Source organism: Pelodiscus sinensis, chromosome 1 (genome assembly GCF_052426305.1).
Source record: "Pelodiscus sinensis isolate ZL-2025 chromosome 1, ASM5242630v1, whole genome shotgun sequence".
NCBI lineage: Eukaryota > Metazoa > Chordata > Testudines > Trionychidae > Pelodiscus > Pelodiscus sinensis.
The window spans coordinates 349,782,360-349,843,951 of record NC_143052.1 but is presented as its reverse complement, the minus strand read 5'-3'; the positions used below and the strand labels follow the sequence as shown (position 1 = coordinate 349,843,951).

At 43.5% G+C, this 61,592-nt stretch overlaps 2 protein-coding genes across 2 annotated transcripts; both read left to right on the top strand.

The window, feature by feature from the left end:
- Nucleotides 1-5,103: 5,103 nt before the first annotated feature.
- LOC142826580 (maestro heat-like repeat-containing protein family member 2B) lies at nucleotides 5,104-54,709 on the top strand. Its single transcript, XM_089779372.1, has 25 exons — nucleotides 5,104-5,227; nucleotides 8,146-8,288; nucleotides 11,599-11,721; nucleotides 12,551-12,713; nucleotides 14,816-14,967; nucleotides 15,764-15,907; nucleotides 21,275-21,367; nucleotides 22,059-22,128; nucleotides 22,243-22,356; nucleotides 27,572-27,612; nucleotides 27,937-28,078; nucleotides 31,222-31,274; nucleotides 39,737-39,856; nucleotides 40,101-40,223; nucleotides 41,379-41,531; nucleotides 42,864-42,890; nucleotides 43,197-43,319; nucleotides 43,734-43,813; nucleotides 44,273-44,408; nucleotides 44,578-44,673; nucleotides 45,542-45,646; nucleotides 48,093-48,216; nucleotides 49,662-49,771; nucleotides 51,870-52,022; nucleotides 53,294-54,709. Exons 1-25 carry the CDS (start codon nucleotides 5,188-5,190, stop codon nucleotides 53,561-53,563), a joined length of 2,898 nt encoding a protein of 965 aa, XP_089635498.1. The 5' UTR covers nucleotides 5,104-5,187; the 3' UTR covers nucleotides 53,564-54,709.
- A 177-nt stretch (nucleotides 54,710-54,886) lies between these two features.
- Nucleotides 54,887-57,525, top strand: LOC149526014 (maestro heat-like repeat-containing protein family member 2B). The gene is made up of 4 exons (XM_089779356.1): nucleotides 54,887-55,129; nucleotides 55,573-55,769; nucleotides 57,062-57,199; nucleotides 57,408-57,525. The coding sequence occupies exons 1-4, from the start codon at nucleotides 54,953-54,955 to the stop codon at nucleotides 57,523-57,525; spliced, it is 630 nt and encodes a 209-aa protein (XP_089635482.1). The 5' UTR covers nucleotides 54,887-54,952.
- Nucleotides 57,526-61,592: the final 4,067 nt, after the last annotated feature.

Genomic DNA, 61,592 nt, shown 5'->3' with positions numbered 1-61,592 from the left:
TCTCTAGACCTTTAATCATTCTTGTTGCTCTTCTCTGGACCCTCTCCAGTTTCTCCACATCTTTCTTGAAATGTGGTGCCCAGAACTGGACACAATACTCCAACTGAGGCCTAGCCAGCGCAGAGTAGAGTGGAAGAATGACTTCTCATGTCTTGCTGACAACAAGCAGTATAAGAACCTCTATAGAGCAGTGAAGGAAAAAAGAGCCTCTTCCCAGGATTATCCCTGTCCCTGTCCCTGTCCCTACAGATAGAATCATAGAATCATGCGGAGTATAATTTGATGTATTTCTACAACAGGGAATATAAATAACAAACCCACACCACTAGGTGGAGGCAGATATTTTGAGGAGTTTGTGAGAAAACTTTCAAAAAAGAGAAGTAATATTGGAATTCTGCTTTAAGTCATTTGGCTCACATCTCAGCAGAGTGATCTGTACAATGCTGGATCTTTAATTTTTTTCCATGAAAGAACCTGGTTAAAATCTTTTAAATAAATCATGTTATTTCCACTCTCCTATTTGTCTGTGCTCTAATAGGGATAGAAAAAATATAATTATTGGCTAATAATGGCTTATATTTGAATCAGAGGGTTAGTAAAATTATTTAAAAAGGAAAATCTCTCTAGAAATGCATATTGTTGTTGCATCAAATTCTGCCGTCCTTGCTCAGATCCTCCCAGGTATTGAGATTCCTGGCTCCCATTGGTTTCAATGGAAATTAGTCTAAATACCTTTGAAGATCTGGGCCTCATACCCTACTCTGACAAAACTTAGGTTGAATTAGAGTCAGTCAAACACTGAGCGGGATTAAGGTGTGCATCTTACTGCACATTGTACAAAAGCTTCTTGCTATCAGTCTATTTTTTGCAGTACAGCTGCTCCCCGAGTTGCAAATGGTCGAGTTACGACCGTTCGCACTTACGACCAAAGCTCCCATGGAGCAGTCGTAAAGGCGGTCCCCGAGTTACGAACGTGACCCGCGCTTACAAACAGCGCGGTCACGTGTAACTCAATGGGGTCCAAGTTACGAACTGATCGAGTTACAGCCAAGTGTTTGGTCTGTAACTCGGAGAGAGGCTGTAATGTTTTTTCTGTATTCACCAGTTTTGTTTTCTTGCCTCCTTGGACATGTTGGACTTTGTACATAATGGTGAATAAATGGTATATTTATCATCCTCTCTGACTGTAATGTGTTTTGAGTGATGGCAAATTGTCAAGCCATATTCAGTACAGGCTGATCAAATGATACCTATTAGTGAGATAAGCATGTGAATTGTAAGCCCAGGACTTGCTAAGGGCAGGATCCCACTACTAATTGCTGCAGGACAGTGTGCGTTGTTGCAGAACTCTTAGTTGTGTATGTGCACATGACTTGTTTTTCTAAAAATCTGGCCCTGGGGCAAATAAACTAACATTCAACCAACGATTCAGCTTTTTATCTTGTAAAATACAACCAACTGATAAGTAAAATACAACCAATTAATAAGTAAAGTTTCCTTTTGAGGATATACTATTGCACCAAGATCTGAATTAAGGTTATATGCTAACTTATGAGTTCCCTGACGTCTGCACGGTGTTTGTGATGACTTTGCCACACACATTGGGTCCTTAATCTGTTCTGTGGTCCTGGGGTTATTTGTCACATGCACAAACATTATTCCTATTGCTGATCCACCCATAGTGGACTGATATTGGATGCCTTGCCCTCATGTGAACAGATACAACGAACAAGCATTGTTACAGTTACCTGTACATGATGCTGTGTTTTTGAAAGGCCTGAACTTATGGAGCAGGTGTAGACAGTGAGGGATGCGTAAAACTAGCAGAGACAGGAAGTCTCTCTGTGATGACCATGCCCTTAGCTTCTTGTGGAAGTGACCTCCTGTGCATGTATTAAATATGGAGTACTCTTGAACTGTACTGCTGTACACTTTCTATCTAGCGCAGTTGTATAAGACCCCAGTTTGCACAATGGTATGGAACTGAAGCTTAGCCACGACAGACCCTGAATCAGGGATAAAGTTTCCTAAATATGTAGTATTATTACACTAGTTTCATGTTGGTACCTGGTCAAAGTAGGCTTATCTTCTTGCTTAATTATCTTCTCTGTTGTGCTGTGAATAAATATTACTTAATGACAGTTAAGGACCATCTTATTCTGAGTTTGTACAGGTCGTAAGGCAATGAGATTCTGGCCTATGACTGGGACTATGAGGCAGTACCGCAATACAAATAATCACATGCTGATCTACAGAAATATTTTTCTGCCTTGGACATCCCCACTAGCTTGAGAGATCCAGATGTATCAGTTAGTGAAAATGGAAGCATGTGAACTTGACAGCTTCAGTTTCAGTCCCCTTGTTTCCTGCACTGAGTGTTTTTTCTGCTTTTTACACTAAATGGTAAGCATGTCCACATAATAGTGTGATGAAGATGGATGGATGGGAGGTTTTGACTTCCTTAGTCATGGCATACTGTTGCAGGAAGGTGGTTTGCTGGGAAGAGATGGGGTGGATCTGACCACAAAAGGGAAGGACATCTTAATGCAGTGACTCACCAATCTTATTAGAAGGGCTTTAAACTAAGTTGAGTAGGGGCAGGTGACAAAAGGCAACTAGGTTCAAAAGGTATCTTTAATAGAGGACTAGTTCTTTGGGGAGAATCAGATATGGAAAATTAGAGTAGAATTACAGGAGCAACAAGAGGGAAATCCCTGGGGGGAATTTGATCAATACCTTAGATCAGTGTTTCTCAAAGTGATCCGTGAAACCACTTTGAGAAAGTTGCTAACTGGCCGCGCCGGTGTGTTTATTTATGTTGGAAATAAGCCAGGACACTCTGGATGCAGGTGAAAACAAGCAGAGGATTTATTATACATCAGCTGATGGAGTGACACGCAGGGGTTACCCTGGTGAACACTGGTTAATTAACACAATACAATAGATTATATAGTCAGCAGGTGGACGGAGGAAAAATGATTTGATAGGTCTAGCAGCAAGACGAAATGAGCACATAAGCCAATAGAACTACTCAAGATTACATAATATCTCCGCCCATTGCAAAGTAACAGCTCGTTAATTAATATACAGGTGGTTATTGTTCAAATGCCAAAACATGTCAGCAAAACAGTAATAACATTTTAGTCTCCATAGATGATGATGTTGCTATAGGAGGCGGGTATGGCCTTGAGTTGGTGCAGCACTTGGTTCTCAGGCTTATTATCTAGGAGTGAAGCAAGACAGTTTAAGCAAATTTTATGAATGTTATCTCAAGCAAAATGTGTTACGTTACCAACTGAGACCCAGTTCGAGTGTTTTAGAACGTGGTTGCTATGGTGCCCAGGGTCTTTTACTGTCTGCAGTTCTTATCCTGACTGTGGTGTTCCCAGGCCTTAATCCTAGAATGGAGTTATGCTGTTTAGAGGCCTACTAGCACATTTAGGGCTGCCTCAGTTTACCCTACAATTTACCAGCACTGAGGCCACGGAGCCTTGCAGGTCCCTTTGGCTCTGGTTAGCCAGTCATAGCAAAAGGAGCTGTGGCTGCTGCTTCCCATGGCTCCCTTTGGCTGCAAACAGCAAATCGGATCCAATGGGAGCCACGAGGCTTTGTGGCTGCGGCACCAGTAAATAAACACACCAGTGTAGCCAGTTAGCAGTTTTCTCAAAGTGGTTTCATGGACCATTTTGAGTATCACTGCTTTAGACGTCTACTCACAAATTCAAGGAATAACAGGACTAAGCAGTCAGAATTGGGAGTACTAATAGACAAGTCATAACTGAGCTTAAGTGGCATCTCAGATACTTGATGGGATAAATCTCATAACTGCAGTATTGGCATAGAGGGGTACATCTTGTTCAGGAAGAGCATGTAGGAATAAAAGGGAGGTGGTGTTGTATTGTACACTTGTTCTGAGTTCCAGAAAGAGGCAAGAGGCAGACCAGCTGAAAGTCTCTGGGTAAAGACGAAGTGGGGAAAACACATCCAAACCAGGAGGAGGAGGGAGATGAGGCATTTCTAGAACAAATAAAACAAATATCCAGACCCTTATAGTAATGAGGGACTTTACCTACCTAGACATCAGTGGGAAAAGTAATATGATAAAACACAAAATATCCAATAAGTTCTTGGAATGTCATGGGGACAATGCTTTGTTTCAGAAACTGAAGGAAGTAACCCAGGGCATAGGCATTTAAGAATTGATTCTGACCAACAGGGAGGAGATGGTTGTGAACCTGTAGGTAGAGGACTATTTGGGAGAAAGTGATTATGAATAAGGCTGTGAATCATTCATGGAGGTCACAGAAATCATGAAACAAAAACCAGGACTATGTAGCACTTTAAAGACTAACAAGATGGTTTATTAGGTGATGAGCTTCCGTGGGCCAGACCCACCTCCTCAGATCAAATAGTGGAAGAAAATTGACACAACCATATATACCAAAGGATACAATCAAAAAAATGAACACATATGAAAAGGACAAATCAAATTTCATGTGTTCATTTTTTTTTATTGTATCCTTTGGTATATATGGTTGTGCCAATTTTCTTCCACTATTGGATCTGAGGAAGTGGGTCTGGCCCACGAAAGCTCATCACCTAATAAACCATCTTGTTAGTCTTTAAAGTTCTACATAGTCCTGTTTTTTGTTTCAGCTACACGAGACTAACACGGCTACATTTCTATCACAGAAATCATGGATTCTGTGACTTTCTGGGACCTTTGTGACTTCCACAGTAGTTGGCGTGGTACATCTCAGGGCATCCCTGGGGCCAGATGCTGTGCTGGAGCATTGGTTGGAGAGCAGTCAGGGTACCCTGGGCAGTTCACCCACCTGGAGTGGAAGTAGTAGTGGCACCCTAGCCTGCTCTCAGAGCAGTGGAGTCTGCTGGAGTGCTGCCTTTCCCCAGCACCTAAAATTTATTTAGGGCAATTTTTAGTAAAAGTCATAGACAGGTGACAGGTCATCTTAACCATAGTTCTCTCCAGCAAAGTGACAGAGTCCCTGTGTGCCTACCTGGTCATCAACAGTTTATGGAATTTGCTTTGGTCACAAGGATGTCACAATAGTGCTTGTGTAAGTTTAACTGGAAGTTCTGGTTGACAGACTGAGAGGCCATCTATCTCTCAGTACTGGAGCTAGTTGGAGAAAGGATTGAGAGAAGGTGTTGAGGAAAGACTAAACCATGAATACATTTGTGAGTGAACAGGAGGTAATTGATAGAGGTAAGGGTCACTATTGTATTTTTTATATCCAACCTGTATCCACACATACACATTCAAGAGCATGGGTGCATAGAAACGTGTAATATTCTCCATTTATATGACCAGATCATTAGCTGCTGTAAATCCAGTGAGCCTCTACTGACTTCCCTTTTAATTGACTTGAGTTGAAGGACTGGCCTACAGCCTCTGAACCTGGAAACTTTCCTGACAACCTGTGTCACTATTGGATGTGATGGGGAAGGTCTTCTTTCCTTTCTCCAGTTGTTTTATGTTTAATATGGGTCCTTATTTTATGACTTCTGCATCCTTGGAGCCAAAATCTAGTGGTGCAAAGCATCAGAGATGGGAGAAATTAGAAGAGAAAACACAGAAGGACTTCTCTTCTAGCTGACTGTGTCTAGACTACAAAGTTCTATCACTTTTCTTTTGAAAGAGGCTTTTCTGACAGTTGGCCCGTCTACACTGGGCCAAATGTCAGAAAAAAAGCCTCTTTCAGAACATCCCTTCTTCCTCGTAGAACGAGGTTTACTGAGATGCTGAAAAAACATGTCTGCTTTTCCAATATTTTTTTGGAAAAGCAGACGCATTCCTTGGACGTGGCAGAGCTTTTCTGGGATATCTCTGGTATCCTGGAAAAACTCTGCAGTCTAGATGTACCTGCTGTCTACTTAAGATATTAAGTGGATAGCTAGCATATTAAATGGAGGATAACAAAGCGTTTCTTAGCAACACTAGTGCTCTTAATCCTTCACCATTACTATTGCAACTGTATGGGCAATGTAAGTTACAGTTCTGATTCCATCTGCATCTGGGTGTTGGAATCGAAGGGTAAGGATGGGTAATCGCCTAATCTTGAGCAATCTTTCATGGGAAGGGTAAATTCTGATCAATTCCTCCTCCATGCCTTGGAATGCTGTTACAATGGAGACAGATAAATATGGCATTTCAGATTTCTTGTTAAATATTAAGTCTCCAGGAGGATTTCTGCTGAGAGACACATGGGAGATAAAATCCTGATTTTATTAATACATCAACTATTTCACAGTTTCATAGAGTTTAAGGCTGGTAGGTCATTAGATCATGTACTTTAATCTTCTGTATGTCACAAACCATTACGTTTCACCTAGCAACCCTATGCTGAAACCAAAACTTGTCTTGGACTAAAAATTGTCACTCTTGAAGGGTATGTCAACACAGCAGTGTTAATTTGGAATAACTGATGTTATTGCAAAATAACATAGTCCGCATCTACCCAGCAAGCCATTATTTCAACATAATGTCAAATAATGTCAAGCTGGAGGACTTCTTTCTCCGACTCCTATAACCCGCATTTTATGGGGAGTAAGGGAAGTAGGAGGAAGAGTGCTCTTTCCCCGACTTCCTGCTGTGTAGACAGCGCCAAAAGCCGAAATAAACTATTTCAACTTAAGCTGCACAATTGATAGCTCAAGTTGTGTAGCTTATTTCTGCTTTAGCCCTGCTGTGTAGATGTGCCCAAGGCCTAGGAGACTAAGATGCTGTGTGCTGCAGACAGAGGATAGGAGAAACTGAAATGCTACTAATGCCTGAGGCCTTTGCAATGGTAGAGAAATGATTAGGTCAGAAAAGCCCTGATGATCCTGGTGGTTGATCAGTGCCCCATACTCCCGAAGAAGACAAATTCCCAACCTCCCATACAATAATCCCTGCTAGTCTGACCCAGGGAAAATTCCTCCCCACCCTCAGATCTGGAGATCAATTGCATTCTGACCAATGTTCTCTCCAATTCTACGTGTAGAATACATTTTATGTGCATTGAGGCATGTACGGATGTGTACAACCATTAGAAACACATGTCTGCCACCCAAGTGCTCAGTTTACAGGTAACACTGATCCTGACTATGTGAGCAAGACTTACCAAGACTTAATCTCTGAGGCTTCACATAAAGGTATGGGGCAATCACCCTACCCATGGAAAACACCTAGCTAGATAATTTCATGGAGGTTAGGTCCATAAAAGGCTATTAGCCAGGGGATAAAATGGTGTCCTTGGCCTCTGTTTGTCAGAGGCTGGAGAGGGATGGCAGGAGATAAATCGCTTGATCATTGTCTTCGGTCCACCCTCTCTGGGGCACCTGGTGCTGGCCACTGTCGGCAGACAGGATACTGGGCTAGATGGATCTTTGGTCTGACCCAGTACGGCCGTTCTTATGTTCTTATGTTGTGCATTGGGGGAAAATCTTTTAGGGTCTCTAGAGGCAACTGGACAAATACCTATTCCATGTGTCTTCTCTGCAAGTATTTAAATTACCATAAAATAAAACTGAAGCCTTTTTTCAAAACAGAGTGCATAAAGTTTGACTTCTAAATTCATACAGTGGGGTCTTTAAAAAGTGGCTTGATTTTCAAGAGATACTGAACCCCTAGAAGTTCTTTGCACCATCCATAGGTAATTCTGGGTGCTCAGCACTTTTGGAAATGACACCCTGACTAAGCAAAACACTTCAGCATGTGTTTAACTTTAGATTTATTTGTTGGCATTGAGTTAGGCATGTGATTAATTTGTTGAATCAGGATGTAGGCGTGTTAATATGGATTTAGGAGTTTTAGTTTAGGCACCCAGTTTTAAAAATCTTGGCTATAAATTATTCTGTGTGCTATCAAAATGCCTAAATTAATAGTAAAGGTGGAAAAGATTATTTTATGTGGGGATCTTATTTAAAAGGAGCAGCTTTTCCTTATTATAATCCGTCCCCCCACAATAGGTCTGCAAACAGATATGGTCACCATGAGGGAAGAAAAGGATTTGCATGATTCCCAGGTCCACTTATCACCATGTCTGGTCTCCTACAGAGTCTTTACTAGATAGTGAATTAAAGACACAAGCACTGAATCCCAACATCAATGATAACCAGCAGAATCCTTTCCTTTAATTTCAGCTGTTTACAGCGAGGTTGTTTTCCTCCTGGACCATATGGACGATCAAGATAAGGCCTCTATTGCCCTTGAGATTGTCAAGATAGCTGAGACCAAACTGGCTGTCGTTGTGACTGTTCTGCTAGAAAAACTTCAGCAGGATGAGGTAGGGCAGTTTCATCAAATCACATCTGTTTTCCATGTTTCCACTCCAAATTCTGTTTGACTTCATGGAAGTAATTCAATACAGAACTTGGCTCAGCCCACCTTCAGTGTAATCAGTATTTACCCTTCTGTCTTCATGCAAAACTCATCATGCAAAATTCTGTTACAGATCAGGATGATATAATAAAGAGACACTCAGAGGAGCACTGTCCTTTTGTACACACTGGAGTACCTGGGCTGTATATTATAAAAGTGCACTGTAGGGGTATCTATAATCTCTTATAGCAGTATTTTGTCCTCCTTTAGCATCTTCATCCAAAAACCTCAAAGCACTTACCTACTTACTCATGAATTAGGTTTTACAGCACCTTTGGGAGAGTGATAAACATCCCCATTTACTGATGGGCTGTGTCATGGGGAATTAAATAACTTGCTCAACACCACATAGTGAGTTAGTAGAAGAATGGTGAATAAAACCCATGTGAACTGACTCTCTGCTCTAAACCCAAGACAACACTTCTTAATTATAATGACATATGATTGGGATATAGCTTTGAAGGGTTCTTAAATAATCCAAACCCCTTTTTCTTTTATTAATACTCGCATCCAGCAAAGTCCATTTCTCTATTAAGGGTCAACACAGAAGGCATTTTAGTTTCAAGTACCAGGAAGCCAAGACAAGCAGTTCATTTCTGGCTCGCTTGAATAGTGTGGGGCTCTTGTATTCATAAGTTATCAATTATGATTTTCAATTAAAAATCCTCCTTACATTTAAAAATGAATGGAAAGAGGCAGAGCCTCTCCCCACTAGAGCAGTAATAATAGCAGTTTGCAGCAGCATCCTTTAAAAGCACAACCACTGGAATGTGTAGCCAACCATTGGCTTTGAACATTCCAAAGTGCTTTATGACCTTAGCAGGCAGTTCACACCTTCAGCTGCCTGAATTCAGAGTTATAGACTCACAGGAGACAGATGTGAAAGGCTTGTTGGATCATCCAATTTCCCAGCAGTGCCTTTTTCATTTTTTTGGGCCAAACCAATTTTAAAAGCTCCTAGTGACTGGGTTTCCACCACTTTCCAATGAAGACTATGTAATAACCTGATAGATGTCTTATAGCTGGGGCATTTTTCCTGATGTTAAAGTCTAAATTTTATGTCTCTGATACTGCCCCCTGCTGTGCAATGTACGTGCTGCAGGGTAAGAAACACTGACTCCTAAGCATCCTCACTCCACAGTGCATGCTATGCAGCAAGGAGGTGGTGGCTGGCTGGAGTAGGCAGTCACGGTTGTGCTGACTCTGTGGAGGAGAGCTGATCTGATCTGAGCCCAGGGGAGTCCAGTTGTTTTCCCACTGTGATGTGATACGATTTATTTTAGATCCAAGAGAAACCAGGACACTCCAGGGATACTTAACCACTTTCTTATTTATTGCAAGCTTTAAGCAGTTATTACAGTTGTTTAAGTTTTACAAGCCTTAAAAACAATTACTACACAATTTAAACCTTAAATGCCATACATTCTAAAGCAATAATATAGTGCAAAGCAATGCAAAAGCAATTAATAAAAGAGCTACTATAATACAATAATAAAGACTAGTTCACTTACACTTCACCCGTATGCCACCTACAGTAGCAGGCAGGAGGTCATGGTTCCTTTTCTTCCCATGCATTGGAACACCATGCACTGGATCACCGGTGTGAAGGGCCTATTTACTTCTAGTTATATCGAGCAGTACCTGTGGGTAAATCCTGCTCATTCCCTCCCACTGATTGTTCTTACTAAGCCCATTTTATAGCAAAGCGAGACTTGGTTGTTCTAATAATATTTACCAATTGATTACGTATTGTGTAGGATATGTAACATGCCCAATACCCTATCTGGAGTACATCTTGTCACTCAGGATGTTGCTGCTATGTGCATAGTTGACAGTTGTATGGCTGCATCTGTAATTTGTGGTTATCAGAAACAGAAGTACCTGTACAAGATTGCTTGCCATGTGTTCTTGACATAGTCTCACGTACCATGCTTCATCTGCATTGTTATGCAAAACATTCCTTCCTCTCACAGCTTCTCCCATGACCTTGCCTGCATGCTTATGTGCACCAGACTTGAGACAGGCCTGGGTTTTGCTTGTTAGAGATCTGCATGTGTTAAAGGGAGACATGGCCATTTACTGTCAAGGCAGGCTCCCCTACACCCACCCAACCTCACCCTGACGCATGAGGTCAGATCCCATAGAGGTTGCAGGTCTCTATTTAAAAGTCAGTTCTGCTGGCCTCCCTGCACTTTTTAAAATTTTCTCCTGAATTACTTCCAAGCTGTTGATCTTTTCTGGGGAATGTGGTGCCAAAAAAGTGAAATAAGCCAGAAGCAGTCACACCTCAGATGAACAATGAGAAACTTCCTGCTTTATGACAAGATTCCTGTATGTAACAAACCCAACCCAGATGGCTGACTTTTTTTTTCACTGTCACTCCAGGTCACTTGTTGTTTCCCACTTTTCTCCCTCTCATTATGTCAGTTATATTGACCCCCTCTCTAGGTGCGCTAGTTTGCAGTTCTCTGAAATCAGTCTTGTTCTGCTCAGGTTTCTAATTTCTCTGTGCCCCTCTTTATTATTTCTCTGTCACAACTCATACCTACAACTCCTCCATATTTAGTATCATCTGTGAATTTCAACTTTGATGGACCCCATAAAAGAGACCTTCAAGTGTGCTACTGTCAATGTAGAGGTAACTCCTGAGCTAATTTTCCCTAAAAGCTGCAGAAGATTTACTGCAGGAGTTGGGTATTTTATAATTGTATTTACAAATTCTGTTTGGAGTGGATAAAAAAGGGCAAGATGCTAATAATAACAACAACAACAATAACAATAATAATAACAATAACAATAATAATAAACAAAATTAGATAAGGGGGCAGTGCAGGGCCCTTATTCTGATTAAAAAATTTGTAAATTGCTCAGCTTCTTCTGAAGTGCTGCTAGCTGGGGTGATTGTGGAGGGCATAGCAAGTTTTACACAAATGAAGACTAGGGGTTACTTGAGTGAGTATGCAGGCTGTGGAATCAGTGTGGTCTAGTGGAGAGGACTCCAGATAGTGAATCAGAAGACCTGAATTATTTTCCTGGCTATTGATCTGCTCTTTTAGCCTGGGCTAGTTGTTTCATGTTTAGATTGTAAACTCTTTTGGGCAGAAGCTTATTAGCGTAAGTGTTACTATATTGTGTTACTATATTAGCTTATAGCATTACTATATTGTCATCAAGGAAACATTTTCCCCAATTGTTCTTTTATGTTTTGTCCCCAGAAAAACAGAGTAGACATGTACTGTATCCTGGAGAAAGTATTTCAGCAGGATGCCCAGGTCCTAGAGAGAAGGCTACTGAGAAAAATAATAACACTTGCCTCAAACCACATGAGAGAGACTCAGGTAAGTTAGACTAACGGAAGTGTTGGAGCATAAGCTTTTGTGGTCAAAGACCCACTTCACTGCTTTTGCAGATTCAGACTAACACGGCTACCCCTCTGATACTCAGGTAAGTTAGTTTTCCCTATATGCTAATGACAGGAATGAAAGCTTAAACTAATTAAAACATTTTTTGTAAACTATATACTGAAACTCCAGGATTGATGACTGCTAGGGGCCCACAGATCCCCACACCGTCCTCCAGAAATCCCAGGTCCTAAGCAGCATGTGACTAGTTTCATCTTGTTCAAGTTACACATGTGCTTAAGTGCTTTGTAAGGTCAGGATATTGTGACATATATCAGATGCAGAGAGGCCTACCGTTTCTTAACAAGCAAGTTTTTTGTGAAGTCTACTAGGGATTTCATTATTGATACTGATTTTCTGTGGAAGGTGCTCTGATACTATGGTGTTAAGCAGCAGGATGAAACCTTAAAACAGAATCTGAGCTATTTCCAAAAGAAGCAGTATTTGGATTTAGGGTATAGTTTATTCAGGAAAATTCTCTGAATATCTTGAAGCTGCCCACCTCCTCTGAGGGAAAAATATCATGTCACTATGATAGCCAATCATCCACCACAAATAGCTAATAGCGAATAGTCTAAGCAGCTTGCAAACAACTGAAAGGCTGACAAGTGTTTAGCCAAACGATTCAATGATTATTTATGACTAATGATTCTGTTCACAGAAAGTTGGGTGGAAAACAGAAATAAAAACTTGATTCATTTGAGCAGCATTGGCTGGTGTAGTTGGCTTTAATCACTTCAGTCTCTCTCTTTTTGTATTTTTTAAGGAAGCAACAAATGAACTAAAAGTGGCAGCGAGCAACACATTAGTGGCTCTGGCACGCTGCTATTTCAATGAGGTGATGTATGAGCTTCAATGTCATCTGAAACCACTGGAGCTGTCTGACGAGTTCACTTTGATTACACTGGGCAACCTATCATCAGCCTATAGTATGTCAACTTCCATCTTTTGTTTCCAAGTTATTGTCTTCCATTTAAGGACAGAGGTTCACGCTCTGTACAGCTACACAAAGTGCTATTTGGGGGGGGCATGAGATGAACTGCTGTGGCTGGTTCTAGTTGCTAGACCATGAGCTATCCACACCAAGGTGCAAGCTCTTATGCCCCATTTGAAGTTCTTAAAGGACAAGATTGAGGAAAATCAGGTCTAGTGGAGCTCTTCTCCATTCCATTTCTCATCCCTCCCCAGTGCTCTCTCTCCTACTCTGGGAGAGGATTGGGCATCTGGCACAGCTGCACATTGGTGGAGAATGCTCCTCCTCAGGGTAAATCCCCCACTGATTTTTTACTGCTGCCTTATCATTTGTGTACGCAGCACAAAATGACCTAGGAGCCCATAGCATCCGACCCAGCGGTGTTTCTAAATGCGATAGTAAGAAGGCAGATAACAGTCAATTGTCTGTCTTCCTTTTCTTCTGGTCCTTCTTTTCAGCACTCAAGTGCATTCCTTTTGTGGGAATGACCCTGTACGGCATGAGCTCCATGCGGATGTTAGTCGACGAGAGCAGGCTGAGGCAAGCATTTTGTGGTGGTAAGTGCCAGCACTTATTGTAGATGTCCAAAATGGATATTTAGGGGCCTTGGTACAGAGTTAAGTGACTGATCGTTTACAAACAGGCTCTGAACTGGATTGTACCAGGGGCTGAGTCCTCATGCTCCTCTGGCACTCAGTGGAGTTGAGAGTGCTCCTTACTTTGCTGGAGGTGCTGAGCATTTGTAAGTTCAGGCCCTTTATGACTTGTGGATATTTTAAAAATAAACAAAAGCTGATGCTGCCCATGTGCCAGGAAACTCCTGGGGGAGAATGTGCAGGCAACAGACTGAATTACATTTAAAAATTTCCCGTTTTCCACCCCTCCACCCATTCCTCCTCTTTAGTTGCTTAATTATCATCTCCTTTCACCCTCTTTCTCTGTCCTCTGGCCTTCTCCACTTCTCTCTTCCTTTGCTTTTTAGTTGATGCTCAAGTAAGGCCACGTCTACACTATGCAGAAGATCAATGCTGCTGCAGTTGATCACCAGGGTCCAAATAAGCAGGTCTAGTGAAGACCCACTATTTCGAACTGAGTGGGTGCTCCCGTTGGCACCGGTAGTCCTGCTTCTCATGAGGAATAACACTCCTGTCAACCTTCCACTGTGTGGACAGTCTGAAAACCCTATTTAAGATACGTCAACTCCAGCTACATAATTAACATAGCTGGAGTTGCGTACCTTAAGTCAACTTTCCCCTTTAGTGTAGATCAGGCCTAAGGGACTAATCCTGCACCTTTGAGATAAATGGGAATTTTGCCATCAGCTTCATAGAACATAGGATTGAGCCTTAATTTTCCTTTCAAGGGCAGTGGGTGCATCTAATTTTAGGGCAAAATGCTGTCAAATCTCAGTATAGCTAATAGGAGTTAGGGGCACTGAACATCTTTCAGACAAACTGTAACCCAATAGGAAATCATACAGTTTTAGGGCTAAATAAGCAATAACTGTAGAGGACATGAATCATTCAGAAAACAGCTGGTCAAAATATTTTGGTTTTTTCATTATATGTTTCATATTTTTTTCCAATTTGATGGAATATTAAACTGAAAAATGTCAATGACAGTTTTAATCAGGATGTGTTCATTGTTTTTGTGCAGCTAAAAAGGTGGCTGAAATTTGTTGATTTTTGAAACATGTGAATGATCTTTGTAATTTGAAATTTTGAAAAAAACAAGAGTAAACACTTTTAATTTAATTTAAACTACCTTTTCAATCAGCTCTAATTAAGAGGTAACAAGGGAGAAAAAATATGTTTTCAAATTATGGGAATTAAAAAGAGATGGAGAGAGGCAAAAGAGAAGAAAGCCTTTTGAGAAACAAGAAACGGAAAGGAGGGAAGAGAAATAATTCAAAACTGTTATTGGATTTCATCAGCTGTTCCTGAATTGGGCATGGAATTGTAATAAACTACAAGCCTGGGTGTCTTCACTGATAAAGCAACGTATCCTTATTACTATTGCATCCTTTTCATATTGCCTGTCTTTTTTCCTTCCATGCAGTTCTGGAAAAATGGTCAAGGGCAGTAAATGTATATTTTAGTAACTGGGAAAAGTGCCCATTTCCCAGAATGGGTAAATCTCAATTCTGTGATGAAATTCTTCCCCTCTATCGTCATGTGACAAGCAAATGGACCACATGTGAAGATTTGGAGGTGAGAATTGTAGGTTTTCTAAACCTTTATGAGAAATTGTATCGTTAAATTCTCTGTGTATGGCACTCTTTGTGATGATGGAGTTCAATGGCAGGTTCTTTGGGATAGAACAGAGTATGATGAAAAACATTTAAAAAAGATTATAATGTCACAATCTCATGGAAATTCTGTCTGTACATAGTGTACATAGATTCCAGTTTTGTCACCTGACATGCAGACGAATATAGGAGAATGGGCTAAATTCATTCCTGGCAGATGTCTATTCAGTTCCAGTAGAGTTACAGCAGGAATGAGTTGGTTTAGTGTGCATACTAATCTGGGGAAATATCCCACTTGGGAAAGTTGTGAGGTGCAGTAGAATATAATTCTGAAACCAACACCATAGCTGTGTCTAGACTGGAAAAACTTGCCAGCTGTCTACACTGGCTGCTTGAATTTCCGGAAAAGCACTGACAATCTCATGTAAGATCGTCAGTGCTTTTCCGGAAATACTATGCTGCTCCCGTTCAGGCAAAAGTCCTTTTCCGAAAGACTTTTGCGGAAAAGCATCCTGCCAATCTAGACGTGCTTTTCCGAAAATGCTTTTAACGGAAAACTTTTCCGTTAAAAGCATTTTCGGAAAATCATGCCAGTGTAGACGTAGCCCATGAGTCTTAATTCTTTACCAGGAAATATTGAGATAGGGCTGTTTCAACAGTGGAAAAGGGAAATTGCACTCGTCAGAAGTAAAAAAGATGGGCCCATTGCATGATATTGAATGACTTTGTAGGAACATAAATTCTGTGTCTCTATGTAGCTCAAGCAGGCCATCATCTTAGCCCTTGGTCCCATGATGAGCCTCCTCCTGCATAAAGAAGAGTATCAAGATAAGGTGTTCGAACAGATCCCATGGCTCCTTGAGCAATATAAAGAGGACGTTAATGTTTTTCATGTCACCAAGGTGAGATACTTATTAAAATAACTATCAATGTGTGCGCATAGGTGAACTGCACTAGCTGCTACCAGTGGCGTTTCCTGGTCTACATAGTGACTTGTTAGATAATAGATAAACACACAAGTCTTGATTTTATAGACATGGTGACCCAGGTGACAAGTTTTGTAGGTAAAAGCCTCTCATGAAAAGTATCTTCTGTTTCCTGGAGATGCTAAGGAGGTAAGAAACAAAACACCTGCCCCTCCCCCCCATAAGATACTCCCTCCTTGTGATTTACTGGTACATCCTATCAACTCTGTGTCTCTCTTTTAGATTATAAATAAACTCCTCAGAGCAGGGGCTGCTGTGTGTTGTCTCTGGGCAGTATTAAGTAAACTGCCAGTAGCTGATAATTAATACTAAGAAGGCCTGAAGTGCATTGCTTTAGATTATATAACTAGATAGATATAAAATCACTGTCTATTTCATCTACCGTTGTGTACAGGGCTGTTGTAGCTGTGTTGGTTCAAGGATATTAGAGAGACAAGGTGGGTGAGATAATATAATTAAAGATATTATTTCACCCACCTTGTCTCTCTTATTTCATCTACCCTCAGTATCACATGACCAAGGTAACTCCTGCCTGCTGATAGTGAGAGGATGGAGTGAGGGCAGTTGGCTTCAGTAGTATGATTGAGCATGCTCAGTCTATGTGAGCTGGCTCAGTACAAGCCAAGCAGCAAATCCAGGGCCACAACCCTGCTGCCCTTCCCCCCTCCCCACTTCCCCCATGGTTTACTCCCAATCTATGTTGGCTTTCTGGTCCAGAATATGTGGTTGCTTTTGGGATTGGAATGCCCATGACTTTGAGGGAATCAATGCCTCATGGACTTGACTAAAAGTATCAGAGGACTACACAAGAGCCTAAATGTAGTAAAATATGTAGATTTCATCAGAGATATCCTGGAAGCTTCAAGCAGCAAAAAAGAAAAGTGTGTAGGTACAGGAAGGAGTTAGACTGTCATCTCATTATCAATAGCCTGGAAGAGAACATAAAATCATCATTGATAAAATTGGCAGATGAAATAAAAATTGGGGAGTGGTAAATAATGGAAAGGACAACTCACTGATTCAGAGTGATATAGATCATTTGGTAAACTGGGTGCTAACAATAAATGTGCATTTAAATATGGCTGAATGTAAATAGATGCATCTAGGAACAAAACAATGTAGGTGATACATACATGTTGAGGGATGCTTCCTGAGAATCAGTAACTCTGAAAAATATTTTGGGAAACTTGGTGAATACTCAGCTGAACATGACCTACAAATGCGATGCTGTGGCCAAAAAAGCTGAAGTGATACTGGGATGCATACATGGGGAAATCTCAAGGAGGAATACAGTGGGAAATGCAAAGTTCATTTCCACACTAGAACTGACCAACAGATATTGGTAGATACCCCTGATACCGGCTTCCTGTGAGAAGAGTGCCTTCCACACCCTGCTTGGCTTATAGCAATTCAGCATGATGCCATTTGGGCTGCACAGAGCCTCAGCCACTTTTCAGCAGCTCATGAACCAAATATTGCAAACATATATGCAATATACAGCTGTGTGCATTAAGAATATTGTCATCCACAGCACCAGCTGGGGGGAACACCTCTGACATCTTAGCAAGGTATTGTAAGCCCCAATAGATGCAGGACTCACTGTGAATCCAGCCAAGTGCCATCTTAGTGAACACAGTAGGAAGGGGAAAACTATAGCTCCTTGATAAATAAGGTCTAAGGCTTGTGTGACTGCCCCACCTCCATGACAAAGAAACAGGTGCCACAATACTTCAGACACAGTGGCTGCTTAGTACCCAACTTCATCACACTGGCCACCCTATTATTGGACCTGATGAAGAACACCCAATCACAGAAAGTCCAGTAATCAGAAGACAGTAAGGAAGCCTTCCAGGCCCTGTGAAAGCAGCTGAACCAAGAGCTGGTCCTATCCCATCCAACTTCACAAAGCCTTTTATCCTTCAAATGGAGGTCTCGGAGGTAGGACCAGGAGTGGTACTATCTCTAAAAGTAGGTGGGAAGGAGCACCAGATCCTTTATCTCAGCTGCAAGCTGTTCTCCTGAGAGACCTGCTGCCCTACGATAGCAAGGAACGCCCTGGCCATCACGTGGGTGATCTACACCCTGGGGGTATGTCTACACTACAAAGTTAATTCGAACTAACTGACGTTAGTTCGAATTAACTTTAATAGGCGCTACACTAGCACTCCGCTAGTTCGAACTTAACTCGAACTAGCGAAGCGCTTAGTTCGAACTAGGTAAACCTCATTGTACGAGGACTAAGCCTAGTTCGAACTTACTAGTTCAAATTAAGGGGTGTGTAGCCCCTTAATTCGAACTAGTGGGAGGCTAGCCCTCCCCAGCTTTCCCTAGTGGCCACTCTGGCCAACACCAGGGAAACTCTATTGCCCTCCTCCCGGCCCCGGAACCCTTAAAGGGGCACGGGCTGGCTACGGTGCCCGTGCCAGGTGCAAGCCTGCCAGCACCCAGCTAGCAGACCCTGCACCTGGCACGGCTCGAGCCAGCCACCCGCTGCCACCCAGCCCTCCCCCTCTTCCCGGGACCAGGCTGGCGGCTCTCGGGAGCCTGCCCAGGACCGCAAGAGGCGGGCACGAGCCTGGTCTAGTGCAGACATCGTGGACCTCGTCCACGACCTCCGCACTAGGCACAGGAAAGTGGCCGTCTAGGGCAGGAGAGCTGCCAGCCTGGCCACCCAGGAGCAGGTGTGCATGAAAATCAAGGGGGTCCACTGAGACCCCCGACCCTGAGCCCTGAGCTTACTGGGTCATACCAAAGGTCCATCTAGCCCAGTAGCCTGTCTGCCGACAGTGGCCAACCCCAGCTACCCCGGAGGGGATGGACCGAAGACAGTGACCAAGCCATTTGTCTCGTGCCATCCCTCTCCAGCCTTCCACAAACTTTGGACAGGGACACCACTCCTACCCCCTGGCTAATAGCACTCCATGGACCCAACCTCCATCACTTTATCTCACTTCTCTTTAAACTCTGTTCTAGTTCTAGCCTTCACAGCCTCCTGCAGCAAGGAGTTCCACAGGTTGACTCTTTGCTTTGTGAAGAGCAACTTTCTGTTACTAGTTTGAAGCCTGCTACCCATTCCTTTCCTTTGGTGTCCTCTAGTCCTTCTATTATGGGAACTAATGGAGAACTTTTCTTGATGCACCCTCTCCACCCCACTCATGCTTTTATGGACCTCTATCCTATCGCCCCTCAGTCTCCTCTTTTCTAAGCTGAGAAGTCCCAGTCTCTTTAGCCTCTCTTCATATGGGACCTGTTCCAAACATCTGATCATTGTAGTTGCCCTCCCCTCTCCCACCCTCTCTCTTCTCCTCTCCCACCTCCTTTTCCCAGGCTCCCCCAGTTTTGTTCAATAAAGAGAGATTCTATTTTTGACCACACGTTTTCTTTATTTTGTACATCAGGAAGGGGGGTTAGGGAAGGGAAAGCGGAAGGAGGTGAGGGAGGAATGGGGTACTAACCCCCGATGGGGAGGACTGGGCTGGCTCTGCGGGCTTCTGGGGGTGGGAGCTCTCCTGCAGCCCCCCAATTGCTCCCTCTCCCCAGATGGCAGCCTGCGGCAAGTGCAGCCGGTCTGATGGCCAAGTGCTGTGATGTGCCCAGTGTGGGCACTAAGGGCACTCCAAGCCAGGACTGCTTTGCAAGCGGGGCACCCCTGAGAACTGTCTGTCCGGGGTGGGGGTCGGGTCCCTTTAAGCACAGTCCTCGGCTAGCCTGAGGCAGCATCTCCACGCTCTAAGTCCTCATCTGATGCCCTGCCGGCACTGCTTCCGGCCATCCTTAACCCCAGTTCAGGGTCCCCTTAATGTGGACATGCTAGTTCGAATTAGCAAAACGCTAATTCGAACTAGTTTTTTAGTCTGGATGCGTTAGTTCGAATTAGTTTAGTTCGAATTAACTAAGTTAGTTCGAATTAGCGCTGTAGTGTAGACATACCCTGGGATATTCTGTACTGGGGAAACCCTTTCAACTGGTCACCAACCATGCACCCCTCAGATGGATTAATAACATGAAGGACACCAGTGCCTGAATCATGAGGTAGTACTTCCCGCTCCAACCCTATGACTTCTGTATGTTACACTGGGCCAGGGAAGGCTCATGCAAACACAGACTTCTCCCAAGTGGAAGGAGACGATGAAGAGGAAGGTCCACCAATGGACACCCTCTTAAGGGGGAGTGTTTGTGACAGAGGATACCCACCATGCATGGTTCAGCGGGGGCTAATCATGATCTGTGGGCTATGCCCCTTCATACTTGCTGGGAATGCTCCAACTGGAACCAGGATATAAAAGGGAGCAGCTCAGTTCTGTCTAGGCTGACAGCTGAAGGGAGCAGAGGTGCTTTGCAGGCTTTTGTGGAGGGACTGCCAGTGCCCTAGGATGCAGAAACCAGCCAGCCTGTGGTTCCAGTTGACCCCCCCACAACCATCCAATGCCACAGATGGAGGCGAGACCACGGAGTTACTGAGATGACCTGCTGCAGAAGAATGGTGGGAAGTAATCTATGTGAACTAAGCATTATTGAGTTGAGGTATTAGGCTTTGACTCTGCATGTTTTGGAAGAAACCCCATTGAGCTGCAAGACAAGGCCCTGGGCTGGGACCCTGTGGAGTAGGTAGAGCCTGGTGGAGAAGGGCTGGCCACTAGGCAACACTGGTTTGCCCCAAAGGGTGGTTGAGCACTAGGTTGCACGGTCGTACCTAGAAGGGCTTGGGTCATTGAGCTGAAGAGCCTCATTAAAGGGCTGCTGCACTGACCCTGACTATTAGGCAATGCTGCTCTAAGAACCAGGCCTGCTATGGTGGTTGGGGAGACTAGGCCACTTGGGCTGCCTTAGTTCTTTAACTCCTCCACAACCTGATACCATCCAAACAGGGTGGACCTACCCTGTGACAGGTGACTTACTTACAGTCTATAATATCTGCATGGGGAAATATATGTAATGACCTAGCAGAGAAAGGCATGACATGATCCAGTGGCTACAAACTGAAACAGGATACATTCAGATGGGAAATAAGGTCTACCTTTTCAGTGGTGGGATATTAGCCATTCAAACCATTTACCAAGAGTCAAGGGGATTATTTTAAAATCAAGATTGGATTTTTTTCTGAAAGTTCTGCTTTAGGAATTATTTTGGCAATTTCTAAGGCCTGTGTCATACAGAAGGCCTGACTAGTTGATGACAATCATCCCTTTTGGCCTTGGAATCTATGTATTCCATGAACCTGCTTCAGTCATTGCATATTGCTCCTTTGTATGCCCACCTTCTAACTTTCACCCTCTGTTGTAGAGTCTGAGGCAGCTCTTGGAAGTCTCCGGTGAATATAAGATCCTTCTACCTAAAGGGAAATTTCAAGCCATCTGCAGTGCTCTGCACGACCGGGTGAGGGGAACTTGTTCTTGTATCACTTGAGCTTAAGCTCAGCAGATCTGAAGCATATTAACAATAAACATCTTTTGAATGCTAGTGAAGAGCCCAGAGACCTTCTTATGCCTTATTAGTTTCTGCTGGCTTAAGAATAAGCAGATAGTGGTCTCATTTTATTAGCTAAAATCCAGCTCAGTTTGTAAAGCAATTTTAGCATAAGCCAGTTATTAGAGGGAGTTAGAGTTATATAGTAAAAACTGATCCCATCCAAATGGGGAGGACCTATCCTGTGACAGGGTGACTTAATTGCAGTCTATAATATCTATGTGGGGAAACATATGTAATAATCTAGCAGAGAAAGGCATAACGTGAGCCAATAACTAGAAAATGAAGCTGGACAAATTCAGACTGCAAATAAGGCCTACATTTTTATGGTGGAATAATTAACCATTTGAACCAGTTACCAAGGGTCAAGTCTTGATTCAATTAGCTCTGCTGCTAAAAACACTTTGAAAGCAGGAACTTCTGTTATCCAATGTATCGGTCATTGTTTCTGATTTTTGTTGTGCAGTCAGTACCATTTATTTTGGGTTCAGAGCTCTATTTGGAAAGGTAGGAAGTGAGTGCTTAGAAATTAATTGAGCATCTTCTTTTCAGTTGCTTGTTCTGATTAGTTTTCCTTTGATCACTTCTCTTCTTCCCACAGATCTGTTCTCCAACTCAGCAGCTCATCATGGAAAATCAAATGGAGCTGTGCTATTGTATCCTACTGCTAGGTAGGGGAAGAGACTCCAAATTACACAGTAGTTTCCTTGTAACTTCCTTCTTTTGTAGGTGTAGTAAGAATGAGCTTTCAGTTGTTAGTGAGGATGTGATTTCTTCCTTTGCAGCCCGTTCTTCTCCTGATGACCTCATAGCATTTCTGCACTCGCAGCTGAAGATTAAGAATGAGACTGTTCGTGTGGCATCCCTGAATCTGCTCACAGCTATTATTGGTGCTGACTGTAAGTAACACAGGAGTAACTGTGACTGCTGCGATCATCGCCATCGTGCTGGGGGTTGAGTTGGGGACATCCAGAGCTAAAAGCATGAGCTGCTATAGGTTGATCTAAAGAACCAAGGCTTTGCAGGCATGGTAGGGCTATAACATACTCATCATCTCTGCAAATGGGGCACAGAGGATCTGTAACACAGGGGCGGATATAGGGCAGGGCGAGCGGGGTGGCCGCCCCGGGTCCCGCGCTTCAAAAAGCCCCGCGCACGCGCCGTGGTGCCACCGCACATGCGCATGGCGTCACTGTGCATGCGCCGTGTCAAAGGGGGGGGGGGCGTGGAATTATGCTGCCCGGAGCCCCGCAAAACGGTCATCTGCTCCTGCTGTAACACATGGAGTCATATAGTCATAGATTATTAGAACTGGAAGGGACCTTGAGAGGTCATCAAGTCCAGTCCCCTGCCCTCATGGCAGGACCAAGCACTGTCTAGATCATCCCTGATAGGTGTCTATCCAATCTGCTCTTAAATATCTCCAGTGGTGGAGATTCCACAACTTCCCTGGGCAATTTTTCACAGTGTTTAACCAACCTAACAGTTGGGACGTTTTTCCTAATGTCCAACCTAAACCTCCCTTGCTGCAATTTAAGCCCATTGTTTCTTGTCCTATCATCAGAGGCCAAAGAGAACAATTTTTCTCCCTTCTCCTTGCGACACCCTTTTAGATGCATGCTCACCAGAGGGTTGGAAATTCACTAAAGGGACCCAGTGCTGCTCTAAGTTACTCCCATGTGGTCACACAGAAATCAACAGGGTTAATTAAGTGCTGAATGTAGCCTAAGATATTTTCAAGGTTCAAATACAAAGGTAATCTTGTGGCGGATGCATGTTAATAATAATGAGATAAAAACAAAATAGTACTCCTGACTGAATAAGTATTAGACACTCTAGAATAGATTCCAAATTCTGCTATACTGGTGGTAAACACAGACTAACTTCACTAACCTCCATTTGTCTAACTCTCTTACAATATTTCCATCAGGATAGTATGATGGTGCTATTTACAGAAGTGGAAATACTTCAGACTTAGACTGGTGTAACTGAGATCAGAGTCTGGTCCTATATTTTCCCCGCTGATTCTGTATATGAGTGAAGCTTGGTAGTACTCTTAAATAGTGCCCAGGACACATTCTAATGTGGAGCATGAGTGTTTGGAACAAAGATATACTATACTGCACACTTCTCCTTATCTTTCAGTGCCTGAGACAAGAGTTAGAAAGTTTCTGATTGTGAAGGCAGTGCAATCTGCTCTCAGTGATCAGAGTGCTAAGGTAAGATTGTGTGTGGAATAGTGGTATTGCTGTTAATATCTGGGAAGTATTTCACTCAGTGGAGAGTCTGGCAATGAGACACATTTTTAGGCTGAGATTATTAATAGGGTTTCAATTAATCACAGTTAACTAAAAATTAATGCGATTAAAAATGGAAATGTATTAAATATTTTTGTGGTTTTTTACATTTTCAAATATATTGATTTCAATTACAACACAATGACAAGTGTGTACTATGCACTTTATATTATTTTTATAACAAACATTTGCATTGTAAAAATGACAAAAGAAATAATATTTTTCAATTCATCTCATACAAGTGATGTAGAGCAATCTCTTTAGCGTGAAAATGCAACTTACAAATGTAGATATTTTTTGTTAACTGTAACGAAACAATGTAAAACTTTAGAGTCTACAAGTCCATTCAGACCTACTTCTTGTTCAGCCAGACACTAAGACAAACAAGTTTGTTTACATTTATAGGAGAAAATGCTGCCTTTTTCCTAATTACAGTGTCACCTGAAAGTGAAAACTGGCATTTGCATGGTACTTCTGTAGCCAGTGTTGCAAGGAATTTACATAACAGATGTGTTAATCATTTGTACTTCAGCCACCATTCCAAAGAGATAAAAACAAAAGCAAAAGGACTCTCATATCCTGTCTCATATTGCATGCAGAAGGGATAATAATAACTCGTGCATAATCTCTACCCTTGCAGGTGAGGATGGCAGCTCTCCATTTTGTCCTGAAGCTGCTCAGTTCAGGAAGTGTGGAGAATTGTGCAGCAGGGGATATGGTTGCATACGTTTTCAGAGAGTTTGATGTGTCCACCAGAAATCTGGTAAGGAGAGTTCTTAACACTTAGGACTCAGTTCTGCCATTCTGGCATGCTGATTGTTCCCCTTGACTTCAGTGGGAGCTTTGGATGCTCAAGGATGCAGCTGGACTGAAGGATTAGAGCTAGAATCTGATCAGTGATATTCGTGTAAAGCCAGGGTAATGCCCCTGACTTCAGTGGCATTATTTTGGATTTACACAAGTGTAACAGAGACCAGAATCTGATTCTGGATATTTACATCTGACAGTGCGACCTACATTCCTTAGACCTCGGGCAAGTCAGTGAAAATTCTGACAACACAATCTTTCAGTGAAATGCTCTTGTATAAGGAAGCACATCTTTTTTATAAATAGACTCTCCAAAGAACACAATGGTGCCCAATCCTGTGGCTGCTGAAGCATACATCAACTATTAGCAAAACACTGAAGTTATGCAGCCTACATCAAGATGTCTAGAACCTGGAAAAGTTTGCTGCACACTTCATACTCTGTTCTATGTGTACTAGTTCAAAATCTTTTCAATGGGTATTTCCAGCTATGGGCAGAGTCATGGACTCCAGACACAGAGTTCCATGATGGGATCCATGATATACATTAACTTTACAGTAAGTTGTTGAGGATCTTAGCTCTGCCTGGCCCTTTAGCTACGAAGTGGGAGCTTATGGCAGTACTCACCAACTGCCTCTTTTTCATCCTACCCATCTCAAAGAAAGTAGGAGGCAACTCTTTCTCATCAGGCCACATTTTCTCTTATTTAAACTGAAATCAGTAGAGCTGATCAATATTTAGTTTGGTGTAAGGAAGAACAGAATTTAGCCTATAGATAGACTCACATTCACTATGCACAGAATGATCAAGCTGCTTGGGGCATCAGAACAAACAGAATGGCTCCCTCTAGGTTCTGCATATTTATTTCCACTGGGCAGAGTCTGAGTGGCTCTCCTCAGAGATAAAAAGAAGAAATGTTCTTTTTTGAAAATTTTTCAAAAAATGAATACTGTTCAGGGAACTCTTTTATAGAATCATAGAACGATAGGGCTTGAAGAGAATTCAGGAAGTCATCGAGTCCAACCCCCTGCTAAAAGCAGAACCAATTCCAACTAAATCATCTCAGCCAGGGCTTTGTCAAGCTGGGACTGAAAAACCTCTAGGGATGGAGATCTCACCACCTCCCTCAGTAACCCATTCCAGTGCTTTACCACCCTCCTCGTGAAATCGTTTTTCCTAAGATCCACCCCCCCACACACACAACTTGAGACCATTGCTTCTTGTTCTGTCATCTGTCACTACTGAGAACAGCCTCTCTCCATCTTCTTTGTGTCCCCTTGTGCTGGGGTTTTCCTAAGCCTGGGTTCTGACCCACCAGTTAGGTGTTTCTGTTATTCTCTTCCCTTAAGAATCTCCATCATTCGAGGTTTTTAATGCCAGGCTTGGCAAAGCCATGGCTGGAATAATTTAGTTGGGGCTGGCCCTGCTTTGAGCAGGGGGTTGGACTATATGACCTCCTGAGGTCCCTTCCATCCTTAATCCATGATTTTATGATTTGTGCACTCCTAATGCAATGGAAAAGCTCTCATAGGTCAATATTCAGAAAGGCTTTGTAAGAAATAGACACCGATTCTTCAGCCAGTGTTTTCCCACTAGCTAGTAAATTCTATGTATCTATCTCATAGCAGGGGACAAAACTTCCCTCCCAGGATGTTCAGGAAGAAAGCACTATCCAAACTATGTGCATTCACATCCTGCAAGGCCTGGACGTATCAATCACTGGAATGACCCAAGTAAGTGACATGTTGCTACTGCTTCGTGAAATAAAGACATTCTTCTGTATATCTACTGTACCTCTCCATAAGGAAGCTTCTTGCCAGTCAGGATAATGGAGGTACAGCATGTCAAGTTCATGTCAGAGATGATGGGACCTCTGTATCATGGAGGAAGCGATTCACAGTACAGACAAGATAAAAAGGAACTTCACTGGAAGGAACCATAATGCAGTGTTCTTCTGTTAATTACCACCATTGCCTGAGTGCAACGTCTCCTTAGATTCCCCATGAATACCTTGGAAATGTAGACTTGGTGATCCTGTATTTAAACAGTTATTGGGGCCGTGATTGTGCCTTCTGTATGTCTGAAAAGTGCAGGATGAATTTATGGTGCTGTCTAAGTAGCTTTATAATGCAGGAAAAGATGATTCATCTCCAGATGAAAACCAGATTGCTAATGCTCACCAAACAAGGCAGCGTACTTAAAATGTAGAGAGAGGGATCACTGGGACAGGTAGAGTGAGATGATGGCGGAGGGGAGGAGAAAGTGAGATCGAGATAAGGTAATGAGATAGGGAAGGGTCAGTGATGACTAAAAGGAGAAGGTGCATGACAGAAGGATTCAGCCAGTAGGAGGTGGGGGAATGAAAATAGCCAAGTGTTGAACTGTCTTGCTCTTCTGTGCAGGTGTTATGGCCAAGGCTTCTAATGTATGTGGTGCCAACTCAGTACACTGGCACTTTGAAGCCTCTCTGCAGATGCCTCCAGGAAATGGCTGAGAAAAAGATGCAAGAAGGAGGAGAAGCTGCTTGCCTGGACTACAGTGGACAAGGTTTATAACAGAAACTCTTTCATTTATTCTCACCAGCCACTATGAAATGACCAGATTCAGCCTGTTCCAATTCTCTCATCTTCAGTCAAGAGACTAAAAGGAATGCAGGATGGTCTTGGGATTAAAACATGGCAATGGGAGGGAGCTAGAAATTGGGGGTTCTGGTTCCAGATCACCACCAAAATTCTGATATAACATTGGGGAAATCACTTGCTCTCTCTCAGCTTTCCCACTTGTGAAATTGAGGACTAATTAACGCCAGTTTCTTAGAGGTGCTATGAGGAGGAATTAACTCATGTTTGTAAAACACTTTTGAGATGCTCTGCCTGAAAACTCTATGGAAATGCAAATATTATCAGCTGCATGCAACATTGGTGGGCATATTGGAAATGGCTAGGTGAACAACATCAGCGGGATTCTCCAAAGTCTGGCATAATTAAGGATCTTCTATTTCTTTTCCCAGGGAAACTCCCTACACCTCAGGGATTGCTGGCACGACTCCTGGTAAGTAGACCATGGAGAACAGGTTTTCTGAGAAATGTGAAGTGGAACAGTTAAGTATAAAAATCAGTTTTCCAGCTAAATGCTTTAGGCTGAAGAATGTGTATGATTGGGTCTCTCTCCACCCTCCCCGATCAGACAGAGACACACTGTTCTACACCCTCATGCTAGTTAGAATACTTTCTTCTTTAGGAAGTCACTGCAGTAGAAGCAGCAGCTCTACAGTGTGTAGTCTCCACAGTGAGAGAATCTGAAATATTTCCTCCTTCAGGAACAAGCTGGTATCTTGCTGCAGAACTTAGCCTGTGCTTTCTCCCTCATTGACAGGTTGTAGCCTCATCTCCTTATGAGAGAGAAGGACAAGGATATTCTGTCTTGCAGCTGCTAAAAGCCTTGCACCAAAATATCCATGCAGCAGTGGGTGAGATGTGGGGAGTAAAGATTCCAGCTCTGCTGCAGCACCTTGAAGGTAAAGTGCTAGTTGGGAGTGACGTGGTCCATGGAGGATAGAAGAGAAAGCAGAAAATGCAGATTCCTATTGACATGTGTGGTGCCATCCATGTTGCAGTCCGTGGGAATAGTGTGGAATTGAAACTGGGGTTCTAGACACCTCACTTTTTCTACAATTGTGAACCAGTGAGCTAACTCCAGTGTCAAACCGGGGGCCAACCACTTAGGATGGAATCAGGCCAGTAAGGTTTCAGTTGAATGACCATTTTACAGCAGTATCTTCCTGATCTTAGCTAGGTGGTTATTTAGGAAGGTCAATACACATGAAACTGGAGGTTTGCGAAACTCTTATGCACTGTTTTTGTGGTCACAAGTACAGTCTGATTTTTGCAAACTGAATTTTTCTGAAAAATTAAACCGTAGGGCTACGTCTAGACTGGCATGATTTTCCGCAAATGCTTTTAATGGAAACGTTTTTCCATTAAAAGCATTTGCGGAAAAGAGCGTCTAGATTGGCACAGATGCTTTTCCGCAAAAGCACTTTTTGCAGAAAAGCGTCCGTGCCAATCCAGACGCGGTTTTGCGCATGAAAGCCCCGATCGCCATTTTTGTGATCGGGGCTTCTTTGCGCAAAACAATACCGCATTGTCTACATTGGCCCTCTTGCGCAAAAGCATTTGCGCAAGAGGGCTTTTGCCTGAATGGGAGCAGCATAGCATTTCCACAAGAACACTGACAATCTTACATAAGATCATCAGTGTTCTTGCGGAAATTCAAGCGGCCAGTGTAGACAGCTGGCAAGTTTTTCCGCAAGAGCAGATGATTTTGCAGAAAAACTTGCCAGTCTAGACGCAGCCTATGTTTCTTGTCAAGATTAGTTCAATTTAAAAACCCACAGTTTTTCTTTCTGTAAGGAAACTTAATCCATATATTAGCGATAGAATCCATGCCTGTCACAACAAAGCTATGTTGACCAAGTGGGTGCCCTACGTATAATGTGTAATCTACGTATTGTAGGCCTGATGTCTTTCACCAATTTTACAGTCGTATGAAACTATTGACATCAGTGGGAAAAAACTTAGCGTTGGTTGTGTCTATACTACAGGGTTATGTCAATATACAAAGCTAGGACAATATAGTCTCTGTACTATGTAACTGTGAGCCAGCAAGCTAAGTTGCACAACTTCAGTTATGTGAATAATGTATCTGAAATTGATACACTTAGATCTACTTACCAGATGCTTTCCTGTCAACTCTACCTACTGTCCTCATTCTGGTGGAATTCTGGAATTGACAGGAGAGTACTTGGTGGTCAATTTATCGTATATATATTAGAGGCAATAAATTGACCCTTTCTGGATCAATCGCTGCCTGTTGATCCAGTGGTTAGTGTAGGTATACCCTAAGTGACGCACAATCCCAATGTGTTTCTGATATATATTGGACCCTACAATTTTCAAGTGGGCTTGCTATTAAAAACAAAGAGCTGTATCTTCCCTGGCTGCTGTTTCTGTACATAGTCCACAGCACTATGTTCTGCAGACATTAAAGAAGGGTAAGTTAGAGCTGGCTGTTCAGAAACAGCGCCAGATTCTTAGTCAATGTAAATCAGTATAATTCCACTGACTTCAGTAAAGCTACACCAGTTTAGGATCAAGTCAGAATCTTGTATTATGCAGGAAAAATGTGCATGCATAGTTAAGTCCAGTTTTCTGATGTTCTAAATAGGAATGTAAGTAACTAGTTGACTATCTGATAAGCAAAAGCTTATCGGATAGATGACTAGTTCCTTGACCAGTTGCTTCCCCCCCTCTTGCTGCCTCTAGCAGCGACAGCAAGTGGGGGGAGCAGGAGCCAGTGCTGGGGAGAGCCGGCTTAAAAGCTGGTTTCCCCCAAGCACCATCTCCGCAGGAGACAGGGTAGTAGCGGGTACTGGATGCGAGCCGGAAATCAGCTTATTCCTGACTTGTGCTCCATCCCAGATGCTGCGACTCTGCTTTTTAAATGTATTAAGAGCCTGCCATCTCTTAATACATTAAAAAATCAGAAGCTCAGCAGGGGAGAGCTAGCGTGAGCCAGCAGTCAGGTATCCCGGCTCGCGCTTCAGCCTTTTATATGTATTAAGAGCCTGTCAGCTCTTAATACACTTTAAAGGTAGAGCCGCAGCAGGGTTAGCTGCCGGGACTGAGAGCTAACCCTGCTGCGGCTCCCCCGCTTATTGACTAATCAACTAGTCGATGGAAAATTCATCAACTAGTCGATTAGTCAATTAAACTATATTTAATGTCCCTAGTGCTAAATAGTTTGATGAGACGCCAAGTGCCCTCAGCTCCCATTAAAGTCAAAAGCAATTAGGAGCAGGGCTGTCAGGGGTTGTGGGGCTTGGGGCACTCCCCAGGGGCGAGGCTTAGGGCAGCCCACCAGCCCCAGGCTCCACCTTGCCTCTGCTTCACCTTTTCTCCAAACTCTGCCCCTGTTTTGCCCTACCCTATCCCTTCCTGCCCCTGCTCTGCCCTGCTGCTGAAGCCCCCTCTTCTGAGCTGAGGGATTACTGGGGGGGTCCTGGTGCAGGATGGCAGTAGGATGGGCTCCTGCCTTCGCAATCACCAAAGCAACAGGAGTGACAATGGCTCGGCAGCCCGCTTTGCTGCGCCTTGCCCCACAGCCCTCTCCCAGCATCACCGTGGCCATGGGAAGCGCATTGCCTTGGAACCAGGGCACTTTGCTTCCTACTGCCACAGATACAATGCACACAGCAGGCTGGGAGAGGGCAGTGTGGCAGGGTGGGGCAGGGCAGTGCAGGCTGCTGGGTCTCTCTTGGACCCATCCATAGGACAACTGAGGTGGCCACCATGGTCTCTCCCAAAGTAGGAGCTGGGGTGGCAACCCCAAAGTATCCTATGGAGTGTCCAGCATCTCGCTCCTCGTGGGTTGACTGACTCTGAATAAAAATGTATAACGTGATACTTTTTCTTAGCCCAGTAGAGAACTTTGGCATCGGTCCCTTTTATCATTGAAATCCCAGGTATGTTACATTGGCATAGGTCCCTTTTATCATTGAAAACTCAGATAGTTTTAAGAAGATTGACTGCAGAGGGTATATTGGGGACAGCTATTCTTGCTGTTGTAAATTACACTGTTGTTTTGCCTCCTGCTTTATAGGAAACACAGAGAATTCTCTGAACCACGAACAGTGGGAGCACATGCTGCTTCAGGTACAGGATGACTTTCAGGTGTATTAGTATACATCCCTGCGCCCAAATGTATCAGCTGGGAAAGAATTAATTATAAATTATTCATTATTAGCAGAGTGGGACAAATCATTTTATTTGCAATGTTTGTTTAATGAAATATGGTTTTTTTTTTCAAAAACATTTTCACGGAAACTTTTTATTTTGTGTTATCTTTCGACCAAAAACAAAACAACCCCAACCCAAACAGAAAATATTTAGTTTTTTTTAAACAGATGGGTTTTTTTTCCAGTTGTTTTCCTGTTTATTTCTTTTTTTAATCCTCTTTTCAATCAGAAAATGGAAGAGGGAAAAAAGGGATGGTGATGAGGGGTAAGAAAAGGAGAAAACAAAGAACTGAAAAATGGTTTTAGTTTTTCACTTTTTGTTTGTGGCATTGAAAATCAAGAAAACAAACAAACAAAAAATTCCTCCTGTTTTGCGAAACAGACTTACCATTTTTCAGACTGCTATAATTATAAATAGCTTCATAGTACCACTGGGAATGACACAGAACTTAACCTGAAAACCAGCATGCTAATGATGGTAGTGCATCACTGGGGTACTCGTAAAGGAGTCTTTCTTACTTTTTTACATTCAAAGGAAAATCTATTATGTGTAAACCTAAAAAGCAGCAAAGACAAGACAAGGTTTGGTGACTTTCTCATGTATCTTTTTCTAGTTAGAGCTCTTTACAGTCTTGTGTAAATCGAGACAAGGAACATTTTTGTGGCAAGTGCTGAAAATGAAATGAAAGAACTTAGTGACAGATAAGCCTGAGAAGATCTGGGGAAATTCTGGATTACTCACCAGAATTTTCCATTCTTCTTCAAGTGCTTGCTCCTGTCCATTCCAATACGTGTGTGCATGTTCCATGCACACAATCACTAGGGCTGTGTCTAGACTGGCAAGTTTTTCCGCAAAATCATCTGCTTTTGCGGAAAAATTTGCCAGCTGTTTACACTGGCTGCTTGAATTTCCGCAAAAGCACTTACGATCTCATGTAAGATTGTCAGGTCTTTTGCGGAAATACTATGCTGCTCCCGTTCGGACAAAAGTCTTTTACCGAAAAACTTTTGCACAAAAGGGCCAGTGTAGACAGCAGAGATTTGTTTTCCGCAAAAAAGCCCCGATCGCGAAAATGGTGATTGGGGCTTTTTTGCGGAAAAGCGCGTCTAGATTGGCCACAGACACTTTTCCACAAAAAGTGCTTTTGCGGAAAAGCGTCCGTGCCAATCTAGACGCTCTTTTCCGAAAATGCTTTTAACGGAAAACTTTTCTGTTAAAAGCATTTCCGGAAAATCATGCCAATATAGACGTAGCTTTTTTTTTTTTTTTTACTAGCAGTACTGTTGGATCAGATTTGGAAACTTCTGGAGTGGCGCTTTCAGGGTGAGCAATGTATGTTGATCCCTCCTGAGCTGATCAGCCGTCCAGGTCCTTCCTACCGCCAGTGATGGTCTTTGGAGAATTTGATTTCATGTTTTGCAAGGCATCTCTTGCTGTAGTTGTTGTACGTTGTTCTGACTTAATTGTCATTTCAGTGTAATAATTAGCATTTTTAGTAGTCAATAGTAAATTTCCTTGGGGGGGTTCCCCCTTTTTGTTTTCCATTCTCCCCATTCATGGGGCATGTAGCAACCCTAGGGATTTAAGCACTGTGACTCCTGAGGCTAGACTAGGTCCAGAGAGGACTTGCATGCTGCTTGCTTCACGTGCTTAGGTGGAGGCCATCTGCTAAATAAGTGCATCATTTGCAAAGGCTTTAAGCCCAGAACAAAGGAAGAAAGAGACTGGCACTTGAAACTCCTGCTTATAGAGTCTCACTTCTACCTCCAGTTCTGGAGCTGGCATCGGATCAGATCACCACAGATTTCTGGATGCTGAGCACAGTAGAAGTGGGATATTCTGTCTAGTTCTTTACCCGCCTACCCTCCCACCCACCTGTCACATCCCTCTTCAGGGACTCTTTAACAATTAACTCTTTGTAGAGGAGGTGCAATCGCTCCTTACACTGGCGGCGATAGAGGGGGTTCCTCAGGAGTTCAGGGGCAGGAGTTTCTACTCCTGATATATCCTTATCCCCAAGGGCAACAGTGGGCTCAGGTCCATTCTGGACCTTCAAAACATCAACACATTCGTAAGAAGGTTCAAGTTTCATATGGCCTCTCTGGCCACCATTATCCCCTACCTAGACCCGGGGGACTGGAATGCCACCCTCGATTTGAAGGATACGTACTTCCATATTTCAATCATCTCAGCACACAGCAAATTCCTGAGATTTGTACTCAACAGCCCTGCATTACCAATTCATTCTGCTCCCATTCAGTCTCTCCATGACCCCACCTCTATTCACAAAGTGCATAGGAGTGCAGTGGCAGCCTTCCTGAACAAAAATTGGGTACAGATCTTCCCGTACTTGGATGACTGACTCATCAATGGCCAAGTTTAGAAACAGGCTCTCGATCCTGGGGTGTTGATGTAAGCCACTTCCAGTGACCTAGGTCTCATTCTGAATGTACCTAAGTCCACACTGGTCCCTCCCGACACAAGAGACAGAGTTCTAGACTCCACGTGGGCAAGAGTCTTCCTGCCCAAATCCTAGTTTCACACCATCATAGACCTCATTGGCAGCCTCCAGTGGTTCACCACCACTGCAGAAAGGAGCTACATGAGGCTTCTTGGGCACATGGAGGCCTGCAAATTTGTCCTATAGCATGCCACGCTGTGGCTTTGCCTTTTAAAGGCCTGGTTAGTGTACGAGCCCAACAAGGATTTGTTGCATAATTTGGTCACCCTTCTCACCTTAGTTCTAATCTAGAATATCTCAACTGGTGGCTTCAACCTCAGGGGTCTGTGAGGGAGTGCCCTTTGCCAAACCCAACTCTCTTTCTCTGGTCCTGGACGCATTGGATACAGGCTGCGGGGACATACCTGAGCAGCTCAGAACTAAGGGCCTGTGGTCACAGTCAGAACTACTGCTGCACATTGGTGTCAGAGGGCTCAGGGCAGTTCACCTCGCCTTCCTTCCCCAACTGCAGGGCAGGTGCGTCTCATTACTGACAGACAACACCACAGTGATGCCCTGCATAAACCAACAAGGCGGTGCTTGCTTCTCTCTTCTATGCCTGGAACCCTTTCACCTGTGGGACTTCGGTGTAGATCACCACATCTACCTGTTCGCCTCTTACCGTCAGGGATGCAAAACAACCTAGAAGACCATTTCAGCTGCTCAGTCAACACCCGTGAATGGTTCCTCAGGACAGATATTGTCCTTTCTGTCTTCCAAAGTTGGTGTTATCCCTAAATGGGCCTGGTTGCCACAAGGAGCAACAATAAGTGCATCCAGTTCTGTTCCTTCCAGACCCACAGTTGTGGATCGGTAGCAGATGCAATCAAGATATCGTGGTCCAGTCACCTGATGTACATGTCTCTGCTCTTTCCTCTAGTACACAAGGTTCTCCTCAAGATCTGGCAGGACAAGGCGGAACTCATCCTCATAGCAGCAGTGTAGCTGCAGCAGCATAGGCTCAGTTTGTAGACAGACCGATAATCCTTCTGCTCCATATCCTGATTTCATCACCGAGGACCATCACTAGTTACAGCACCCTCACCTGGGGCACCTCCATTTCATGGTGCAGAAACTCCATGGTTAAACCAGCTCGAGCTACAGTGCTCAGACTCCACTAGAAAGGTTCTGTTGGGCAGGAGGCAACCCTCCCCTTGGCAACATACCTAACAATCTGGAAGTGATTTTCAGTTTGGTCCCTCCAAAAGTACATCCCCCTACAAGAAACCTCCATCTCCCTTGTGCTTGACTACTTTTTATACCTAAAGTGCCAGGGACTGACACTGTCATCCATTAACGTCCACGTAGTGGTTATTTGCCTTCCATCCTGGGGCTGGGGAAAGATCTCTGTTCAGCAATGCTATGCTGGGATGTTTCCTTAAGGGTTTGGAGAGGCTGTATCCCCAGGTCAGACATCCCCATTTCACAGTGGGACCTTAACCTGGTCCTCTCTAGACTTATGGGACTGCTGTCTGAGCTCCTAGCAATCTGCCCTCTAGCTTGCCTCTCTTGGAAGGTGGTCTTTGTGGTGGCTATAACCTTGGCTAGTTAGGTCTCACAGCTCCGGGCCTTTACCTATGAGTTTCCATACACTGTCATTTGTAAGGACAAAGTGCAGCTCTGTCCGCATCTGGTGTTCCTACCCAAGGTTGTCTCCCTCTTCCATCTAAACCAGGACATTTTCCTCTTGGTTTTCTTCCCAAAACGTCATGCCAACCATGTGTCAGACAGACCCTACCCTAGCCTTCTACACTGAATGCACAAAGCCATTTTGTAAATCACCACAGCTCTTTATTGTCATGGCTGAAGGAATGAAGGGACTTCTCATCTCATCCCAGTGTATTTCATTGTGGATATTTCCTGTTATTACTTTGCCAAAATTCCAGCGCCGTCAGCTCACTCCACCAGAGCACAGGCATCTTTGGCAGCATTCCTCCTACAGATTCCCATTGAGGATATTTGCAGGGCAGCAACGTGTTCCTCTATTTGCACCGTCATGTCACACCACACCATCACCCAACAGGTAAGGGGTGATGTGATGTTTCAATTAATTCTGGCCTCCTCCTCCATGGGAGCTGCTTGGGTGTCATCTATCGGAATAGACATGAGCAAGCCCTCGAAAAAGAAACAAACCAGTTACCTACCTTTTTGTAACTGCTGTTCGAGATGTGTGGTCATGTCCTTTCCAAATCCCACTCCTCCCCACTGTCAGAGTAGGCTGGCATGAAGGAACTGGATGGACGGTAGATCAGCACGGACCTATATATGTCTCCATGAAGGCTCTCTTGTGAGGTTTCCAATATAACCTGGCTGCTGTTCAAAATTTGGATCTCCTGCTGACTTCAATGGGAGTTGAGGGTATGACTTTGGAAACTGACAGAGGTTGCGGGGCGCATAGAATTACCAGGATCCTCTAGAGCTGATCTCTACATTTCAGTTCATCAAAGAGTATCATGTAAAGCCTCTGCTGGCCACACTGATCATCATAATCATTGCAAAATGTCTGGATGGATAATATATAAGGCCTTCTGGACAGGCCTTACAAGCTGCGTGTCTGCATGGCCACGCACAACAAATTTTAAGCCCACACACCTCGCCTGCAGAGCCACGCAGCAGCACTCACCTCTCACTGTCCTGCTGGATCGGAAGGTGAGCGGTGACAGAGGCAGTTTAGCAGGGCCGCATGATGGCAAGCAGGCTGCCCTGCCCCTGTTTGCTCCGGCTGGAGCCAGGGCATGGTGAGGCTTTCGCTGCTCCAGTTCCATCTGGAGTGGACAGGCCACCATGGCCCCGTTGGTGGGGCCAGGTGGCCAGGGGTAGCTGCTTGGACGGCCGGGGCTCGAGCCGTGTGGCCAGTGGTGGCTGCCAGCAGCGGCTGTTTGGGTGGCTTTGGCCGCCCTCCTAACTTTCCAGTAATAAGCTGAGGCAGGACCGATCACCTTCATCACAAACAAGTAACATCACAAATACCTCAGTCCTCTGCTATCCCTTCAGTGGAGTTTGGATACTGCAGTGGGATCTGGCAAGCATCTTGGGTTTAATTTCCTCATGTTGCGACGTATGGGCTCTGCTGAGCTACTCAAGCTTGGCTCCTGAATTGGCTTGTACTGGATACTTTGGGCACAGAAACCCAGTTTAGTCAGTTCTGTTGGGCCCTGAGGGATTGGCTTCTCTTGGTAGGGATCAAGAGTCCCTCAGGCTCTGTTCCTTCTTTCTGGTTTGATGGCTTTACAGGTCAAATTGAAGACATAAATTATGGTAACCAGCTGCCACTCACTCCTAAGACCAAAGTGAAGTGCCTTTCAGAATAGACTATGAATGATGTCCTCACTATATTACATGCTTTGTATGAGCAACACAATAACCAATGAATACATTTAAATATCATCACTGGGCATCCAACTTAATTCATGATTGACCCAAATAAGGCAATTCACGTGTAGCAGAGCTATTTTTTATGATTTTCTGAAAATACGTGCAGCTATCACCATGTCTCTTAGTTGCACTTGCTTCACATTTTAAAGAGTCTTCACAACTACAGCTCTCTGAAAAAACCTGAATTTTTAAAATTTCAACTGCTTTGGGGGTTTTAAGAGTTTTTTTTTAAATTGTACAAATGTGCTTTTTCAAGTAGGTTAGAATGCACACTATTTTAAGTATCACCATAATGTTTTGCAAACTTTAAAAAGAACAGACATTTCTTTTCTGCACACTTTTTAAAAAGTTATGATTTGAGAGAATATGATGGCAGTCTCAACAAAGAAAAAGACTGCATATATATACAGTATCTATATGTATGTTAATAACTGGTAGATGCCACAGCAGCGCACAAGACAAAACTCATTCCGTTTATGGATCGGAAATCTCAGGGTGTGTCTAGACTACAGGGTTTTTTCGAAAAAAGTGGCCTTTTTTTTTGAAAAACTTCCTCTGCATATAGACTGCCACTGCATTCTTTTGAAATTAAATTGAAAGAATGCAGCAGTTTTTTCGACTGCGGTAAACCTCATTTTACAAGGAATAATGCCTTTTTTTGAAAAGAGGTGTTATTGAATGCAAATGGGGCTTTTTCGAAAAAAGGCTTTATTGAATGCAAATGGAGCTTTTTCGAAAGAGAGCATCCAGATTGCCTGGGTGCTCTCTTTCAAAAAAACGGCTCGCTTTTTTGAAATAAGTGGTTGCAGTCTAGATGTTCTCTTTCGAAAGAGGCTTGCAGTCTAGACGTAGCCTTAGAGGGAATACTACTTCTGGATGTATACTGAAAATTTATGTTTTTGAGGTCTATGAGTTGAGGCTGGTCACCAGAAGGTGAAAAGCAACTTTGTCTGGCTGTATGTAGGCTGAGTAATTATTCACAATGGATGTTAATCGACTGAGAAAATTCTAATTAAGTAATTGCAAAGTCTCCAGAGGAGACTCTATCCAAGAAAACCAAACAATAGGGGATACCTGTTTACTAGTGAGATGCTTGAAACTATTTTGGGAGGTCCAGAGGTATCCTGTACCAGTTATCCTTCATCTAGGGAATAAGCTGCCAGCTTGCTTGACTTAGGAGGATCACATTTGGTCTGGGTGCTTCAAGCTGGGAGAGCTATCCTTTGTGAGACAGAGGAATGTTTGGTTGTCTAAGTTTAACCTTTAGGAAGTGTGTGGTGATTTTACTTTTATGTAATCTTTGTTTACATTAATTCTGCTTGCTGCTTCTCAAATTTCCATTCTTTGTGAATGAAATTCTACTTATTTTCACTGTATATGCACCTAAGAGCGATGTGTTAAATGGATCAGTGATGCTGAGGTGAAAATAGTAAGGTGGTAAGTAGTAAACCTGTGAATTCTGGGAGTGTCCAGTGGAACAGGGGCTGGACCTTCTGGGAATATGTAGAGGGTGTGATGATTGAAGCATGCCTATTGCTTATCTGCAGGACAGCAAAGCTGGGTCCGGGTGAGAAGGGTGTGCTTGCATTTCCTGTGTCTGGCAGAGTCAGGAGCTGACACCTGGCAGGCATAGAGAATGCTTCCTCATGCTAAGGGCAGGTGGTAGTGAGATACTTCACAACCCTGCATACCCGCAGAAAGTGTTACGAAGAGTCTGTAGCACTTCAGAGAAGGTGCTTGGCTCTTTGTTAATGATGGCCCATTGATCAAAGTTCACTAGACCTAGCCTCTGTCTGCTATAAAATCAATGGTCAGATCTCATTCTCCAATTTGCTGTGCATCTGAGTTTGGGGACTGAGCAGAATCATAAGGCAAAGGTTAAAGAACAACCAGCAGAGGAAGTCTGGGTGGTCAATGCTCATAGTTCTCAATAGGGAAATAATCTTCCTATGACACCTGAATATTGGAATGGTTACAACAGAGAACAAGGAAGGGAAAAAACTCTCAAGCCCCAACCAAAAATTCTTTCAATAAACCAGCTCTTGTTTTACACACAGTTCCTCAGAACATCTCTGGAGCAGATAAATGACAATGCCTGGAGCAGCCAGCTAAGCTTTGAGTTGAGCCAGCAGATGGCCAGCTATGCCAGCCCCTCCAAAGAGAAGGTTTGTTCTCTGTTAAGGTTTAGTTTCTAGTTAATTGCTCTTGGAATTCTTGTTGGAGGGCTGCATGAGACTTCTCTCTGCTTCATTGGTTTTTTTTGTGTATAAAATTTGTGTTTGCTTGTTCCCTGCTCTTCCCCTCCTGGCATTTGCTTGGAGCAACTATTGGTACTGAATTGTTCCCTAACTGGGTGGCGGAAGATGATGGGATGTGTCTGCAGCAGGGGTGCTTGGTCTTGGCTCGGTTGTTTTTTCCTGTGTCAGTGTGTGTTGCTGGGTTGGTTCTATACTGACAAGCATGTGGTATTCTTGATATCTCAATGCTGGCCTCTTTCTTTCAGTGTTTCCTGTATAAGGCACTAGGAATTTGCTTGGCAGTTTGTCAGGACCTGGTCCATATTAAATCACAGATTCAGAAGTTTCTGAAGACAGCAGATTACATGGAAGCCCCTGATAGACTGGTAAGGACCCTGTCCCTCTCCCTACCTTATCATGTACCCTCTGAATGTCCCCTGGGCAACTCAGCTCTCAGTTGTCCTGGGACAGATGCCATTTTGCTTCATGTCCTCTTTGTTGCTATTTCACTCACCCTTTGCTCCCCCCTCCCATTGGCACTTTACACTACTTTGGGTGAAAGGAATTGACTTGTGGGGTCTATTGGGCACCTGGTCAGATTCACTAACCAATATTTTTCTTGAGTAACAGGGAGTCATTTCCATCCTTGCATTCTCTGCCGAGAGCCACTTGGACCTCATCTTGAACATACTTCAGGAGTTTGGGGCAGCAATGAACAAAGTTAAGATTTCTGGGTTTATTGGTCGCCTGAAGGTAAAGGAGCCAGGGGGTTCTCTCAAACTTCCTCTCCCTCTAAACTAGAGACAGTATCTCCTGCCCCCGGTAGAGTCTCATTGGTCAGCTAACACTGTCCCCCAATGGATGTGCTCTGTGTGATGCTTACATTTAAGTAGAGAGGAGCACAGTCTGGATCCATGGTTCTCTCAACTGATTTTTAGCATCTGATGTTTCATGGCTTGAATGCCTCTCCTATGCACAGTGTGTAGGAACTATACCAGTTAATTATATGGAAAAGTGTTGAATGTATTTGTAGCTGTTTTTTAAATCCAGGTTAGTAGCTGTAAAGGAGGAGGTGTTGCAAGCAACATGTGACTAACCAACCTGCTCTCTGGACAACTGTTATGGACCCTGTGCTCTAGAGCAGCGGTTCTAAAACTTTCCACACTAATAGACCCATTTTAGAAATCTGATTTGTCTAGTGTGCCCCAAGTTTCACCTCATTTTAAACCTTCTTTCTTAGAAAATCAGGCATAAAAATACAAAAAAGTGTTACAACACACTATTACTGAAAAATTGCTTAATTTCCCATTTTCATATGCCATACCAATTAAAATAAATTAATTTAAATATAAATATGTTCCTTACATTTCAGTGTGCAGTATATAGAGCAGTGTAAATAGGTCATTGTGTGTATGAAATTTTAGTTTGTAACTTTGCTAGTGCTTTTTAGGTAGTCTGCTCTAAAACTAGGCAAATATCGAAATGATCTGATCTGTCCCCCTCGAAAACTTCTGCGTACCTTTGGTTGAGAACCATTTATTCAGAGGATAAAACAGCATATTAGGTCTCTTGGCCACCATTGCCAGATTTGCTGTTTACTCACTGTGCAGATTTAGGCATATCATTTAGCACCTAATTCTGTGCCTATCAGTGTCAATGACAAATCTCCCATTTATTTCACTGGGGTAGGGTCAAAACTTTGGGCTCTCTGTGTCAGAATTATCCAATCAGTATGTTTGAGACACCAATACCTCTCTGCCTCACGCAGTTATGGTTTTGCTTAAATACATTTTTCAAGTACAAGCTATTATCGCTGCCAAAAGCAATTCCTCAGTCAGCAACAGATCAGAATTTCAAGGCAAAATGAATCAGAAGTAATTGTCTCTTGTGACATTTCCAATTGTCCAGGACTACCATTATGGGAAAAGAGCCAAGACCCGCAGCACGCTGATGCTGACATACAGCAAAGTGGCTATGCATGCTCCAAAAGAGCAACTTCTGTCTCGGGTGGAGGCAGACATCACAGAGAACATCCTACACCATTATAGAACCGGTTGCCAAGTAAGAGTTTTTGCATAAGTGTTGGGGATATTACTCTGAAGTTAGATCAGTGCCTCCACTGGACCTGAGTTTACTAAGAGAGGGCTTATTTTTCTAAAAATCTCCTTTGAACAACCGTTTGTCATGTGCATCAAATCTAAAACCTTCATGGATGGAGTGTGAGCTGTAACAAATATCTTATTTGTTGCTGTTGTTTGTATTTTCTCTAGTTTTTCTGTGTTCTTCTGAAATTCTCTAGGTCACAGTTACATAGTATTTCAGATGCAGTCACACTCAGGCTGTGCAGTATAACACTCTAAGGCTATGTTTACACTGTGAACCTATTTCAGGGTATCAGAAGTATCCCGAAATAGCTATTCCGCATCTTTTGAGTGCGCCCGTTATTTTGAAATCTAACGGGCTCACTATCCCAACATCCCTGTAAACCTTGTTCCACGAGGGTTAAGGGACTTTTTGGAATAGTGCTTCATTTCAAAATTTGTTGCTGTGTAGACAATGCCAAATTTCAAAATAAGCTATTTCGAGGTAAGGGTGACCTGTCGATGCACCTTAATTTCCTTAATATGTATGAGTATCTAGCTCTACCTCTTGCTACTCAAGGGAGAATAATGCTAGCTTGTATTTAGTTTATTTGCTATCACTGTTTCTTGGACTATCTACTTCCCTTTCCCCATATCTGTCTTCCTATTTGTCTGCCTGCTCATTATTTCTGCTCCTTAGATATATGGCTGTCCACTTGCCAGCCCTGATTCTGGTCTCAGTGCATAGTTCTAATCTCTCCACATCACTTTGCCATTCCAGTCTACTCTGTCTAAGGCTATGTCTAGGCTGCAGGACTTTTCCGGGATACCAGAGGTATCCCAGAAAAGTAATGCCGCATCCACTTTTTGGAAAAGTGGATGCGTTCTTTCACCATCCCTGTAAACCTTGATTTATGAGGAAGGAAGGGATGGCTTGAAAGAGCAGGTTTTTCCAAATTTCGAAAAAGCCTTTTTTGAAAGAAAAGCAGAGAAAGATACAGACTTTGCGTATCTTTTTCAGACTTTGTAGTCTAGACTTAGCCTAACTGAGAATCTCATTGTCAAAAAAAGTTGATCACAAATGAACCAAGTTGACATTTTCCAGTAGTTCACAAATACAAATATTAAGAACTATGGCCCCTGATATTGTCCACTGCAACACACCCAGACTGGGCACATTTCCTGCTTTTTTGGAAGATTCAGTAATAGTGATTTCCCTCTACTTCATATTCATTAACCAGGATATTTGTAGAATGTGAATAATGTGGCACAATAGAAATTGCTAGTAGCGGTTTTACATTTTGTTTTTCAGGTGTTGGGGATCAATGTTACGAACAAGGTAAATTCTAAATAATCTGCCCTCGTATCTTGTGCATTTACTATGCACAAGTTTCTTGTTTAAATTGCATAAGATTTGTTTTCCCTCCCACATCAAGCAGGAGTCATGACTACTCTGTGTAAATGGACCTGAGTTTACTTGATCAACCTGGGCCTTTTCTTTTTCTGAGATGGGTGTAGAGCTGGGGTTCTCTGTCTTCTGGGGTCTGCAGACACTTGTCCTGAGTCTAGATCTAATTTCTACTCTTCTGGAATCTGATTCTCTCAGTTTCTCACCCACATCCTCTTGTTTTTCCTGGAAATGTAGGACATGGACCTGAAATTAACCCTCATCCAGAATGCAACAGAGATTAGCTGTGCAGTTTTGAAGACTGGAGACTCCCAGGCATTTGAATTCTCTTACAAACTGGAGCTCCTTGCTTACATGATGGTGAGTGATTAGGAACTTTGAAGCCTGAGCTACAAGGGATTTTGTTATTATGTAATGAGACTGATTGTCCGGGTAGATGTTATTCTTTCCATTGGCTGTAGCTATACTACTGCAGTGTCATGATTTACCTGCCTGGCACCCAGAATGCTGGGTCCACTGTGCTTGGCCGGGATGCTGGCATATTGTGGGCTGTAACTGGAAGGAATGGATAGTGTCTGATGAGTTACCAGGATACAGCTTGCTGACCTGTGTATAGCAGATGACTCTACGGTCCATTTCTGAGGCAGAGAGCCACTGAAACAGTGTCTGTTTCTTACAGGTCTGGCATAAAGCCCTGTTTCAGAAGGTGAGGGGGAGGCTTCTCTGCCTTTCAAACCCACTTCCTATTTTTATGTCTCTGTTCATGCATTTCAGGACTTCATTAAAAAGGAACCATTGGATTCCCTGGTGTCTCCAGTTCGTTACAAGGCAATTTTTGCGATTGGACAGCTGTGGTAGGATATTCTATGCCAGATTTCTTGGCACTGTGATGTCTTCTCATTTGTTAATTCATGAGTGTCAGGTTGGGAGCAGGCTGATGCTCACATGGTGTTTTTGTTTTGAGGGTTTGAATGCGTCATGTCTGTTTGGAGATTTGTGCTTGAAAGGCACAAGAGTGGAGGTTGTGGGGCATGCCATACTACGGAGAAGAGTTCAGGTGGGGATGGAGGTGTCTGGCTAGCTGGCAGGGGGAAGGAAGCTGGTGGATTTCTCTAAAAAGGGAATTGAAGTTTTAGCTTTACTTCTAGATGAGCAAATAATTAACAGAGGTACAAAGAGGTGCACAGCTGCAAAGTGAAGGGCTGTTTGCATTTGGGGTTCTAGATTGGGATAATCTTTATTCATTTAACCCATTTTTTACTTGGCTATGGTATTGAATCTAACACGTGACTTCTCTTTCTGTCTTCTGACAGCAAACTCAAACCATCTCTGACCCTGGAGGAAAACCGTGAGATCCTTGATCTGTCTTTCAAAAGTGTATTTCCCCTTCCTCCCTTGGAGAAGATGAAAGAGGAAGGCAAGAAACTAGAGGATACTCTGCACATAGAGGTATATGACACCAATTCCCCTCTGGCAGACTCCACTGAGATCTCTGCCCAGCAAGCACTGGGTGATAGCAGCCACACATGGCCTCCCTGCAAAGTCATGGCTAACTTCACCTCCACCTCCCGCAGAAATTATCTGGTGTTGAGCCTCGCTCCTTCTCTTCTGGTTTCAGTTGCTGTATGAGTGCTCCTTAGAAGCCCTTAGTGAGCTAATGAAGATCCTGCTTGAGGAAGAACCAACCCCAGACTGGTTCCAGGAAATGTTTCATGTGAGTAGCCCATAGGACCAGGGTGATAATTGTTTCTTGTGTTATAGCAGGGATGATGCTCAAGCTTCTGTTGTGGAGGAATTTTCCGCAGCGGGTGAATTTTAGGGAGAAAGCATCAATTTTTTCCTGAAGTAAGTGGGAATGTGTCCCATTGAAATCCATGGGAGCTGTTCCATTTTAAGCCAGTGGTGGACTGAGATCTAGTTTTTCCAGTATAGTTAACACTACATGGACAGGAAAGAAAATCATCAGTGCAGTAACCAAATTCAAGAGGACCGGCGAGAACTGATCACCTCTTGTAAAAGGAATGAATTAGTATTGAGTTAAGCTCTGTGTATGGAAACTCATTCACCAAAGACTTCCTGCTCTTCAGACATAAACAGAATAGTTTGAAGAGCTGAGGGGAGGGGAGTTAGGTGCAACGTTGGTATGAAAATAAAGTTATAAAAGGAGCTGGGCTGGGGAGACTTCTCTGCTCTAAATAAAAAGAAATGCTCCTCTCTGTCATTTGCCACTCAGCATGGGAGAAGCTGTCCAGGAAAGAGAACACAGCACCAGACCCCAAACTGCATGCAATGTGCTAGACAGCTGCCATCAGACAGTCTACAGAAGCCCTCACATACACAGAGCCAGACTCATCTCTCATGTAACTCCTTTGGCTTTGATGGAGTTACGTACACCAGAGGTGAATCTGGTCCCTGGGACTTGTAGATACAAGGGTCTCTTTTTGGAGACATATAAATCTTTTGCTATATGGAAGTTAAATGCTTTGGAGAGGGATTTTAGTGACAATCAAACCTATTTAAAAGAAACGTTTGGGAGGGATTTTCTGGTACTAACTTTGTCCATTCTCCTGCTTTGCCAACAGCTACTGGAGACCTGGCTCAGTTCAGGGAAGGAGTGGGAGAGAGAAAGGGCCTTGCAGGCCAGTGTCTGGCTGCTAACTGCCTATCAGGAGATAGTTAAGAGCACAGTGAGTATAGTTCTACTCTTCCTTGAGCTGACTTCCCCGATTATATCAAATCTGACATTCAACGTGAATGCATGAGAAATTCTACTAGGCCTGCAGCTGGGGCCTCAAAGTGACTAAGATCCCTCTGCTTCCATAAGAGAAAGGTTTCCATAATAGTGCTGTGACAGCACTCAGGCCAGACTGTAAGAAACAGGGCAGGCAGTTCCCCAGACTAGTGATTTTATAATTAGATTCACCAAACCAGTAAGAAAAGAGCTTCTACTCTGGTTAACAAAATACCAAACAATAGTACCCTTTAGGCATTCCAGACCTTGGTTCCCATCTAGACAACTAAGTCTAATATAATCACCAATCACAAAGGACTAGACACTTATCCTTAGGTTAATATGAATCACAGGTCTTCCCTAAATATCAGCCAATCCTTAATAACCGAATATAAGATTTGTTGTTAAAAGGAAAAAGAAGAGAGTTACAAATGGTTAAGTGATAGATATTTGTTAAAATGACTTTCACTTTTCATAGTTCAGGATCACAACCATGGTGGAATAAACGGCTGGCGTGTAAAAGTCTCTCTGGAATCATGCTAACCGGTCAACATCCAAAGCCAGTTTAGATGCAAAGGCTGTTAGTTTTTCCATGCGTTTCCCAGACTATTCCAAATAATTATTTGAAAGATCTATGTCCTATGGCTTACACGTCCCCTGTTCAAAGTTTAAGCAGACTGGAGAGAGAAGATCAGTCCCATAACTTGTCTTTTATAGCTATTCTAGCCGGTTGGCAAGCCTCCTCACAGAAATTGTCGAAGCAGGATCTCTCCCTGAGAAAGAATAGGTCATGCAGATCTCCTGTCGTACTTTGTTTTGAAGTTAATTTTCTATTTCCTATGCATACACTGGTAAATGGGTGATGGTCATTCACATAAGGTAATTAGCCGATCGTGGTCTTCCATTACAACACAGATAGTTAAGCTGAAGGCAATGTAAAAAATATTTTCTTGTACTATCTTATATCTTTGATCTTAAGGTTAACTGAAGACAGTTGCATATAATTAAGGCAATTAAGACATGAAAAGGAATTGGAATCTACAAGCTAATTTCGTTATGTTAAACTTCTAGCAAGATATAAATACAGACAATAATACATAACATCTACCTTTCATATCTATTACCAAAATGCATGATGTTGGTGATCGCTAGTCTAGGACTTTTCTTTGGGTACGTCTAGACTACAGGGTTTTGTCGACAGAAGTTTTGTCGACAGTATCTGTCGACAAAACTTCTGTCGACAAAGAGCGTCTAGACACATTCAGTTCTGTCGACAAAGCAAGCTGCTTTGTCGACAAAACCCTGTAGTCTAGACACAAGCCTACATGCAATAACACCTTCTGTCGACAGAACTCTGTCGACAGATGGTGTTATGCCTCGTAAAATGAGGTTTACCAGCATCGACAAAACTGCTGAGTTCTGTCGACGTTATGTTGACAGAACTCAGCGGTAGTGTAGACGCAGGTATAGTTTTGTCGACAAAAGTCCATTTTTGTCGACAAAACTCAGTAGTCTAGACACACCCTTTGAAATAACATATAAGTGACTTGTCTTGATACAATTGCAGTGCCGCTTGTTAAGTTATTGTGGGTCACACATAGGTTGGCTGTGTCAGTGTCATAGATGCATTCTTATACTCTCAGGCTGTTAAAGTTGAATTTCTATTTCTATTTAATCAGATAAGAACATAAAAAATAAATGGCCATTCTGGATCCCCCAGACAAATGGTTCATGTAGCCTGTCTTCTGACAGTGGTGGGTGTTATATGCATCAGAGGGAACAAACAGAACAAGGCAATTGTTGAGTGATCTCTCCCCTGTTGTCCAGTCCCAGCCCCAGGCAGTCAGAGATATAGGGACACCCATATCATGCATCTCTGATCCTCTTATATGGCTCTATCATACCCCCCTGTAAGCATCTCTTTTCTAAGATGAATGGTCCCAGTCCTTTTAACTTCTCCTTGTATGAGTTGTCCCATATCCCATATCATTTTTGTTGCTTTTCTCTGAACTTTTTCCAATTATAACCTAACTTTATTTAAGTTGGAGGACTACAATTGCTTGCAGTATTCAAGGTGTGGGTGTACCATGGATTTGAAACAGTGGCATGATGATATTTATCGTATTATTATTCATCCCTTTTCCTAGTGGTTCCTAACATACCATTAGCATTTTTAACTGCAGCTGCGTGTTGAACAGATGTTTTTAGAGGACTATCCACAATGACTCTGAGATTTTTCTTGAGTGCTATAGCTAATTTAGACCCCATCAATTTGCATGTACAACAAGGATTATGTTTTCCAATGTGCCGTACCCAGGTACAGTAATGGAGTTCACAATAAGGAAGGCAAATAATGTCCAGTATAGCCGGAGAACTTTCATTCTTCATTCTTTTTTAATTAGCCTCAGGAAACTTTTGATCACTTTGGATCTCTGATTGGGCTATTAGCACCATATACCTGTGCTTCAATTACCTCATCGCGTCAGTGGGTGGTTGACTGTATCAACTGTCTGCTCAATATACAAGGTGAGGAGACCATGAGCAGGTGTAAGTAACCCTTCACTTTCTTTCATTGTTGTAATGACCATTTTTTCCATCTGTAATTCTTTCTGTCTTGTTAGCGACACTTATATAACAGAATGATTGGGGCCTTGTAAGTACATTGCTGGAAGAGAACTGCACAAATAATAAATAATCTGCAAATATTAGAGGGTGGACAAAATATAGCACACAGGCCAGATCTGCTCTTCTCCCCAGAATTTCTGTCTGGAGCGCTCAGCTGATTAGCAAGCATGCCAGCAGCATGTGTTCAGCTGCCCCTCTCCGACCTTGCTCCATCCTATCTGCTGCTAGTGGTGTGTGGAGGGGAGGTGAGCAGGGAGACGTGCAGAAGTCAGGGTGACCCCTTTGCCCCTGTCATCATCTCTGCAGAGCAGAGTTTGGGGAGAGGAACACATACAATAGTGCTGCTCCAGTCTGAAGTATGGTGAATAATGGAGTGCCTATCTAAAGAGGCAGTGCACTGTTGCTAAGATTTCTCTGGCAGCCAGCATGTCCCTCTCTCTCTCTCTCTCTCTCTCTCTCACACTCACACACACACACACACACACACACACACACACACACACACACACACACACACACATTGTCTCACACACACTCTCTCCCCCGCCATATGCCCATATGCCCCCCCTCTGCAGAGTGGGGTGGGGAGAGGGAGATGACAGAGCAGGACAGCTTTCCCTTAAAGAGACAGTTCATGATTTAGAAGTGAGTGAAGAGCCTGGGTTTCCTACCTAAGCTGTTGGTCAGCCCCATCTCTTTTACAATGAGAGTTCAGTGGAGGGATTCTCCTCCAAATCAGAACCTCAGATCAATCTACATGAGTTGTGCTTGACTATGAGATTAGATTTAAATACTGAGAGCAGAGTGGCTACTGAAACCAGATATACAGAGAAAGATGCTCCACACAGAATACAGTGCCTGTTTAATCCTGTATGAATCACAATGAATCACATGCCATTACCGTTAACTTTCAGACATAGGGGCTACGTCTAAACTACATCCCTTTTTCGGAGGGATAAGGGATCTTTCGGAAAAGGCTTAATTTTCCGCAAGATCAGCATCTAGACTGGCGCTTTTCTCCAGCAAAGCTCCGTGCCGAAAAAAGCTGCAGCCATTTTTATGCTAATGAAGCAGGGGAGATTTAAATCCCCGCTTCATTAGCAATTGCGATACGTCTAATTTACATCCCTTTTCCGAAAAAGGGATGTAGTCTAGACATAGCCTGATGGTAAAATTCTGACTCCATTAAAGTCAACAAGAATTTCGTCATTGGCTTTAGTGGGGCCAAAATTTCACACAGAGCTGGTAATAACATACCCCATAGATCCTCCTGTATGATTATCTATGGATCAGAGGTTCAGTTTTATTAAATGTTGCCATACTTTTTCTCCTTTTCTCTATCCTAGGTCAGTGCACAAACCTGGGGTCAGCAGAGGAGGAGCTGAGATGTCTCCGTGAGGCACTAACAACTCCAGACCCTGAGGCTCTGTTTCAAGCATCTTGTGAAATGGCTAAGGTAACAGACACTAGGTGACTGTCCTAGTGGCTGTGCACCATTCATTTTCCCTTGTCCAGAGGACTGGAAAAGGGCAAATATAGTGCCCATCTATAAAAAGGGAAATAAGAACAACCCAGGAAACTACAGACCAGTTAGTTTAACTTCTGTGCCTGGGAATATAATGGAGCAAGTAATTAAGGAAATCGTCTGTAAACACTTGGAAAGTGGCAAGGTGATAGGGAACAGCCAGCCTGGATTTGTAAAGAACAAATCATGTCAAACCAATCTGATAGTTTTCTTTGATAGGATAACGAGTCTTGTGGATAAGGGAGAAGTGGTGAATGTAGTATACTTAGACTTTAGTAAGGCATTTGATACAGTCTCGCATGATATTCTTATCAATAAATTAGGCAAATACAACTTGGATGGGGTTACTATAAGCTGCGTGCATAACTGGCTGGATAACCATACTCAGAGAGTAGTTATTAATGGTTCACAATCCTGCTGGAAAGGCATAACAAGTGGGGTTCCACAGGGGTCTGTTCTGGGACCGGCTTTGTTCAATATCTTCATCAACGATTTAGATATTGGTATAGAAAGTACGCTTATTAAGTTTGCAGATGATACCAAGCTGGGAGGGGTTGCGACTAATCTGCAGGATAGGGTCATAATTCAAAATGACATGGACAAATTGGAGAAATGGTCTGAGGTAAATAGGATGAAGTTTAAGACAAATGCCAAGTTCTCCACTTAGGAAGGAACAATCAGTTTCATACATACAAAATGGGAAGCGACTGTCTGGGAAGGAGTACGGCAGAAAGGGATCTAGGGGTTATAGTGGACCACAAATTGAATATGAGTCAGCAGTGTGATGCCCTTGCAAAGAAAGCAAACATGATTCTGGGATGCATTAACAGGGGTGTTGTGAGCAAGACATGAGAAGTCATTCTTCCGCTCTACTCTGCGCTGGTTAGGCCTCAATTGGAGTATTGTGTTCAGTTCTGAGCACCGCATTTCAAGAAAGATGTGGAGAAATTGGAGAGGGTCCAGAGAAGAGCAACGAGAATGATGAAAGGTCTAGAGAACATGACCTATGAGGGAAGGCTGAAGGAATTAGGTTTGTTTAGTTTAGAAAAGAGAAGATCGAGGGGGAACATGATAGCAGTTTTCAGATATCTAAAAGGGTGCCATAAGGAGGAGGGAGAAAACTTGTTCATCTTGGCCTATGGGGATAGAACAAGAAGCAATGGGCTTAAACTGCAGCAAGGGAGATTTAGATTGGACATTAGGAAAAAGTTCCTAATTGTCAGGGTAGTCAAACACTGGAATAAATTGCCCAGGGAGGTTGTGGAATCTCCATCTGTGGAGATATTTAAGAGTAGGTTAGATAAATGTGTATCAGGGATGGTCTAGACAGTATTTGGTCCTGCCATGAGGGCAGGGGACTGGACTCGATGACCTCTCAAGGTCCCTTCCAGTCCTAGTATTCTATGATTCTATGATTGTTTTATGCTTTCGTGATGTCTTTCCACACTTGGAGCGAGCTATGGGAGTGAGGCATTCATGGGTAATTAGTAACATGCTTTTCATAGGTATATGCTATGAATGCCATGTAAAAAACAGATTCCAGACAGTTGCATGAACATACCCATGCATGTGCACGCGCACATCCATCCATCCATCCATCCATCCATCCATCCAGGGGGAAAATATGTGAGCAGGATATCAAGCTGAGAAACCAGTCTTGGCACCTTGTATGTTTACCTGAACCTATATTTGTGTGCATGCATCTCTTTGCATATTTTTATATTTTGTGAAAAGATGTCATGTACATCATAGAATATAAACTGGAAATTTACATCCTGTTTGTCCCATACAATGTTGTGCTAACTGTACAACCTAAGATCTAACCTGATATTATTAGTGTAGAATAGAGATGTGGTAGCTAGAAAGATTACAGAGAAAATTTTAATTGCAACTGCCTTGCCAGATATGAGCCCAATTAGCAATTTGCTGATGAATACATTATTTTCCTATACAGCTCTTAGGCCTCCTTTCTTAAAAGTACTGGAGCCGACTATCATTGCAATCTTTCCTGTTTTTGATCTGTCCACAGGTGGTTAGTAAGTACTTTCCCTCTGAACAAGCCACAGATTTTATTGAGGCCATACTGGATGGTATGCTGTCTGCTAGCCCCTCCTGTGCCACAGCAGCCGGTCTGTGGATGAAGATCATCCTGAAGGAGTGTGGAGGTGCCATGCTGGATGAGGTAAAATAGAAGCTGGAGAGATTTTTCTGGCTAACCTGCAGGCTTTCAGGTCTTTGCCATCATTTGCAGTGAACACAAGTCTTGCTGTTTCTCCCTCTGGGATTGGAAGGTAATTCCATGTGTGTTCCTATCCTGAGTCAGGCAACGGGGGAATCAACAGCAGAAGACAGAGATAATCTAATGGTACATCTGCACTAGCTCGTTAGTTCGAGCTAGGTAGGGTAATGAGGGCAAGCGGATTTGCAAATGAAGCCCGAGATTTAAATATCCCGGGCTTCATTTGCATGTTCCCTGGTGCCACCATTTTTAAATCCCCCTTAGTCCGAACTCCGTGCCCACTGCTACATGCGGCATGGACTAGGTAGTTCAAATTAAAGATCCTAATTCGAACTACAGTTACTCCTCATGGAATTAGGATCTTTAATTAGAACTACCTACTCCGTGCCACGTGTAGCTGCAGGCACGGAGTTCGGATGAAGGGGGATTTAAAAATGGCAGCACCCGGGAACATGCAAATGAAGCCTGGGATATTTAAATCCTGGGCTTCATTTGCAACTCTGCTTGCCCTCATTACTCTACCTAGCTCAAACTAACGAGCTAGTGTAGCCGTACCCCAAGGGAAAAGGAAGATGCTTGATTATTTGTCTATCTTGTTGTCACAGTTTCCAGCCATGAAAGGCTTGGAAAAATTAGACTCCGAGTAAAATGCAAAAAGAGAATATCCGGCCCCAAGAGACAAGCTAAGTGAACTACATCTTAGGGCCTCAGATAATGAGGGGTCTCTAAAAATACCCCAAAATTACTAGTTTTTACTTGCCTCTTTGCCTATGTACTGATAGACAGACAGACAGACAGACAGACAGACAGACAGATAGATAGATAGATAGATAGATAGATAGATAGATAGATAGATAGATAGATAGATAGATAGATAGATAGATAGATAGATAGATAACTTGATTATTTCTATTTTCATTGTCCTTTCTGTTAGAATAATACATGTTTTTTTGGAAATGCAATAAGGCCTCTTTAACTTGACATAGCTTAGGGCCTCAGCATGTCTTAACCTGGTGTTGCAGCCAGGTATGGGCAGAGATATGTATAATTTTTGTGGGTTAAATCTATGCAGCCATGTCTAAATACTTGTTTTTTGAAGGGAGGATTTTCTACAAGAACAGCAAATTGCTAAACGACTAAATAAACGTTTTGGTTCTGCAGAATGAATGGAGAGAATGGAAAAGGGACATTTTTTCTGGTTTTATTCTGTCCAGGTGCCAGATATCCTGAGTATAATATACATTCACATGCCTACCATCAAGCAGGGTAGCTTGAGGCAGTTCCTGGTGGAGGCAGTGTCCATTCTAGGTCACCATCACCTAGAGGCAGTGATCTTCAGCCTCCTCATCAAACATCTGCCGATGGACAGGTATATACTGCTCCTTACAGTGTTCATTTTGGTAACCATGGATCCCACAGCTTCACTGGAAGATGTAAGGCTTCATTTAAGCCACAGACAGTTTGAGATAATTCCTAAAGGTTAATAGCTTGGGTCTTTCTGCAGAAAGGTCCAAGACCATGTCAAGGTGGGTGCAGGGAGAAATTAAGTGTCATTCTGTTTCCATTAATTAATAGTTGCTTTGGCATCCTAAAGACTTCCCTTTACTGGCATCACTGGAGTGGAGTTTGGCCTCTCCAGACCCCTGAACTAACATCACCCTGGAAATTGCCAGTGACTGTTCGTTTTCTGGTAGCATGAAAGCTTCAAATCCAAATTCCTGGCTGATTAGCAAGGATAGGGCACCAGGCTTTTGGTATCAGCAAGGGTATGGCTGCTGGAATGGAATTGTCATTCTTGGTACTTAAAGACAGGGTGGTAAGCATATCTATCATTTCATTCAAACATCCCTAGCTGAATTATCAGTCATCAGTGCAGGAATCTAAGAACATGAGAACGGCTGTAGTGGGTCAGACCAAATGTCCATCTAGCCCAGGATCCTGTCTTCAGACAGTGGCCAATGCCAGGTGCCCCATAGGGAGTGAACAGAACATGCCCATTCTGGCAAATAGAGGCCAGGGAATGCCATTTGTGAAGAGGTCATGGGCTAGCCACAAATATTTGTTCTCATAGTTGTACATCCAGTTAGTAGGAAGATCATTTTTCTTTCTTCAACTTGTCTCCCAGGCCGTAGATCTTTGGGCATCACATGCTCATGATTCCATATCTACTGAGAAGTAGGAAAACAGGAACTGTGATTAGAGCTCTGTGTCCTTTCCTTCTGAAGTCTAGCATTAATGGTTATGGTGCAGTAAGACTAGGGTTGTGTCTATACAGCACCCTAAACTTGAAATAAGATGCACAATATGCACTCTGCAAATTGCGTATCATATTTTGCATAGCCTATTTTGAAATGTGGCGCTTCTACACAGCACCAAATGTCGAAATAATGTGCTATTTCAAGCTATCCCTTATCCCTCATGCAACAAAGTTTATTGGGATGGCAAAATAGTGTGCCCATTATTTTGAAAAATATTTCAAAATAACGGGCTGCTTGTGTAAATGTGGGGTAGCTATTTCGGGATACCTCCAGGATCCCCAAATAGTCATGCACTGTAGAAATGTAACCTGAAATGTAACTTAACTTAGTTCTGTAACTAGAAACTCAATATGTAAAACATGAGGACCATATAAGGAGGACAGCACTCTGAACTTGCTCATCATAGGCAGGGCTTGACAAATAATACAATCTACTCACCCATGGCGTGTAGATTGTAACCTGGAAGAGCCAGGTTCGGGCGATCTGTGCATGCACAGATCGCCGGACAGCGCGGTTGGTGAGCCCTGATCATAGTCAAGGAGAAAATTTGTTCTTTACTTGAATATGATGCATATAGTCAGAGCCACAAAAGTCTCCAGGGGTCACATATAACTTATGTTAAATTGCAGTGACACCACTGAGCTGTGGAGATCTCTGGGGACAGATCCCTTGCTCGCCCCTCAAGTCCTGAAGGTCCTAATAGAAAGAATAAAGACTCCAACAAGCCAAGAAGGAAGCACGACCTCAGAGACAGAAACTGACCTGCATTTAGCAGCTGCTGAACCTCTCACAGTAAGTTAGACGACAGACATGTATTTCTCTGCCTTGTGACACACATGCTGATGGAAAGCTAGATGAGTGGTATAATATTGTCATATGGGCACTTCTTTTCTGAAGTACTGTTTCCTGGATTCCAGCTGTGCTTTCTGTGGAACAACAGATGGCAGATTTAGAGTATGTGGCTGATTCACTTAATAATATCTGGCAATTAGAAAGTCTTTGAATCAGATTTCTTACAGTGCTTTGCAAATGTTTTGTGCAACTCATAACATGCCTTGATAGGTCGTACACATTTTTACAGATATGGGACGCTAAGGCACACATGGAGTGAATTGCTCTCGGTCATTCATCAAGTTAGTGACAGGAGTGGGAATTTAGTCCAGCAGGTATCAGAAGGGGAGAGAGTGTGATAGTGTTAGGAAGAGACCTCTTCTTTTACCATGCTCTCCTTTCAGGCAACATGTGCCATCTTTGAAGTGGTGTCAGCATTGCAGTTGAGCAAAACTGTGCAGGAGCTGTTCCCGGAGTTGTTCACTGTTCTTCTGCAGCAGATCAGCCAAACCCTAGGACAAAAGATGCCTTTGCCCAGGATGAGCAGCCGAAGGAGGTTATTTAGAAAAGGACAACAACTATGTGAGGGCAACCCTTGCAGGTAATTAGAAGAAAGGGAGCAAAACAAAGAGAATCCCAGTACATTTGTGTGACACTCCCCAGGAGTTCTCAGGGTTATGAGGCACCTTACCATCACCTGCTTTTAATATGAGAAAGTCTTGTTTGTGCTTGCTATAGGTCAGTTCCCTGAAACCACCAACCTCTGGCAACACAAACACTACTATCTAGGCCTCCTCAGGCCTCAGTCTCTTTGTCCTCTCTTTCTGACTACAGCTTAGAGAATCTCTATCAACGGATTCTCCTCTAAGAGAAGTCTCCCTGCATCTCCCCACCAATCGGCTTTCCCCCATCTCTTAGTTTAAAAACTGCTCTACAGCCTTTTAAATGTTTAGTGCCAGTAGTCTGGTTCCACCCTGGTTTAGGTGGAGCCCATCCTTCCTGTATAGGCTCCCCCTCTCCCAAAAGTGTCCCCAGTTCTTGATAAATCCAAACCCCTCTTCCCTACACCATTGTCTCATCCACGCATTGAGACTCTGAAGCTTTGCCTGCCTACCTGGTCCTGCGCGTGGAACTGGAAGCATTTCCAAGAATGCCACCATAGAGGTCCTGGATTTCAGTCTCTTTCCTAGCAACCTAAATTTGGCCTCCAGGACATCTCTCCTACCCTTCCCTATGTCATTGAGACCTACATGTACCACGACCACCGGCTCCTCCCCAGCACTACACATAAGTCTATCTAGATGCCTCTAGCATTTTGTCTCTTTTGCTCTCTGTTTCCCTCAAACACTCCTGTGGGTGTCCCTTTAGGCAGATTCCTTATTAATGGGATAATAGGTTTGTTGATTCTATAGCCCCACTCTAGCCAGGCAATCAGGTACATTTCTATCCAATTAGGCTTTCTCTGGGGAAGCTAATTAGTACTAGTAGTTACCAGAGTGCTGACCCCAAGTACAAGCTCTCAGCACCCTGTCACATCTCGCTGGACATAGGGCCCCAAAATAACCATTAGTGATCACTAATCTCTCTGTGTCCCAGCTTTTGGGGTCTGATTGTGTATTTTTTCCATATTACTGTACTGTGCTAGTGCCCATACACCTTGCAGATAGGAGAAAGTGACTGCAAAATGTTGTCCATAGCAACACTAGTAATATGAGATGTATGAGACTGAAATACCTCCTGGAATTAAGTCCTTCCAAAAACAGTGGTCCCCAGGATACTGTCAATGGATGAACTGTCAATGAACAACAGACCTGACAAGTAACTGGGGTTTCCTGACTGCTTAGGCTGTGCCTTTCTATTGGTTACTACAGTTCTGTGCCTCTTTTCCCCCAGGCTTTCTATTGAAGCATTAGAGGCTGTGCTTCTCAAGGCTATGAATGAGAAGCTGATAAGAACTCTCTGGAAGCAGAAAACTTGGATGCTTCTTGAAAATCCGCAGACTCACCACGAGGGGGTGTGTTTGCTGGTGAGGTAAGAGATCTAGGAGACAGCACTTCATCCTCAGGGATCGGCAACAAATAGAGTGACTGACAGGGAACTTTCAGGTATAGCTTTGTGCGGGGTGCCCTGGGTGAGAAACACAGAGCTTCCATGCGTAGGTTTTAGAGTTGTATGGTCATAGCAGCTAAGCTTTTGAAGTGCACAGTCTGCCCCATAAGTGGTTCCTTTTGTCTTCCAGGGTTCTGCAAAGATCTGGACTAATAACAGTGGAGATCATACAGAGCCTCCTTCCCTGGGTAAATTCCCCATCAGAAAACCAGCGAGTCACCAGCACAGCTTTCTTTGCTCAGGTATGAGCAGTTCCACCATTAGGCTGTTATCTGTTGTTTACCTTTCTCTGAGGAATTGTACAGTTCAGTTCATGGGAATTCATTTTAGATAGTAGAATGTGTCCTTTATAAGGAAATCTCATAAGGAACTTCATTACACCTTTCTTAATCATTTTCTCTTTGTTATTTTTGGGGCCTAAACTAGCCTAGCCTAGCTGCCTATTCTAGTTGCTGGTTAAGAGAGAGTGAGCAAGATATAGATAGGCTACGTCTACATTGGCAAGATTTTGCGCAAATAGGGTATGTCTACACTACAGCACTAATTCGAATTAACTTAATTCAAATTAGTTAATTTGAAATAAGCTAATTCGAATGAGTGCACTTAGACCTAAAAACTAATTCAAATTAGCATTTTGCTAATTCGAAATAGCATGTCCACATTGAGTGGACCCTGAACCGAAGTTAAGGCTGGCCAGAACCAGTGCCGTCAGGGCATCAGGTTAGGACTTAAGGTGTGGAGCTGCTTCCTCAGGCTAGCCGAGGGCTGTGCTTAAAAAGACCTGACCCCCACCCCGGACAGACAGTTCTCAGGATTCCCCGCTTGCATGTCTAACTCGATGGGGACATCAAAGCAGTCCTGTCTTGGAGTGCCCTGAATGCCCACACTCGGCACATTTCAGCACTCGACCATCAGCCCGGCTGCACTTGCCGCAGGCTGCCATCCGGGGGAGGTCAATCAGGGGGCTATCAGGATCCAGGAGGCCCTACAGGAAAGCTTCCACCCCGAGGAGCCCTCAGAGCCACCCCAGTCCTCCCCATCGGGGGCTCGTGCCGCATTCCTCCCTCACCTCCTTCCACTTACCCTTCCCGAGCCCCCTCTTCCTGATGTAAAAAATAAAGGACACGTGTTCAAAAAAAGAAACTCTCTTTATTTAACAAAACTGGGGGCGGGGGGGATTAACCTCTGGGGGACTGGGAAAAGGAGGTGGGAGAGGGGAAGAAAGAGGGTGGGAGAGGGGAGGTAGAAACCTGGGAGGAGGGAGCTGGAAGGGGGAAGCCAGGAGAAGAAGGAGGAGGGGAAGTATAAAACTATGGTACGCCATATCTTCAGAACTGTCTACAGATGTGGTCTTCTCACCTCAAAAAAGATATGGCCTTAGAAAGGGCTCAGAAAAGGGCAAGTACAATGATTAGGGGTTTGGAACAGGTCCCATATGAAGAGAGGCTAAAGAGACTGGGACTTTTCAGCTTAGAAAAGAGGAGACTGAGGGGGGATATGATAGAGGTCTATAAAATCATGAGTGGTGTGGAGAGGGTGCATAAAGAAAAGTTCTTCATTAGTTCCCATAATATAAGGACTAGAGGTCACCAAATGAAATGAATGGACATCAGGTTTAAAACTAATAAAAGAAAGTTCTTCTTCACACAAAGTTCTTCTTATAGTCAACCTGTGGAACTCCTTGCCACAGGAGGCTTTGAAGCCTAGAACTATAACAGAGTTTAAAGAGAAGTTAGATAAATTCATGGAGGTTGGGTCCGTGGAGTGCTATTAGCCAGGGGGTAGGAATGGTGTCCCTGGCCTCTGTTTGTGGAAGGCTGAAGATGGATGGCACGAGACAAATTGCTTGGTCATTGTCTTCGGTCCATCCCCTCTGGGGTACCTGGTGTTGGCCGCTGTTGGCAGACAGGCTACTGGACTAGATGGACCTTTGGTCTGACCCAGTACGGCCATTCTTATGTTCTTATGTACTAAGCGCAGGGCTCAGGGTCGGGGGTCTCACTGGAACAACTTGATTTTCATGCAAACCTGCTCCTGGGTTTGGATGTGGCCTTTGGTGGCCAGGCTGGCAGCTATCCTGCCCTAGACGGCTGCATTCCTGTGCCTAGTGTGGAGGTCGTGGACGCTGGAGGCCTCCCCCCAAACCTCGATAATGTCCACGATCTCTGCACTAGACCAGGCGGGCGCCTGCCTCTTGTGGCCCTGGGCAGGCTCCTAGGAGCCGCCAGCCTGGTCCTGGGAAGAGGCGGAGGGCTGGGTGGCAGCGGGTGGCTGGCTCATGCCATGCCAGGTGCAGGGTCTGCTGGCTGGGTGCTGGCAGGCTTGCCACTGGCACAGGCACTGTAGCCAGACCATGCCCCTTTAAGGGCTCTGGGGCTGGGAGAGGGGCAGAAAAGTTTCCCTGGTTTGGCCCAGAGTGGCCATCAGGGCAACCTGATTAGGGTTAGCCTCCAACTAGTTCGAATTAAGTGGCTACACAGCCCTTAATTTGAACTACTTAATTCGAACGAGGCGTTACTCCTCGTAGAATGAGGTTTACCTAGTTCGAATTAAGCGCTCCGCTAGTTCGATTTAAATTCGAACTAGCAGTTTGTATGTATAGCCGCTATTAAAGTTAATTCGAACTAACGGCTGTTAGTTCGAATTAACTTTGTACTGTAGACATACCCATACTTTTAACGCAAGAGTTTTTGCGTTAGAATATTTGCGCAAGAGAGCGTCTACACTGGCATGTGCTGTTGTGCTAAGAGGCGCTTTTCTGCAAAATCATCCGTGCCAGTGTAGACGCTCTCTTGCGCAAGAAAGCTCCGATGGCCATTTTAGCCATTGGGCTTTCTTGCACAAGAAATTAATGTGGCCTGTCTACACTGGCCTCTTGCGCAAGAACAGTTGCACAGGAGGGCTTTTTCCTGAGCGGGAGCATCATAGTTTTTGCGCAAGAAGCACTGATTTTAGACATTAGAATGTCAGTGTTCTTGTGCAAGAACTCCCCGCCAGTGTAGACTGGCAGCTGCTTTTGCGCAAAATCATGCCAATGTAGATGTAGCCATAGAATTTGAATTACTAGACCTTTTCTGACAATTCCTAGGGCTAATACTGACCAACAGCTCCTGATTTTGGCCTAGCTCAGCAAATCTTCTAAATGAATCTAGTGTCCTAATACTATAAAATAAGCAACATACAAATACATTAACATCTATCTTAGATTCTCATTAATGTAGAATAATAGATTCATAGAACATTAGAACTGGAAGGGATCTTGAGAGGTCTACGAGTCCAATCCCCAGCCATCACGGCAGGACCAAGCACAGTCTAGATCATCCCTGACAGGTGTTTGTCTAACCTGCTCTTAAATATTTCTAGTGATGCAAATTCCACAACCTCCTGAGGCAATTTATTGCAGGGTTTAACCACCCTGACAGGCAGGACGTTTTTCCTGCTGTCCAACCTAAGCTTCCCTTGATGTAATTTAAGCTCATTGCTTCTTATCCTATCCTTAGAGGCCAAGGAGAACAATTTTTCTCCATCTTCCTTAAAACATCCTTTTAGAAACTTGTATTATCTGAGTACTTCAAAATGATAATGTAGTATCTGAGTGCCTCAAAACTCTTTAAAAGTATGTATCCCTACAATACCCCTGTGAGGCAGGGAAACACTATTAGTCCCATTTTGCAAACAGGAAACTGATGCACAGAAGGCCTAAGTGACTTGCCCAACATCATCTAGGAAGTCTTTGAGGGTGCAGGAAATTGAACTGGAACCTCCTAAGTCCTAGGCTGCTAACTACTGGAGCATCCTCCCTCTCCACAGCCTTGCTATAACGTCTGTGTCATATTTCACATTTACGCTAAGTCGCTATTTTAGAGGCTCATCTGGTGGTTCTAGGAATCTGTTTGTGCCCCAAAATCTTTCTACACCCCACCTAGGAAAGGAGTCACAAACGTGGGTTTTCAAGGTCTGCCTAGAGAGGCCTCATGAAAGCTGCCAATCAGAGCCCAGCTGGCTCAGATATATGGAGCTACAGGGCTTTATTAGGTCAGTTCCTTTCAGGAAGTGGAGGGCCAAGAAAGGATGCTATTCTCTGGCCAAACCAATTCACAGGGGTTTATTTCAGGCAGCATTTTCTGAAGCTGAATTTGCAGAGAGAGAGTCCTTACGAGCCTTAAACATATAATTAGAGGGAGAAACTGAAAGTGGCCCCATAGGAAGAACCCAAGGAAAAAGTAGCAATAAACTGAAATGAAGCAATGACTCGCTGCTATTTCTAGGTTGGAACCAAGAGTAGTGGGCAGGCCCAGGTTCCCCAGTGGCATAA

Bases quoted from the DNA above. Each gene is read 5' to 3' on its own strand.
- LOC142826580 (XM_089779372.1), top strand. From the start codon at position 5,188: ATGAATACATTTGTGAGTGAACAGGAGGTAATTGATAGAG. The intron at 41,532-42,863 runs GTAAGAGTTTTT...TTTGTTTTTCAG, and splicing joins ATTATAGAACCGGTTGCCAA to GTGTTGGGGATCAATGTTAC. The intron at 52,023-53,293 runs GTAAAATAGAAG...TATTCTGTCCAG, and splicing joins GAGGTGCCATGCTGGATGAG to GTGCCAGATATCCTGAGTAT.
- LOC149526014 (XM_089779356.1), top strand. From the start codon at position 54,953: ATGTTAAATTGCAGTGACACCACTGAGCTGTGGAGATCTCTGGGGACA. The intron at 55,130-55,572 runs GTAAGTTAGACG...CTCTCCTTTCAG, and splicing joins CAGCTGCTGAACCTCTCACA to GCAACATGTGCCATCTTTGA. The intron at 57,200-57,407 runs GTAAGAGATCTA...TTTGTCTTCCAG, and splicing joins GGGGTGTGTTTGCTGGTGAG to GGTTCTGCAAAGATCTGGAC.